At 35.8% G+C, this 72,089-nt stretch overlaps 2 protein-coding genes and 1 non-coding gene across 3 annotated transcripts; 2 read left to right on the plus strand and 1 right to left on the minus strand.

The window, feature by feature from the left end:
* The first annotated feature begins 25,306 nt into the window (after positions 1–25,306).
* On the plus strand, positions 25,307–35,117 carry LOC127083962 (putative ABC1 protein At2g40090). Its single transcript, XM_051024325.1, has 11 exons — positions 25,307–25,579; positions 25,902–26,056; positions 26,153–26,278; positions 26,357–26,452; positions 26,596–26,696; positions 26,868–26,904; positions 31,701–31,919; positions 32,461–32,572; positions 33,538–33,809; positions 34,197–34,310; positions 34,507–35,117. Exons 1-11 carry the CDS (start codon positions 25,402–25,404, stop codon positions 34,732–34,734), a joined length of 1,638 nt encoding a protein of 545 aa, XP_050880282.1. The 5' UTR covers positions 25,307–25,401; the 3' UTR covers positions 34,735–35,117.
* A 456-nt stretch (positions 35,118–35,573) lies between these two features.
* LOC127080241 (cation/H(+) antiporter 15) lies at positions 35,574–38,224 on the minus strand. The gene is made up of 3 exons (XM_051020571.1): positions 38,009–38,224; positions 36,919–37,923; positions 35,574–36,824 (listed from the first exon to the last, which is right to left on the minus strand). The coding sequence occupies exons 1-3, from the start codon at positions 38,222–38,224 to the stop codon at positions 35,574–35,576; spliced, it is 2,472 nt and encodes an 823-aa protein (XP_050876528.1).
* Positions 38,225–54,417: 16,193 nt separating this feature from the next.
* Positions 54,418–54,524, plus strand: LOC127088441 (small nucleolar RNA R71). Its single transcript, XR_007790276.1, has one exon. It is a non-coding gene; the product is annotated as a small nucleolar RNA R71 (small nucleolar RNA).
* Positions 54,525–72,089: the final 17,565 nt, after the last annotated feature.

Below are 72,089 nucleotides of genomic sequence, written 5' to 3' on the forward strand. Positions count from 1 at the left end.
AGGTAGATCCTCATCAGGGGTGAAAAAGCCATTCATTCAGGGACAGAAGAGGAGAGAAGGGGATGCAATTGCCATATCTTCTTATCAGAACAGGGATAACCGGAGGAATAACTTTCAGAATTATCATCAGCAACCGTATGTTGTAGCTGTGACCATTCCAGCTGCAGCGCCACTACAACAACAATCACAACGTCAACCAGCTCAGTATCAACAGCAGCAGCAACCGGGTAACAGACCCGCTTATCAACAGAGGCAAAGGATGATGGACCGGCGTTTCGACACCCTTCCAATGTCGTACGCTCAGTTGCTTTCTAGTCTTCAACAACTACAACTTGTGCAACTGCGCACTCTGGCTTCTCCTATTGGTAGACTTCCGGTGGGTTACGACACCAACGCTAGGTGTAGCTTCCACTCTGGGGCACCTGGCCACAATATTGAGAACTGCAAAGCTTTTAAGCACGTAGTTCAGGACCTCATAGATTCAAAAGCCATCGACCTTGCACCGGCTCCGAATGTCGTTAACAATCCCATGCCCCAGCATGGTGGTGCGAACGTTAACATGATAGAGGGAAAAGCCAAGTCCATTAAGGATGTGTTGAAGTTGAAGACTCCATTGTTGGATATCAAAGGATGCTTGCTGAAGGCCGATGTTTTCCCCGGTTGTGGGAAGGGTTGTTTGGATTGTGCCACTCAGAGTGGGGGTTGTTTGAAGCTACAGCAGGGTATCCAGGCCTTGCTCGACAAGGGTATCCTCCAGGTTGAAGATTTGTCTGTCCAAGAGTTTGTGGAAGGGGTTGAGGAAAAAGGGTTTGAAGATGCTACTGATGACTTCGCAGATGTTGTTCCTACTGATTCTGTAATCCAGGATGATGTATTTATTTTTTCCAATGTGGATGATCCCGATGTAATTAAACTTGATCCCGATGTTTCGGATGCTTGCATTTCAATGAATAAGATTTCCGAGTACGACTGTGATGTTGCTACTATCACTATTTTCTATCCAACTAATCAGATCAGTGTGCCAGAAGCGCAACCCGTGCCACCAGTGCGACGATCTACTATGACCATCACAACCCCTGGTCCTTTACCTTTCACCAGTGAAAGGGCCATTCCATGGAATTATGGGGGAAACGTGTATACGCACGATCATAGGGTGGAACGGCCACTGAAAGTAGAAGAGGGTCAGAAGCCCGAACTTGACGGTCCCACAGTGGATAATGTCGGAGGAATCGGGCGATTCACCAGGAGTGGTAGACTGTTCTCACCATCGGTTACCCAAGCTGATAATGCTGATGCTGTGGCGAAAGCCAAGGGCAAACAAGCCGTGAATGACGGTACCTCTGCACCCCAGGGAGGTTCTGAGCCCACTTTTGCAAAGGATGTGGACGAGCTTCTGAGAATCATAAAGAAAAGCGATTACAAGGTAGTCGATCAGTTGATTCAGACTCCGTCCAAGATATCCATTCTCTCACTCCAATTGTGTTCGGAGGCACACAGGGAGGCACTTCTGAAGGTTCTTAATGTTGCTTATGTACCTCAAGAGATCTCGGTAAACCAACTAGAAGGGATCATTGCCAATGTGCATACAAGCAACGGGTTATGTTTTACTGATTCTGACTTAACGCCAGCCGGACGCAATCATAACAAGGCTCTGCACATCTCGATGGAATGCAGAGACACCGTGCTATCGCATGTTCTGGTGGATACAGGCTCCTCTCTCAATGTGCTACCCAAGAGAGCCCTGTCGAAGTTAGAAGTAGAGGGTTTGGTCTTGAAACCTTCAGATCTTATTGTGAGAGCCTTCGATGGCTCTAAGAGATCGGTGTTTGGAGAGGTAGAATTGCCAATTCTGATTGGATCACAAACCTTCAACATTGTCTTCTACGTGATGGATATCAGTCCTTCCTACAGTTGCCTGCTGGGTCGTCCTTGGATCCATAATGCTGGGGCAGTCTCTTCAACTCTACATCAGAAGATTAAGTTTCCGGTCAACGGACGAATTATCACCGTCTGTGGTGAGGAAGACATCCTGGTCAGTAACCTGTCTACATTCAAGTATGTAGAGGTAGAAGGTGAAATTCATGAGACTCTGTGTCAGGATTTTGAATTAGTTCAAATCAAGGATGCAGCTCCGGTGGAAGAGGTTAAAGCGGGTGCCTCTATCTCATCCTTTAAGCAGGCACGGGCCGTGGTGGATTCAGGTGTTGCTCCCGGTTGGGGGCGTCTGTTGGAATTACCAGTGAAAGAAGATAGATTCAGGATTGGATATCAGCCAGCTCTGACTTCTACAACACTTCAGGGTCCGATCACATTCTCCAGTGCTGGCATCGTTCAATATGGTCAAGTCTCTGCAGTCAACGAAGAAGATGGGGATAGCGATTGTGACATCGACAACTGGGTGCGTCCGAGGATCCCGGGTGAAGTCATCAACAATTGGTCTTCTGAAGAGATTATCCAAGTCACTCTTCTTGAAGAGTAATTTTCTTTGTTTATTCATGCATATCCAAGTCTTACGTTCCGCCCAGGGCGTAATGACTCATTGTAGGGCCTGTCTATGTGACACTTGCATTTTTATCATAAATAAAGGACGTCTTTTTGCATTCAAATATTTCGTTCCCTGTCTTTCTATTTTTGCAGTTTTTCAAAATAAAAAAAAATGGCAATGTTTTGTTTAGTTTTCACTTCTTGTTCACACTCATAAGCACATACCATCACTCATGCAGATGCACGTCACCGGATCCTATTGATAACGGTTCTGCTACGGCTCGCTTCGACTTTGAAAATCCAATCTTTCAAGCTGAAGAAGAGGATGATGAAGACTGTGAACTCCCTGAAGAACTTACCAGGTTATTAGAACAAGAGGAAAGGGTTATTCAACCGCATCAAGAGTCTGTTGAAGTGATTAATCTCGGCACCGAGGACGCCAAGAGAGAAATCAAGATAGGGGCTGCTTTAGAAGACAATGTGAAGAAGGGGTTGATTGAATTGCTGCAAGAATACGTTGACATCTTCGCCTGGTCTTATCAGGACATGCCTGGGCTGGACACAGACATCGTGGTACACCGCTTGCCTCTCAAAGAAGGTTGTCCTCCGGTCAAGCAGAAGCTCAGAAGAACAAGACCAGAGATGGCTGTCAAGATAAAGGAGGAAGTGCAAAAGCAGTTGGATGCAGGGTTTCTAGCAGTCACCAATTATCCGCCATGGGTTGCGAACATCGTCCCAGTACCTAAGAAGGATGGAAAGGTACGGATGTGTGTCGACTACCGGGATCTGAACAGAGCTAGCCCTAAAGATGATTTCCCATTACCTCACATCGACGTTTTGGTGGATAATACAGCTCAGTTCTCGGTATTCTCCTTCATGGATGGCTTTTCTGGCTATAACCAAATCAAGATGGCACCAGAGGACATGGAAAAGACAACTTTCATAACCCCATGGGGCACCTTCTGCTACAAGGTGATGCCGTTTGGTCTGAAAAATGCCGGAGCAACATATCAACGAGCTATGGTAACTCTGTTCCATGATATGATTCATCATGAAATCGAGGTTTATATGGATGATATGATTGCCAAATCTCAGACAGAAGAAGAACATTTGGTGAATCTGCAAAAAATTGTTTGAACGGTTAAGGAAATTCAAACTGAGGCTTAATCCGAATAAGTGCACTTTCGGGGTGAGATCGGGAAAATTGTTGGGTTTTATTGTTAGTGAAAAAGGGATTGAGGTGGATCCAGCCAAAGTGAAAGCGATACAGGAAATGCCAGAGCCAAGAACAGAGAAGCAAGTCCGTAGTTTCTTAGGGAGGTTGAACTACATTGCAAGGTTCATCTCTCACCTAACAACCACGTGTGAGCCAATTTTCAAATTGCTGAGGAAAGATCAGGCTATCAGGTGGAATGAAGATTGTCAAAGGGCTTTCGAGAAGATAAAAGAGTATCTACAGAAACCTCCGATCCTTATACCTCCAGTTCCTGGGAGACCTCTGATAATGTACCTGTCAGTGACTGAGAACTCGATGGGGTGTGTATTGGGACAGCATGACGAGTCTGGTCGAAAAGAACATGCCATATACTACCTTAGCAAAAAGTTTACCGACTGTGAAATCAAATATTCACAGCTTGAGAAAACTTGCTGTGCTTTGGCCTGGGCTGCTCACCGACTGAGGCAGTATATGTTGAACCATACTACCTTGTTGATTTCTAAGATGGATCCAGTGAAATACATATTCGAGAAGCCAGCTCTCACCGGACGTGTTGCCCGTTGGCAAATGATTTTAATAGAGTATGATATTCAATACACGTCACAGAAGGCCATCAAAGGTAGTATTCTGTCAGACTACCTTGCCGAGCAGCCGATTGATGATTATGAGCCGATGAAGTTTGAATTCCCTGATGAAGACATCATGTTCCTCAAGATGAAAGACTGTGAAGAGCCAGTTGTTGAGGAGGGACCTGATCCGAACGAAAAGTGGACTTTGTTGTTTGATGGGGCTGTCAATGCTAGAGGAAGTGGAATTGGTGCTGTCATTACAACTCCGAAAGGTGCCCACATACCTTTCACCGCTCGTTTGACTTTTGAGTGCACAAATAATGAAGCTGAGTACGAGGCCTGTATTTTGGGTATTGAGCAAGCCATTGATCTGAGAATCAAGACTCTGGACATCTTCGGAGATTCAGCTCTGGTGATCAATCAAGTGAATGGTGATTGGAATACTCTCCAGCCCACTCTGGTCCCCTACAGAGATTACACGAGAAGACTGTTGACTTTCTTCACAACAGTAAAATTGTATCATATACCTCGTGATGAGAACAGATTGAAGACGCACTTGCTACTCTATCCTCCATGATCAAGGTAATTCGTTGGAACCATGCTCCCAGGATCGATGTGATGCGCCTTGACAGGGCCACATATGTGTTTGCTGCTGAACTGGTAGTCGATGGCAAGCCCTGGTATCACGATATCAAGTGCTTTCTGAAGAATCAAGAGTACCCTGCAGGGGCATCCAACAATGACAGAAAGACTTTGAGAAGATTGGCAGGCAGTTTCTTCTTGAACAAAGACAATGTGCTGTATAAGAGGAACTTCGACATGGTTTTGCTCAGATGCGTGGACAGACACGAGGCGGACATGTTAATGCAGGAAGTTCATGAAGGTTCCTTCGGTACTCATGCCGGCGGACATGCAATGGCTAAGAAATTGTTGAGGGCGGGTTATTATTGGATGACCATGGAGTCAGATTGCTTCAAATATGCTCGGAAGTGTCATAAATGCCAGATTTATGCTGATAAGGTGCATGTACCGCCGAATCCTCTGAATGTGATGTCTTCGCCGTGGCCGTTTGCTATGTGGGGAATTGACATGATTGGAAAGATTGAGCCGACTGCTTCCAATGGGCATCGCTTCATCCTTGTGGCCATCGACTATTTCACCAAGTGGGTCGAAGCAGCGTCGTTCGCGAATGTCACCAGACATGTGGTTGCCCGTTTCATCAAGAAAGAAATCATTTGTCGCTATGGGATTCCCGAAAGAATCATTACTGATAATGGTTCTAATCTCAACAACAAAATGATGAAGGAGTTGTGTCAGAACTTCAATATTCAGCATCATAATTCTTCCCCTTACCGCCCTAAGATGAACGGCGCTGTTGAGGCGGCAAATAAGAACATAAAGAAGATTGTGCAGAAGATGGTCGTCACGTACAGAGATTGGCATGAGATGCTACCTTTCGCCTTGCATGGGTACCGCACTTCAGTATGTACATCGACCGGGGCAACCCCTTACTCCCTTGTGTATGGTATGGAAGCAGTCCTACCTGTTGAAGTGGAGATTCCTTCTCTAAGAGTCTTGTTGGATGTCAAGCTAGACGAAGCTGAATGGATTCGGACAAGGTTCAATAAGTTGAGTCTTATCGAAGAGAAGCGAATGGCAGTCATTTGTCATGGGCAGTTGTATCAGAGACGGATGAAGAGAGCCTTTAATCAGAAAGTGCGTCCTCGTTGTTTCCAAGTTGGAGATTTAGTTTTGAAAAGGATCCTTCCTCCTCAGACAGACCACAGGGGCAAGTGGACTCCTAACTATGACGGACCGTATATTGTCACCAAGGTTTTTGATGGTGGGGCCTTAATGCTTGCAACTATGGATGGTGAAAACTTCACTTCCCCTGTGAACTCAGACGCAGTTAAAAAATACTTCGCATAAAATAGACCCACTGGACAGTAAAAAGAATAGTCCAGGCAAAAATGGGCATCCCGACGAACCAAGAAAATGAAAAGGTTCGGGAAAAAATTAGGGATTAAAAATGAAAAGATTGTACACCCGGTAAGTTGAAAACCTGAAAAGGCAACTTAGGCAAAAATGGGTATCCCGGTGGATTGAAAACCCGAAAAGGGCGATCCAGGCAAAAGTTAGGGATTAAGCGAATGACTGCGTTCTGAGTTAGTTCTGAATCTCATCTCGTGCCAATGACTGGAAATTTTCGAAAGGTAGGAAACAGTCCAATCACCTTCTCAGAAGGCTGATCATCTGGAGGATCTTGAAGACGGGCAAGTCATAGCAGAATTGGAACCCAATAGAAATCCATTTCATATTGCCATTAGATTAATTTCTGTTTTTATCTTTTGTGCGATTACCTCTTTCCAGGGATTGCTTCCTAATGTAAATGCCTATTCAGAGGCCATTCAATCAATAAAATCATGTTATTCAGTATATCTCTGTTTTCATTTTCATTTTACTGTTTTGTTTGCAAAAATGACGTCCGAATTTTTGATAAACATTGCATCATGACACATAAGGGCTTTACAGGTACATGCTTAATAAACATTCAAAATTGCTGTAAATTTTAAGTGCTTTGGATCGTCTATTCAGAACAGATACCCTCGGGGCATTTCCTTAAAATCCCCTGCAGATGATCGTGAATATCTTCCCCAGCGAAGTCACCAACAGACGAATCTGGTGTCTTATCCCTGCAGAGCTGATCAGAGTGTTGGATTCTTCAATCCCCAGCAGGTTCTCACCACTGTACTTCCCCAAGCGTTTGTTTCAGGACATACACTCCCCAGCAGAGTTGACAGTGCCAGACTATATCTTCCCAGCAGAAGTGGCTGCTCCTTAGAGTTCGATGCCAGATCGATAATCCCAATGCCAGATCCATGGTTTCTTTCCTTGAAGCAGAACCTCGGTACCGTATCAGTGTTTGCTCCCTCTGCTGAGTCATCTCTCGCAAATCGTGGTTGCCAGAATCATTGTAGCTTTCCTCAGCAGCAGGCTTCCAATGCCATTCTTTCCCCGATCAGAGTCTCGGTGTGGCTAGTCATCTCCCCACAGAGTTCATTATGGTGTGTATCTCCAGCAGCCTGGCCAGAGCCCAGAGGATGGTAATCATTTTCCCAGCAGATCCCCTTGCCTCGGCTTGGCATTCTACCCAGCATTTCGCATCCCTGCATGTAGAATCATATTGCATTGCATCCCTCCAAATCGCATAGCATTTCCATTTTCATGGAGCATTACGCCATTGAAAAATTCAAACATACGCATTGTAAGCATAAAACACTCTCGGTATCCCAAGTGATAAGCTAGCAGTTGTTTCCAGTACTCAGACTAAAGATTGTTCATGACTCACCTTGGTTATCCCCAGCAAGTGTCATTGGCCCATGCGCCGCCTCTATTATCTTTCCCTATTTCTGCCGATGCTGACAGGCATGAAGTTTTCCCGGTATCCAGACCGAAGTGGCATTCAGGCCAGTGTTCCGGTATCCAGACCGAAGTGGCATTCAGGCCAAGTTTCCGATATTCAGATCGAAGTGGCATTCAGGCCAGTGTTCCGGTATCCAGACCGAAGTGGCATTCAGGCCAGTGTTCCGGTATCCAGACCGAAGTGGCATTCAGGCCAGTGTTCCGATATTCAGATCGAAGTGGCATTCAGGCCAGGTTTCCGGTATTCAGACCGAAGTGGCATTCAGGCTAGTGTTCCGGTATCCAGACCGAAGTGGCATTCAGGCCAGTGTTCCGGTATCCAGACTGAAGTGGCATTCAGGCCAGGTTTCCGATATTCAGATCGAAGTGGCATTCAGGCCAGTGTTCCGGTATCCAGACCGAAGTGGCATTCAGGCCAGTTTTCCCGGTATCCAGACCGAAGTGGCATTCAGGCCAGTTTTCCGGTATCCAGACCGAAGTGGCATTCAGGCCAGGTTTCCGATATTCAGATCGAAGTGGCATTCAGGCCAGTGTTCCGGTATCCAGACCGAAGTGGCATTCAGGCCAGTTTTCCCGGTATCCAGACCGAAGTGGCATTCAGGCCAGTTTTCCGGTATCCAGACCGAAGTGGCGTTCAGGCCAGTTGTCCGATATTCAGATCGAAGTGGCATTCAGGCTAGTTTTCCCAGTATCCAGAACGAAGTGGCATTCAGGCCAGTTTTCCCGGTATCCAGACCGAAGTGACATTCAGGCCAATGTTCAGGTATTCAGACCTAAGTGGCATTCAGGCCAGTTTTCCCGATGTTCAGATCGAAGTCATCTCCAGTATTCAGACTGATGAGCGGCATTCAGGCCATGGTTATTTCTGTGTTACCATTTATTTTGGTATCCAGGTTAGCATTCTTTTTCGGTATTCGGACTGACTCTCACCGTACCAGACGAATTCTTCTTTCAAGGAATTGTTACTTCACTTCACTTCAGTACAAATTTTTGGGCTTTTATTGTATTCAATCCCTTGACACCACGAAAGTGCGAAAGCCGCTGCTATCTTCTTTACAGGTCTCCAGTTGATTGAATAGGGGCAGTTGTAACACCCCAAAATTTGCCCTCCTCATTCAGGCATCCACTTTTTAGGTCATTTAGCATTTCATACCACATTGCATCATGTCAATCAGAATTAGCTCCAAGAAGCTCGGACATCATCCAGAATACTTTGTGAGTTTTATTCAAATGATCAGTCAACACAAGGAGAAGACTTGAGGTACTACCAACAGGGCCAGAGGAGGCCTATTCACCATACAAATCGTCAGGCTGGAAGAAGCAAGAATCGGCTGGTGAGCTGTCATGCTCGCTAGGCGAGCAGATGTTTCGCCTAGCGAAGAGTACTGTCATGCTCGCTAGGCGAGCAAATCCTTCGCTAGGCGAAGGACACGCATTTCAGAAAATATCAGAAAAGTTTTGGGCCTGAGCTGTCCTCATTCAAAGCCCTCAAGCTGCGAAATTTGGCCTATAAATACCAGAGTAGTCAATGAAATAAAGCTGAACACTGGCTGAACAAAAAAGACCGGAGACTGGAGAAAGAGACCTAGGAACTACTCTGCAGAAACCTTTAGGCAGTTCTGAGAAGTTCACTCCGCCTCACACGAACCCTAGTACTACTTTGCAGATCCGGCCGTACCATTCAATCCTAATCAGTCTCTCTCATCAGGTATGCCTTTGTTCCTATTACCTTACGCCTTGAATTTGAATATTATGAATGTATGAGGTAACATCTGGTTTTGCCCATGGGTTTATCTTTATGTATGAATATGTGTAACAATACCTTGAATGTTTTAATCATTTTCGTTTATGAGTTGGATACCACAGGGTTTCGGATCATAGAGATCGAACTGTTATCAAGGAGGAATCCAAAACCCGCAGGCCTTCGCTAGCCGCTTCGCTAGGCGAGCCTGTAACGAAGCTTCGCTAAGCCTTCGCTAAGCCTTCGCTAGGCGAAGCAGTCGCGAACGTGACAGTATTTTGCTTTTTTTTCTGTTTTGTTCTAACCTGTTTTTTGTGTTGCCATGGCATTGTTTTCCCTGGATTTCATCTTGTTTGTCTAACCCTTTTGTCGAGTTTTTGTGAGGATTCATACTCTTGCAGGGATACCATTCGGAGGTTTATTCTGATTACTCGTATTGACTGATTTTCTTTGATGGTCTAGCTGGAGAGATCTCAGGGTTGCTAATCCTGTAGTTGCTGTAACTTCGGATCTTTATCCGTGTGGTAATTTTTTCCCTTTCTCGTACTTTATCGCTTTCTTAGCTGGAAGACCTCGATAGGAGGCAATGTTTGAGCCCCTTGGTGGCATTTTACTTTGAGATACATGTTTTGTGTTTTGTATTCATATCCCCACAGGTAGCACTGTTCCTTCGCCTAGGACTTCCTTTTTGCATGCGCGTTCCTACAACGCAAACAAACCCTAAAACCCAAAGCAACATGTTATCTCCTTCTACTACAGGCGAGTAAGTCTCCAAAGGTCGAGCATCCGGTAGATTGCGTAGTAACATTGTTCGTCCAAAACCCAATCCATAACCCCGTAGTTAGCCGAACTACGGCTTGCTCTGATTCTCATTCCAGATGAGATACGTAGGCATAAGACGCGATGTCTTAACGAGCACAATTACCCCCAACCCATAGGTCAGCCGAGCTACGAAGACTCTGATTCTCATATTCAGATGAGATACGTATGCAGTGGATGCGACATCCGCGCGAGTCATTCCTCTTAACCTTTTTAGTAAATAAACACATTAGGTAAACCCACACCCTTTAGACAAAAACCACAAAAGTGGATCCCGTAGAGTACTATGGATGCGTAGGGGTGCTAATACCTTCCCTTCGCATAACCGACTCCCGAACCCAAGATTTGGTTGCGAGACCCTGTCTTGTCCTTTCCTTTTTCAGGTTTACTTCGAGCGTTTCCTTTCCCTCCTTTGGGATGAATAACGCACGGTGGCGACTCTTCTGTCTTTTTCTTTCGCCGGTTGTTTTTTTTTGCGCACTGTATTTTTCAGGTTGCGACATGGTGTAGCCTTTTTTTCTTTCCAAATATACTCTAGAGAAAGCGGACAAACCGACACATGAGTACCCGTCTAGACGCTAGTCTCTCATAAATAAAATCTATTGAAAATATCATCAAATATATTGATCGAAAAACTAATTTTTATGATTATCGTCTTGCAAATACTAATTACAATGAGGAGTTTGATTTTATTGAATTTCAAATTTTATTTAACTTTATTGTTATTTCATAAAGGTAAGAAAATATTATAGTGTTTAATTATTATTATTTTCATTAAGAAAACTACTATATGATACTTAGAGATATATTCCCTCAGATGATGTATGATTCACATCATTGATACTTGGAGACATATCCCAAGGTCTCCCCATACACGAGGGACTCAAACCACGTATGAGGGACTCACCACATAGAAGGTACTCATCTAGATAAGGAAAGAAAAAACAAGGCTAAATCAATTCGCCCTTGAAAATGCATTATAGTTGAGGGACTATGTATTTATATATTTGATAAGGGCTCGCAAGGGGAGATGTGGAAGTTAAGTGATACAACACCTAGACAACAACGTCTACCTGATCTCCCACACATTAGATCGACCGTCTATTTACTAGATGTGACACCTCTTCCTTAAATACATTGCTTATTTCTTGGATAAATCGCCTGAAGCGGGGAAAACATGGGAATTGACCTGCCGCTAGTCCCCAATGGTGTGGAAGAAGTCAAGGGAAAATAATCATGTTCTCCTAAATAATAATAGATTAACTATTTTCTTCCATGTTCTCTAAGAAGAGGTTGTTACTTCATAGGCATCTGGGATCCATGACTAAAAGGTAATATAAATACCTCAACCCATGGGTTGAAAGGTATGATATCATATTCACATAAATACTAGATACACAGAGCTTGACACCCCATATACACAAGCTAGCTATCAATTCCATAATAATCTATAAAGCCTCTAGCAACCCTTAATTACTAAGAGTTATCAAGTATTGTACAATATATATATATATATATATATATATATATATATATATATATATATATATATATATATATATATATATATATATATATATATATATATATATATATATATATATATATATATATATATATATATATATGCAACTATGGATTATTTCATTAGAAATAGCCTAAACAAGGGCGCAATTTAAATAAGTCAATAATGACCCTACGAGTAAGTCAGTAAAAAAATCGAGGCCAACCAAGAAGAGAATAAAGTAAAAATGCAAGGAAACGACATTGCTTAGAAAGTCATATACAACCACATCAATTCACAGTCAAATACAAAATAAAAACATAAATTTGCTTGGGAAAATTATGAACTAGTCACTTATATTCAATCCGAACTTTCTGTATTATCTTATTGGGATCCATACCGAAAGTTACCAGAGGAACCGAGGTATTCATAATACGAAGTTGAGCTATTTCATTTTCAAAACCATGAGCATACCACTGCCACTTCAAAATCTGAAGACTTTATGCGGAGGCAAAGAAAATTAAAACTTAAATCATAAATTCTCTTTTCAAGGCGAAGACACACTTCCCAATGAGTCCTCCCTAGCTTCAGGTTTTCCTGGACCAAATAAGCGACTTGCTCTTTAGGCCCATAAATTCGTGTTAGCTCTAACTTTGTTTCATAATCTCATTTTCATGATGAAGGGAAACCATTTTTATCTCAACATCCAAAAGTTGTACTTCCACTATCTTTTTCACCTCAGTGCTAATAGCCACTAAAATCCCAAACCTACTCCTCTCTTCGTCTAAAAATTGGATTTGCTTTAAAGATAAGCTCCAGTCTTTTTAAACTCTTCAACGTCTCTCTTCATGTCTTCACTAAAATTATGAATATCTTCTTCTCATTTTTTTTCAACTCACCAAGTTAAGCCTGAACATGATGGAACACGTCATCTGATTTTGCCTCACACCTAGTTAGCTACAATTTCGTAAGGATATATTCCTTCATCGGCGTCTAGGTACTTATAGGAGCAATAAAATGAAAAATCAAAGTCACTAGTTTGACTAGAAACAAGATACATTCAACCAAAATAGAATGGAAACCCATGAGCCCTAAATATACAACCCACTAAGATCCCACCTTAGGGATCAGGGCACACAAAAAATCTGGATCCGAGGGGAGGGTCGGGTTAAGTGTATTAGGAAAAAGACGAACCACCTGATCTTTATTAACAACAATGGCTAAATATTTATCAGCAACCAAAGAACCATTGGTTCGGACCCACTTTAGAGAAGACATGGTTTCAATCTCAGAAGTTCTGACTAGTGTCCCCATACACACCTTTGAAATGGAAGGTTGAACTGACTTCCCCGAGGAGACTCTAGAACCCAAAAGAGTGCCTTAGCGATTTCCTACGCCAACCATCTTTAGTTAAAAAAGAAAAAGAAGACGAGTGGCAAATAATGAGAATAATGTGACAAATCATATTATAAAACACACCAGAAGCTACTGAGTTTTTCTCTTTCGCCATCGAAAGCAAATACAAATAGTCAATAAGGAGCAAAAGAGTAGGTCTTGTTAGACGATAGTACCGATCTAGAAGGAGGTTGAATAGATCAGTGTTTAAAATTTAGCGCTTTTTCAAATTATTTTTAAAGGTTGTGAAATCTCCCTAGACCACAATCGTCTAAACGATTTGTTAATGGAAAGATCAGATATGCGTGAAACCGAATGGAATAACTAAGATAGAGATAATCAGCCACTATCTAAATCAATCAATTAATTACTACAATCCTCGATATGGTTACCTCTAATGATGAGTTAACACAATAAGAGAACAAGTGAAATATTAATAGATTTCTGTGAGATTAGCTTTATCAAACACTTGGTGTGCACTCCATACCAAGTCTCAATTTCACTCAAATTGAATGCGCAAAATTTTATCAGTTGCAATCAAAGTGATTGCACCAATTTATCGAAACAGCTACTATGCACAACAATTAAGCGATATTGATTTTACTATTAATTTCACACAAAACTTAATTTCTGCATAATTTAAAGAGATAAGAGAAAGAGAGAACAACGTCGAATTTGTTGAGGCAGTTCCCCTATCGTCCTTGCTTAGGGTACGTCTGCCCTCAATTCTAAATCTAGAATTGAGATGTTTTTGTTAACAAGTTGCAAAGTTAATACAAGAGAAGAAATGATCACCACCAACCAACCCCTAATATTATTGCAGATCATATTCACTTCTCTCCCCTTGATTCGAGTTGAACCAAGTCCTTCAAGCGTTCCGAGCAAACCTCCGGTTGCAGCTACCTTATTCCAAGAACTCCACGTTCTCCAAAATTCTAGCTCGGCTGACTTCAATCGCAAGACGCTTGAACCCTAAGCTTTCTTCACAATCTTCTAGTTACCACTACTTGTTTGAACGGGCCCATCATTCTTCAAACCTTTCACTCGGCTGAATCTATGAAGCAAAGGTTAGTGCAAAAACCCCAAATTCTTGGACGACAAAACCCAAATGGTTTTATTCAAGAAAGACCCACACAAAGTCTCAACCCAAACTAAGATTACACAATCCTATTTGAGCGTTATCACCAGAGAAATGCACAATGATCAACAAAAATTGTTATGTGTAATTGTTGAGAAATGCAATGGAGAATGAAGATGAAGAGCACTTTGGTGTATATCTTTCACTTTTCTTGTTTCTGTTGAAGAAGAGACTCTAGAATGTTTATATGATGCATGGACAAAGTAACATACATAACATAATAATATTTCAAAAATACACAACAGAAAATTGAGTGCCAACAGCGACCAGTCGGCCTGTTCACACAGGTCACTCGACCTGTTCAGACCCGAGAGTTACGCTCCAAGTCATGAGTCAACTCAAAATTCTTAAACTGTCAAAAATGAGTTTTTGATATTTTGGTCAATTCAAACCATTTTCTTATGAACCTAAGGTACCAATGATGATCAAGTGCATTATTCACATATATGAAATGCTCCTATATGCATAGACTCATTTCATTTATACTTTGAGCATGTTGGAGGATGAATGCATTCTATGATATGATGACATCGTCCAAAGCACACATTATGAGCAACTAAAAAGGTTTGACATCATTAAAATAAGGATAAGGGATCTTTTCCCTCACATACTCTCCCTTTTTGATGATGGCAAACCGTGACATAATCACGTACTTTGATAGACATCCTCCCCTTGATTTTATGCATGCCTTCAAAAATTCCGCTATTATAAATCTGCTATTGTGTTTCCATTGCTTCTCCCCCTTTGATAACATCAAAAAGAAACAATGATACGGTCAACGGAAAACAAAGATATTCATAAGCACTTAGTCAACTACTTTGCAACAGATAAACATTAACAACCATACCCATAACATGAAGTCAATGTAAGAATTATATGCATAAATATTACACAGAGCAAAATAAAATAAGTAAATAATATTGCCACATTTGTTTAGCATAAAATTTAAGACAAATAACTAAATACAGTAATATGCATGTTAAATATGATACCTAAGCAAGTTCAAGCATAACTCAAACATAGAAATTGATCAAACTTAGATCAAACCATAAAATAAATATCAAGAATTGCATTACATAGAACACGTATATACATACATAATTAATCGGGATAGTTCAAATAGATATGAACGATATTACCTCCAATGATGATAGACGATGAGTGCCCTCACATAGCCCACATTTATAAATCAAGGAGTAGACAAGCATAGATATAGAGCAAGCATCATATATAAATTAAAAAGCGATCCAAGATATCGAGAACATTAAGTTCCCTACAGATGTGGAAGAAAGGCTTTGTTGCAAGTGGTTTTGTGAAAATATCGACAAGTTGATTTTTGCTATCAACGTGCTCGAAGACAACATCACCTTTCTCAACATGATCCCTAAGGAAGTGATGCTGAATTTCAATATGTTTAGTACGTGAATGTAGTATAGGATTTTTGGTTAAATTGATGGCGCTTGTGTTATCACAAAAAATGCGAATACGTTCAAGTTGAACATTGAAGTCGAGTAATTGTCATTTGAGCCACAAAATTTGAGCACAATAATTACCCACTGTAACGTATTCCGCCTCGGTCGTTGACAAAGCCACTGGAACTTGCTTTTTGCTGTGCCAACTCACCAAAGAATTTGAATAAAAATGACAAGTGCCACTAGTGTTTTTCCTATCCGATTTTCAACTGGGAAAGTCGGAATCAGAGTAGCCAACCAAAGAGCAATCACTTCCCTTAGAAAACCAAAGCCCATACTTTGAGGTACCACAAAGGTATCTAAGTATGCGCTTGACGGCATTTAAATGTGACTCTTTGGGACATGATTGATATCTAGCACACATACATATACTAAACATAATGTCTGGTCGAGATGCGGTAAGATAAAGGAGAGATCCGATCATACCTCTATACCTTTTTATATCTATGACCTTACCATTTTCATCCCGATCCATATTAACCGCAGTAGGCATTGGAGTGCGATTACTTTGGAGTTTGCCATATCAAAGCGCTTGAGTAACTCATTATAATACTTCGTTTGGCTCAAAAAAGTTCCTTCTTCAAGTTGCTTGATTTGAAGTCCGAGGAAGTAATTTAGCTCCCCCATTATGCTCATTTCAAATTCTCCTTGCATCAACTTAGAGAATTCCTTGACATAGTAGATCCAAAACTATTGTCATCTACATAGACTTGAACTAAAATAGAGTGTTTTCCTTAATGCCTGATAAAAATGGTTGTATCAACCTTCCCTCTTAAGAATCCTTGTTCTAGTAGAAATTTGCTAAGACGCTCATACCATGCCCTATGGGCTTGTTTGAGACCGTACAAAGCACGCTTAAGCTTATAAACATAGTTAGGATGCTCATAGTTTTCAAAGCCGGGAGGTTGAAATACATAGACTCTTTATTAATGTAACCGTTTAGGAAAGCGCTCTTAACATCCATTTGAAATTACTTGAAATCTTGAGAACAAGCATAGGCAAGCAAAAGGCGTATAGCCTCGAGTCGGGCAACCGGAGCATAAATTTCCTCATAGTCGATGCCTTCCTCTTGGTTATATCTTTGAGCTACAAGACGGGCCTTGTTACGAGTTATAACTCCGTTTTCATCTAACTTGTTCCTAAACACCCATTTAGTATCGATTACTCGATGGTCTGGCGGAGGGGGAACAAGATCCCATACCTCATTTATTTTTAACTGATTAAGTTCCTCTTCCATTGCTAAAAACCAATGTTAATCGAGTAATGCGTCTTTGGAGTTCTTAGGCTCAATTTGAGAGACGAAAGCGAGATGATAACAAAAGTTACTTATCTTTGACTGTGTGGTAACTCCCTTTGAGATATCTCCTAGAATATTATCGATGGGATGATCTTTATAAGATTTCCATTTCAAAGGAAGATCATTATTATTAATCGGATGATCTTCCTCTTTCTTTTCAGATATGCGATCCGACTCCTCCTTAGCTTTTTCCGGATGGGGTTCAACACTCTTTTCTTCTTGATCTCTTATTATGTCTTCCGAAGGAACACCTGCACCATCAACAATAATACCTTCTCCGACAATTTTCGGATAAGATGCATCAAAGGAAACATGCACAGATTCTTCAACTATAAGTAACCTTTTATTGTATACTCTATATGCTTTACTAGATTGAGAGTATCCGAGAAACATACCTTCATCGGCTTTTGAGTCAAATTTACCAAGGTTTTCTTTACCATTATTTAATACAAATCATTTACATCCGAAGACATGAAGATGTGAAACATTTGGCTTCCTTCCCTTTAGCAATTCATAAGGAGTTTTGTTTAGAATAGGACGAATGAGTATCCTATTTAATACATAACAAGCCGTATTTATGGCATCGGCCCAAAAATATTTAGGAAGGTCGTTTTCATTGATCATAGTCCTTCCAAGCTCTTCTAAAATTCGGTTTTTACGTTCCACTACTCCATTTTGTTGTGGAGTTCTTGGAGCAGAAAAATTATGATCAATGTCGTTTGTTTCACAAATTTTTTCAAAGAGGTGGTTTTCAAATTCACCTCTGTGATCACTTCGAATAGTAACTATGCTAGTGTTCAATTTGTTTTGAGAAAGCTTGGCAAACTTTTCAAAAGCAGAAAAAGTGTCACTTTTAGTTGCTAAGAAGATGGTCCAACAGAATCTAGAGTAGTCATTTACTATAACAAAACCATAGTAGCTTCCACCTAGACTTTTAATTCTAGATAGCCCCAAAAGGTCTAGATGGATAAGTTCAAGGGGTTTCGCTGTGGAAACAATATTTTTAGATTTAAAAGAGATACTTGTTTGCTTTCCCATTTGGCATGCATCACATAAGTGATATTTTAAAATTTTTATTTTGGGAAGATCAACTACTAGATCTTTTGCTATAACTTTATTTAGCAAGTCAAAGTTGACATGCGCTAATCGCCTATGCTAGAGCCAAGAGTCTTCACTCATGGAGACGAGACATTTAGCACTAGTCAAAGATATTTTATTCAAGTCAAGCATGTATACATTATTTACCCTCCATCCCTTAAGAACATCATTCTTTTTATCATTATGTTCAATCATGCAACAATATTTTGAAAATGATACTTTATATCCTTTGTCACATAATTGGCTAATACTAATGAGATTGTGCTTAAGGCCTTTAACTAAAAGGACGCATAAGATAGTAGTAGAGGAGAGATTACCTACACTACCTTTTCCGAGTATAGCTCCCTTGTTATTATCACCCTAGGTTACAAACCCTTTCTTCTTAGCCACAAAGTCAAAGAAAAAGGAAATGCCACCCGTCATGTGTCTTGAGCATCCACTATCGAGAACCCATGTTCTCTCCGTATCCTCAAGACATTCCACCTACAAATTAAACAAGGGAAGGAGGTACCCAATTTTCATTGGGTCCTAGTGTGTGAGTGAAACTTTGGTTGAATTTGGGCAACCATTGAAAAATTCCTTTAGGAACCAAAAATCTCCTAAATCGGCATTTAGCAATAGAATGTCCCCTCTTGCAACAATATAGACAATTTAAGTTCGAATGTGAGTTGCTTTTGCTAGCTTGATCCTTTACCACATAAGTGTACTTTTGATAAGGATTATTCATGTTACTTCTAAAATGTGATTAATCAATAGCACATGTAACTTTAGGTTGTAAAGCCTTGTCTAATTTATCTTGAAAAGTTCTAACCTCTCTTTGCCAAATGTGACAAGTTTCACATCCAGACCATCTAAACCAAAACCACTTATCATATTAAGTTTTGCCTTTAGTAACCTCTATCATATATTTCTTAAGAGTTTCTAATTCCTTTTCGGAATCAAAAATCTTCTTTTCTAAATAACAGAAAATTTTCTTATTTGAGGCCAAACGTTTAAAAGCTTCCTTGGCCTTATTGTGTAGAGTACTAAATGCATTTTGCAAATCAATATAAGACATTTTATCAACATGATCATACTTAGAATGGCTTACATTCTTTTTTTTTTCTTTTGATGAGCCGTAAGACAAGTATTGACATTTTCTTCTTCATCACTTGAGTTATCATTGCTTGAGGACTCACTATCGCTCTCCCATGCAATGTATGCTCTTCTAGCTTTGCTAGATTTGTTGTGACGTTTGTCTCTTCCTTTGTCTTTCTTCAACAAGGGACAATCCAACTTATAGTGACCGACCTTTCCGCAATTATGGCATGATCCTTTTGACTTAGTTGTCTTACCTTCTCTCGATTCAGAAATTTTGATTGTCTTCTATAGTTGACAAGATTTTTATCCAAATGTTGAACTTCATTCTTTCTAAGGTATCGGCTATACCTCCTTACGAACAACCCTGTGTCTTCATTCGAATCTTTATCATCATCACTTGATTCACTCTCACACGCATCATTGGTGGATGACTTAGATCTTGAAGCCTTAAAGCGATAGAATTCCTTTCAGTGTTCTTAGCTTTCTCATTCTTTTCCTTATTTTGACTCTTCTCATGTTTCTCAAGGTTCATGAGCTCTTGCTCATGCTCTTGAAGCTTACCAAACAATGTTGTCATGTCCAATGTTCTTAGACCATTGGCTTCCTTAATCGCGGTGACCTTTGGTAGCCAATCCCTGTTAAGACATCTTAAGATTTTATTAGTAGCAACATCATTAGGGGTAGTTCTATCAAGAGCATTTAACCGATTGATTAGATGAGAAAATCGCTTTTGCATATCGGCAATGGTTTCACCATCCTCCATATGAAAAAGGTCGAATTCTTGAGTTAAAGTGTTGATTCTAACTAGTTTGACATCGTTGGTTCCCTCACGGGTAACTTGCAATGAGTCCTACATAGCTTTAGCACTAGTACAATGGGAAACCCTATAATATTCATCAACACCTAAGGTGGCGCTGAGCATATTTCTGGCTTTCCAATCATAACTATACTTTTTCTCATCTTCTTCATTCCATTGTGCTTTAGGTTTAGGTATAACAACACCATCCGCATTGGTCATGGTTATTTCCATAGGACCGTCTTGGATGACTTTCCATACCTTCCTATCAATAGAGTTAAATGGATACGCATACAATCTTTCCAATTACTGTAGTTTACACCGGTAAAAATTTGCGCCCTATTGTACGCCCCTTTAAGACCGTTACTCATTTTCTAAAAAGTTATATGCGAAACACTAGATGAACCAGGCTCTGATACCACTTGTTAAACAATAGTACCGATCTAGAAGGGGGGTTGAATAGATCAATTTTTAAAATTTAGTGCTTTTTCAAATTGTTTTTAAAGGTTGTGAAAGCTCCCTAGACCGCAATCGTCTAAACGACCCGCTAATGGAAATATCGGATATGCGTGAAACCGAATGGAATAATTAAGATAGAGATAATCAACCACTATCTAAATCAATCGATTAATTACTACAATCCTTGATATGGTTACCTCTAGTGATGAGTTAACACAATAAGAGAACAAGTAAAATATTAATAGATTCGTGTGAGATTGGCTTTATCAAACACTTGGTGTGCACTCCACACCAAGTCTCAATTTCACTCAAATTGAATGTGTAGAATTTTACTCAGTTGCAATCAAAGTGATTGCACCAATTTATCGAACAACTACTATGCACAACAATTAAGCGATATTGATTTTACTATTAATTTCACACAAAACTTAATTTCTGCAGAATTTAAAGAGATAAAAGAAAGAGAGAACACCACCTGATTTGTTGAGGCAGTTCCCATATCGTCCTCGCTTAGGGTACGTCCGCCCTCAATTCTAAATTTAGAATTGAGATGTTTTTATTAACAAGTTGCAAAGTTAATACAAGAGAAAAAAATGATCAACACCAACCAACCCCTAGTGTTGTTGCAAATTCTATCCACTTCTCTCCCCTTGATTAGAGTTGAACCAAGTCCTTCAAGCGTTCCGAATAAACCTCAGATTGTAGTTACCTTATTACAAGAACTCCACGTTCTCCAAAATTCTAGCTCGGCTGATTTCAATCGGATCTGCATGAAACCTCCGATTGTAGCTACCTTATTGTAAGAACTCCACGTTCTCCAAAATTCTAGCTTAGTTGACTTCAATCGCAAGACGCTTGAACCCTAAGCTTTCTTCATAATCCTCTGGTTAACGCTACTTGTTTGAACGAACCCACCGTTCTTCAAACCTTTCACTTGGCTGAATCTATGAAGCAAAGGTTAGTGCAAAACCCCCCAATTCTTGGAGGATAAAACCCTAATGGTTTTATTCAAGAAAAACCCACACAAAGTCTCAACCCAAACTAAGATTACACAATCCTATTTAAGCATTATCACCAGAGCAATGCACAATGATCAACAAAAATTGTTATATGTAATTATTGAGAAATGCAATGGAGAATGAAGATGAGGAGCACTTTGGTGTATATCTTTCACTTTTCTTATTTTTGTTGAAGAAGAGACTCTAGAATATTTATATGATGCATGGACAAAGTAACAGACATAACAGAATAACTTTGCAAAAATGCACAGCAAAAAGTTGAGTGCCAACAACGACCAGTCGACCTGTTCACACAGGTCACTGGACCTGTTTAGACCCGAGAGTTACGCTCTAAGTCATGAGTCAACTCAAAATTCTTAAACTGTCAAAAATGAGTTTTTGATATTTTGTTCAATTCAAACCATTTTCTTATGAACCTAAGGTACCAATGATGATCAAATTCATTATTCATATCTATGAAATGCTTCTATATGCATGAACTAATTTCATTTATACTTTGAGCATGTTGGAGGATGAATGCATTCTATGATATGATGATATCGTCCAAAGCACACAGTATGAGCAACTAAAAATGTTTGACATCATTAAAATAAGGACAAGGGATCTTTTCCCTCACAAGTTTGACCAAGGTATAATAGAGGATTTTCATCCCCTGGTAAAGAATAAAGAAACCACAATCTAAATTCTCGGGGACAAGACAAATTCCTTAGGAAGTAATGATAAATGGAAATTGGACCAACAATGGGGAACCTGCGACAAACAAGGACAACTAAATATTGTATACTGTCTTGTGTGTGACACGAGACAAATGACAAAGTATTACAAAACGATAACAAAAATCTTCTACAAGTGATGGGAAGATGTTTAAAATAAGTAAAATAGGCTCGAAAGTCACCAGACCATGATTAATATCAGGGAATTCGGAAAACACCTTGGCCTGGGGCTTTATGTGAAGGTGAGAACATAGATGCTGAAAAAATCAAATATAACTCCAGGAGGGGGGACAAATAATGGAAAGAGCTAACCTCGTAATCAACAATATATTATGTTCACATGGTGAGAAAAATAAGCAAAAATTATAATATAAGAAGGTTATATCATACATAGGGAAACCATATATAAGATGTATTTAAATATGCGTCTTGTTTACTTTTTTTTTTGAATTCGTCAGGTGAGGATCATATATAAGATGTATTTAGATATGCATGCTTAAGCATCTTTCTCTTTCATGTCCCTTTACCAATAACATCAAGTGTCTCCCATCGTCTCTAAAATGCATCCATATATGATTATATTTTTTTCACCTTTCCATCATCTTTTTGACTCTTAAACTTAAAATTTTTTCAATGTAAGGGAACCAATTGGATTGAATTTGAACCCGTCTTACATTGTGTTAATTCACCAACACGAGATAAATCACATATTATTCTACTTGAGCAAAACATGTTTTCTCTTCACTACCTAATAAATCGACTTTCTTATTTTATTCTTCAATAATATGGCATAAGTTTTTTATAGATATAATTCCATTAAGCTCCCATAAAATGGATTATTGTTACTATGCTCTATATAACATGCATCTTTCTTAAATGATGTTTGAATCTTCTTAATTTGAACCTTAGCATGTTGTTCGTACTCTCTCAACATTCACACAAATTTCCCCTATCATGTTCCAACATCATCTTCAATGTCCAACGTACAAACTGAACCCTAATATGATATACACACAAAAGACAACAATATAACAACTAACATGTGTAACTTAAAATAGTGAGTTTTAATAATATAAGTCTCATAATTGTTAGAAGTTGTATTCTCAAAATGCATCACTCGATTAGTTAATGCTATGATAAACCTTTTCAGGTGAATAATAAATATAGTGTCTTTGACATGATAAACCAAAACAATGTGATTAACACACAGTTGCTCAAAGTGTATCAAACCTTGCTCACACCACTTCTTGTTCATAGAATAAATATTTTTTTTCATAACAATTCAAAACATGTTGTTTGCATCTAGAGCAACGTGTTTGCCGTTGTGAGATATACGCACTTGAGGAATTAAACTATGTAATAAAACATGTAATTATGCCGAGGTAACAGTAGCAATTTCAACAATAGTAATATATATTTGTTCGCTTTGTATGTGTTGTCAAGTTGTAATATAATAGGAAACATGTCATTGAAGTCTACGGAATCTGGATACTCCAAATAAGTCATTCGCAACATTTAAATCTTCACATCTCCTGTTTTGATACACACACTTCTAAACTTTTATTAACTTCATTAGGTGTTTCATTTCAGTTATGAGACGTCTCAATGAAAACCGATAATTCCTTCGTAACTTATATGTTTGGGTGATAACAATTTGATTATCCTTATTTTGATTTCCTAATAAATCCAATGCATGTCTCGTTGCAATTGGTACTTTGTAAATTTATTGATGAATCTTAACTTTTATTCATTTAAGAGGTTAAAGGTAATACACTATCACTATAAAAAAGTATTACTCTAGTATCTAATCAAATATTTTATATTATCAAATTATAAGATGATGTGGCGGAATACATAATTCTTATTGATTGAAATATTTTACACTATATATATTCCTTTTTCTCTTCATTTAAATGTTCCACAAATGAATGACCGACTAATGCATGTGACAACTTATGTTTGTGAAGTTCACATCACTAATAGAAAATTCAATGTCATCCTTCAACTATTCACTTTGTGTTTGAAGGACAACCACACTTTTTTGTGGTTGTTGCAATTGAAATTTCACATAACTTTGTGTTTTCAATTTCTTTCACAACCCCGTATGTTTTCAATTTCTTTCACAACCCCGTATTTTTTCCCGCGTTTAACATATTTACATCAAATATGATAATGATTACAATCATTCTAATTTGTATAGCAATCTATTTACTCCATGCCTAAAAAGTTTCTCTTGTACAAAAATCTGATATGACATAAATATATCAGTCAAATCCTTACCTATCAACTTCTTTTTCTTTAAATGAAAATAAATTATAAGAAATTAAAAAAAAGTTTTAAAAAATTGAGAGATTTGTTTTGAATATTCAATCTAAATATTTTGGAAACTAAATCTCTGGTGAAATATTTAATTAAAATCTTTTAAGAGTTGAACATTCAACTCAAATCTGTAATATCTTTACAAATTTGTTGTGAGAAGATAGAAATCGACTAGTTTTTTCAAAGACTTTTCTTAATCCTAAGTAATATTTGAGTAATGTTTAGAAGTATTGCCTATAAAAAAAATATAAAATAAATGTGAAATAGAAGTCTCCTCCAACTAATTTTTGTAAACTCAATATCGCCATACTAAAAGTACTTGATTTTTAGTTTGTGAGGATTTCAAAAAAATTATGTTGGTGCTTTTTATTGTAACATTGGTATTTAGTCCATAGTTTAAAACGATTTTATAATATGATCATGCTTAAAAAAATTTGTAATCTTTATTTGTTTCTCATTCTTCTCAAAATATTATCAATACTAATATATAAAAATAAAATATGAATTTGAGATAGCTTTTTTCTCCGTCCAAATACAGAGAAAGCGGAAAAGGGATACATAAATGTTAATTTAAACGTTTAAATCAAATCGATTGGGAAAACTAATGTTTAGGTAAAACTAATATTCAGGTTTATCATCATACAAATACTAATTACAATGAAGAGTTTCATTCGATTGAATTTCAAACTTTTTTTAACTTTATTGTTGTTTGATAAAGGTAACAAAATATTGTAGTGTTTAATTATTATTTTTTTCATTAAGAAAAACTACTATATGTTACATTGGGTATTAGGTATGATCTTGTAACTGTAAACCGTGCCACAACTACTTCCACCTATTTTCAATTCACAGTATCATAATGGCTTCGTTATGGCGCGCTGGGACCAAGCTAACTCTACTAGCATCCGCTCTCGGCGGCGGTGGCGCAGCGGCGCTCATTGCCACCTCCGACGATCCTGCAATGGCGTTCAATCTCTCCACAACCATCCCTCGTCGACTCTTTGCCGACGCCGTAGCTGCCGCCAACATTGTGTTCGGTACTCTAGATCTCACAGAATCTTCTTAGTTTCCAAAGTTCATATAAAATTTAACAAACTACATCTATTTCCCCCTTCCTTCTTGGACTTTAATTCTATTCGTTAAACTCCATTGAATCATTAGAATGAGTGTTTAAAGCTGATTAGGGGTTTAAGTTAATTGAACTTGTTGAAAATTGACGTTGATTGTGTACAATTAGTTAGAGTGTTGAAATTGTGCTTAGTTATCACGCTGATTGTGGATTTTGATGTTTGTGTATTAAGTTATGTGAAAATGAATTTTGAATTGATTGTGCTAGTTTTGATTTTGTATTGTGGTTAGATTATGAATATTCACTGTGGGGAATCCCGGAAGGAAGTAGTGAGAGGGAGAGAATGAAGCATGAAGTTCACCTCCGTTCAGCAGAAAAACTTCGAGACCTGTGTTTTAAGAATGGAGGGATTTATATAAAGCTTGGGCAACATCTCGGGCAATTGGTATATTTTAGTTCAAATTGTGTCGTTTTTTATGTTAAAAAGATGTACAGAATACTTATTAACCTCCCTTGTCCAATTGCTTATTGTCAATGACAGGAATACTTAGTTCCTAAAGAATATGTTCAGACCATGAGGGAGTCCATGCTAAATAGATGTCCGGTTTCTTCGTATGAGCAAATATGTAATGTATTCAAGAAAGAGTTTGGAGAGACACCTGATAAAGTATTTATTATCTGCTTTGTTCCCTAACTAGTTGCCATTCACGGTTGTGGTGGGTGAATTTTTCCTTTTAATGTATAGGTATTTGCCGAGTTCGATCCAGTTCCACTAGCAAGTGCTTCCCTTGCACAAGTTCACGTAGCCCGCACACATGATGGCCAGAAAGTTGCTGTGAAGGTTCCATTTGTTGCTAAATTTTATTCACTATTTATCATTAAAAGCAATTTAGTATGTTTTCTTAGGCTTGATTTGAATATGAGTAAGTGTTTCATATGCCAAAAAAAATATTGTTCATTTATGTGGTACCTGTCAATGTACAGGTCCAACATTCTCACATGACTGAAACTGCGGCTGCTGATCAAGCCACTGTAGAATTGATTGTGAACACTTTGCATAATTTTTTTCCCAGTTTTGATTACAGGTATTGCTATTGACTGTTATAAATGTATCAGATCATGACTATGGGAAATTTTGAAGCCATCTATGTCAGCAACATACTAACCAGTGGCAACAACTGATAAATGTGTATTCATTTGATTTGATTATTAACAAACGGAATTGTCTATGATATTCTGTTTATTTCTGTCTGCAGGTGGTTGATTGACGAGATTAAAGAGAGTTTACCTCAGGCAAGTTGCTATTTAACTTCAAAGCAATACCCATGCCTAAAATTATGTCCATGTTTATTTGATGTTCTTGCCGACTAGACAGGAATGATGGTTTATATGTCTTGGTTAATCTTATTGTCATTTGCTTAGCTTTCAAAGTTGATTTCATTAGCAATGTATACTTTAGTATGATTTTCTGCTTATTTAAATTTTAGAGCAAAAAAGTTGGCATGCTGTGAAAATTGTTTGACCAAAAGTTGACAGGAACTTGCATTGCATGTTAAATTAAGTTACATTTTATTCTGAGTCAATGGTTTAAAAGAAACCTAAATTTGGAAAAGTATAAATTTTAATGGCTGCCTTTTCTCCCCGCTAAATGATGAAAGGCTTAAAAATTGTTTCTCAAGTTTTACCGAGAAACTTTGATTGAACTATTGTGCATTCATGCAATTATCCCCAAACGCATTTCAATTTCATTTTATTAAAAAGCAAAAATATATATTTAATGGACTCTAATCTAAGCACAAGATGTGCAAAGATTAGAATATAAATATTACAGTTTCTACAATGCACAATTTCATATCTCATAAATTAACTTTTCTGTTTTGGTAAGGTTTTCGTGTAAAGATGGTAGTTTATCTTCATTTTCAATTTCTGTTTGTTTCCATGAACTTTCAATTTGTCTTTGGGAACTAGAGGCGGGAATTGGATTAGAATTGTTTGGCTCCATTACATTCTGGTTTAAAACCTTGATTTGTTTTTATGGGAGTGTTATTCTCAAGTTTTACGTAATTATTTTATTAACCTTATTATTTTATAGGCAAAATATTTCATTGGTTCTTTATCTTAATTTAAATTTAAAGAGGGTTCTTTATCTTTTTTTAATGTTAAATTTAGTCTTTAATGTTCTAGCTAAGACACACTTTCTATGTCAAGTTACCGTGTACAACAAGATTTAACCCTAATCCGGTTATGGCATTAGCGTGGAATACAAGGAACACTATGTTCTCATGCTTATAGACTTAACATCTTGGAACAAGGTTTTCAACTCAATAAAAATCAAACTCTATGCCTTATGATATGAAAGGAGGCGCTATAGTGGTACACATACAAAAACTCAAAAGATAAACCCTAACACTAGATATCTTCAAAACTGGCACACCTAAAAAATGAGGTTTGAGTCTCCTTAAATAGCAATGCAATGCTGAGTTTTTCTTCTTGGATTTGTTATTTAATTTTGTCCAGAATAATAGCATAATCTTGTTGGATTTGATTTGCTCCATAAAGTTCTCCAACAAAAGATATAATTTGTTATTAATTCAAATTTAAATTTAAATCTCCATTTAAATTAATTTGATATTCAACCGTTGTCAAACAGATCACACAAAAGCATTGCATTAAAATAGCAACAAATCTGATCGAATCTAAACCAAATTTTCGCTCCAAACACGCAACTGTATTGGTCTGCTGAACAGGACCAGATGTTGCACTGCACATGTTGGAACATCGTGTTCCACATGTTGCAATTGTACATCCAAATTAACTATTCTCTATAACTTGTAAATTTTCTGATGAGAGTTAATCTTAGATAAAAAGATATTGAACCACAACTGCAATAGTTGTCAGATGTTGCGACATTAATAACATTTGTCTTGTTGATGGAGACCAGATGTTGTACCATACATGTTGCAATATCGTGTTTCACATGTTATACCAGAGCGTTCAAAACGACTCTTCTTCATATAAGTCTTATTTGTAGAGTAGTTCTTAGACCAAACCTTCCTTGAAGGTACATTCAATCAAATCTTCTTTGACTGAAACAAATCCAAATCTTTCCTAGTTGATTTTGAATTATCAACACAAACTTCTTCCCAAAAATAAAACTTTGGATCATCTGAAGAAGTCAACACCTCAACACTTCTGAAGGACATCATAAGACAGTCAAAATCCAAACCTTAAGCCTATTGCTTAACTAGTTATGTCAAGCATTTTAGCCAAATAGCTCTTGCAACTAGTCCTGTCAAGCACTTTAGGCAAACAACTCTTACTTAACTAGTTCTGACAAGCACTTTAACCAACGACTCTTTTTGGCAACAAAATTAGATGTTGAAACACATGCTAGAACATCTTGTTCCACATGTTGCCTAAAATACATCTTGTTCATGTGTTGTTTTACTAAATGCAGTCAATCCAAAAGGAACAACAAGAGTCATATAACATGATTGATGGATTTGAAGTAGAAAAGGAAAGGGATAGGAGACGGGTCGCTTGGACCTTCTTATGGGGTGAATCGGTAGGAGGGAGTCATGCAGACATTGATAAGTTTGTAGGGGAGGAGGACTTGAAGGACTAAGAGGTAGATCCATATACATCTTCAAAACTCATTAATAAAAGTAACAATATTTATGTCCTACACCTAAATTGTCTTGACTAAGCCCTCATACGTCAAAATGAACAATATCAAAAAGAAAATGGACTTTTGACTAAGTTTTGCTAGGGAAAGAGGACTGCACATGTTTTCCAAAATGACAAGATTCACAATCTAGAGATTGCAACGGAGACACTTGAGGAACCATAAATTTAAATTTTTAAGACTTGGATGACTTAACTGACGATAAAGAAGTCTCAGAGACTCTTTAGTTGAAATAAAAGCAATTGTACAGGAAGTTTGAAAGTAGAAAAGTCCATGTGACTCATAGCCCATCCCTCGTACCAGTCATCTGCGTCGTACTCCGGTCATGTATTACAAAGTAATCAGGAGTAAAAGTAATAGAACAATTTAGAATTTGGCTCAAACGACTAATAGAAATTAAATTAAATGGACAATTGGAGACTGGTGGCTTGGCCAATGCCACTGGCTTTAGCGTTTGATCCGTCTACAAGGGTAATGTGGGGTTTTAGGTTGGGATATTTTTGATAAAAGTGATGGATTACTAGTAACACATGTTCAGGAGCTCCGGAGTCCAACACCCAAGGGCCAATCAACGAAGACTTTAAGAAACAAACTTTAGAATGACCAGTATGAGCAATTGTTGCTGATGAGGAAGTCTGTGAAGCCTTAAATTGCAAGTATGTCGTGTACTCATCATTAGATACCACAATCAACGAAGACCTTAAGAGACAAACTTTAAATTACCAGTATGGGCAATTGTTGCTCTGATGACTGTGAAGCCTTAAATTGCTAGTATGTCTTGTACTCTTCATTAGATACCATACCACCTTTTGATTAGTGTTTCCCAGCTAAAAGTCCTTTCCACTATCGTTAGACTGAGTTACGTTTATTAATTTTATTGGGAAGCCCATAAGAGAGTAACACTTATCTTCGGTATGACCAAACCTCATACAATATGTGCACCGAGGACGTACTCTACCACAACCTCCTCGGCTACCCCCACGTTCTCGTCCTTCATGACCGACAAAATAAGAAGCAAAAGTGGAAGATTCTATACCATTGTGGGGTGCATTCACCCTTGTTCCTTATGGACTAGACATGTGTAGGAGTTGGCTAATCAAATTCTCCGTGGATGGAATATCCGACAGTAAGAATATGACTGCAGACTGACTCGTAATTCTTATGAAGGCCATGAAGGACATAAATCATGCATACGTTATCTAGTTTCTCGATCATACTAACAAGAAGTTGGAACTCGTTTACACCTGATTGAGCTTGATTAGCATAAGACATGATGTCCTTCGTCATTTGAAAGTTGGTCAAATTATGAATAACATCATATAGATGTTGAATATCATTAGAATGAACATTTTTAATCCTTGTCCAAATATCATAACATGTTGTATACAAGCGATCGTGGACCAACGAATAAGACCCAATGGATTGCCTCAGATAAGAGACTAATTAATAGTTTACTCGCTCCCATTCACCACACAACTCTTTAGCATGTCTGCTGCTTTCTTAGTGAGATGATCTGAGAGCTTTTGTCCAAGAAACCACATGTTTACAGCAGCCGAACAATGTAAATAATTCTCACAGTTGAGTTTCTCGGAGGTTATAACGGGATGGTCGGAGAAGACGAAGGAAACAAGACTCTTACCGGTAGATCCAAATTTGTTTCCATCCTTTTGTGATAAATCCAGTGTTGAACTCATCTTGTACTACACTTAACACAAATTTCTCTTATATTAATTCTCTAGTGATATATTTTATAGAAAAACTCTTATTTTTTATTGACGTACCCCTCCCTTGATTTTTTTAAATGTTGTATCCCATATCGGTATTTGTACTCGTACTGGATACCGTCCCCGTCCCCGTCCCCGTACCTATGAATTTTAGAAGCTTATTGTTGGTTTTCTACACCAGCGTTTTTGGGTTCTAATTTGTGGTGCAATAAATGTAGTGCGTTATGCCTGTCGTACACTTGCATGTTGCATCTCTCGTTTTTGATGGTCCAAAATAGTTTGTCTTGGAATTAACGTTTAGAACATGCTAGATGATATTGAACCAAAAAAAGATGAAGTAGTAACTTGAATTTAGAAATTAGGAGTTAATATAAAGGATCAATAGAGTAATTTTTCCTATTATATATTTGAATGTTCGTGAATCATTTATGATATTTACAATTTGGACTTCCATAAAACATTTTCATTGAGTATACAGCAGCACTTCTTTAGTATTGTTATAAGATACTGTATGCAAGCATGATTAATATCTGTTTTTTGTCAGGAATTTTGCTCGATATATGTTGGATTCAGTAGTTGTGTTTTTTACTCATCATTCTTGGTTTCTGTTTATTTTCTCTTCATGCTTCCCCCCTTTCCAGATGTTTCGTGATTTGGTTTGTTAATATTATGAATGCCAGGAATTGGACTTTTTAACGGAGGCAAAGAACAGTGAGAGGTGTTTGGAGAACTTCCGTAAGTTGTCTCCTCATATCGCAAATTATGTATATGCACCAAAAGTATATTGGAATCTGAGTTCGTCAAAGCTGCTTACAATGGAATACATCGATGGTGCTTATGTAAATGATGTGAAGACCATTAAGAAACTAGGGATCCGTCCACATGAACTTTCAATATTGGTTAGTTCATGCTTATTGCTTCATTATAGATGCTTGTAAATGACGAATGGTGGTGTTGATAGCGTATAGCCCTTTTATAACACGTTTCTAGGGTTATGATAGCTTTGATCACACATATGTCAAAGAAGTTGTGCAAGTTAATCAGTGTTTTGATTCCCCCATGCAATTGGTACCCCATATAGTTTATCAAGGAAATTATGGGTAGGTTATGTTATGATAGCTTTGATCACATATGTCAAAGAAGTTGTGCAAGTTAATCAGTGTTTTGATTCCCCCATGCAATTGGTACCCCATATAGTTTATCAAGGAAGTTATGGGTAGGTTGGTAACATAAAGCTCCTCGACCCTCGCTATGTGTGTAGTTCCTAGAGGGTCAGAATCGGACCCACTATGTGAGTCAATATTAGACAGTCTAGCCTTATATTTTCAAGAGTTGATTCTACCAATCAAACCTGTAATGTGACTGCTTGGTTATATACGGGTACCATCCCTTCAGCTTCCCGACAAAAATAATTTACTAAATGTGATTGTTATTTTACAGGTTAGTCAAACTTTTGCTGAAATGATGTTCAAGCATGGGTTTGTACACTGTGATCCACATGCTGCAAATTTGTTGGTTCGCCCATTGCCTTCCAGCAAAGCTAGCATCTTCGGTAAGGATTCGCAAACTTGAACTCTTTCTATAACTCTTCACAATCTAGATATAGCCTTCGCTTTGTGTCTTTTTATTTCTCTTGCACTTTTGGTTTGCTAATTCTGCTCTTAAGTAAGACAGGAGGGGGGGTTCCATTGATTTGGGGGCTTAAGAAAATTGTTTTGGACTTTGAAGGGAAAATAATCGCTGCGGTTACCTTTAATAAATTCCAGGATATCTAGCATTTGGAGAATAAGTGTAATGAATGGATATAATCAACTAGTATCCGTAAGAAAAAGGAAGAAAAGATATGGAAATGCACTGAAGTTCTTATTGGCATATCCCCGAGGCAATACTTAATTAGGGAAATTCAAGAGCTCCCTTACAAGTCACTCCAGAAGCCACTACTCAACTAGTTAAGGCTTGATCGATAATTCAGCTTGGGTGGCAGTGGCTGTGGTTGTTCTCCCCCCTCCTTTAGCTGCTTAAGTATTACTATCCCCCCTCATATATCCCCTTGACCCGAAGCCTCCTGTACAGTAAGTGACTTCTTGGCAGTCTATTAGTTGCATAAATCCTCCACCCCTTTTATCGAGGATTGTACTTCTTTTGTCACCATCAGCCCAGTTCAGCTAAAGTCTCTATCTGGTGGAGTCTTGACTTGGGCTTCACCTTATTCGTAAATCCCTCTACGAATATATATTCCCTTCAAGTAGTCTTGTTTGAATATTTTAAAGGGGCCTGCATAAACCTCTACCACTGCCGATACTTCCCTACACTCTCTTCTTGCATCAAAGCTTTGCAGTACTCTGTATGGGTTCTGCATCATGTATCCTTAAATATTAGTGATCTTGTTCCATTGAAGTTTTTGGCCTGTTTGCTCACATGCAGTCTTGTTTTTAGAATAACTGCAGCGTTGATATTCTATGTTTTACATTTCCTTATTTGTTAATTTCCCATATTTATTTATTTTCACATGAACAGGTTGGAGAAAACCACAGTTGATTCTTTTAGACCACGGACTCTATAAAGAACTTGACTTCAATACAAGAACTAATTATGCTGCACTATGGAAGGCGTTGATATTTGCTGATGCTAATGCAATCAAGGAATACAGTACAAAGTTGGGTGCTGGGGAGGATTTATATGCACTTTTTGCTGGAGTTCTAACAATGAGGCCTTGGAATAGAGTTGTTGACCCATCGATGGATCACTTAGTTATACAGGGAAGTCAGAGTGAACTATCAGAACTTCAGGTAAGGTTATGGTTTAAGGGATATCCTTTTTCCTATATATTATCTTCAGTAATAAATTCATGTTCTTTTAGGTTATAACGCCTGCGCTTTACTTCTTCGTTTTTTAACATTGTGATTGTTTCATACCCATGTTCATGCTGGATATCTTACAAAATGGATCTCCATCTTAATACGTATAACTTTACAGCCTATATTCTGCAGTTTAACTACCTTTTTTTTTGGTATTGTTCAATTACTATTTGCAGCACAGTTCTCTTTTTGCTAAATATAAAGGTCATTTTGTTTTAACAAGATATAATGATGCTCTACGTTGTTGAATTTACTAGCTTGGCATGTGGAGCCCTGATGAAAAAGAAGTTCGAAATGATTCTCCTATTTGTTTTGCAGATGTATGCTTCTGAATATTTCCATGAAATCTCAGAGCTTCTAAGGAGATTACCACGTGTGATTCTTCTAATGATGAAGACAAATGATTGTTTACGGGCAGTCAACAATACCCTGGTACATACAATACCATGTTTTCCATCTACTACCATTACTAAACTTGTGATTGAATAATTAATTCTCTTTAAACAAAAGTAGCTTGTGTATAACTATAAGAATTAAAATAGCCAGTCTGTTACGTGTAAGTAAAATAGTATTTATCATGTCCAAGTTACTGTTTCTGTTTTTAATGACTTTTTTTGGGTGTCATCAGATACAGGGATCACATCTCGAAACATCTCTGAAGACATCTTGTATCATTGGAAGGGTTTCTTCCGAGGCTGTCACTGCAGCAAAAATGTCACAAAGCAAGTCGGTTCTAACTTGGTTTAGTGTTAAATTGGATAAGATTTTGCTGGAAATACAGATTTGGAAAATACAGATGGCCCTGTGGCTTTTGCAACTGAGAAAGGCGTTGCCTTGGTCTCACAGGGCATCATAAAGAAATACCTAATCTTCGTAATTTACTTTTTGCTACATTTTATTTTAGTTTTTACAAAATAATCTTATATTCTTTGTCTCGGTGGTCAGAAATTCCTTCACAATTTGTGGCATAGTTTGAGCACGGACTAACGAATTGATTTTTAGTGCGTGGTTTTCGTGTTTGGAGCTGTAAAATCATGTCTGCACAAAAGATACAAGATTTAGAGGCTTTCCAAACAGAAATGAAACATGCACTTTACAGGTTAAATGAATATATATGTATTCAAGTGATGCAGAATGTTGTAAATCCCAATTAAATGGGAAAAGAGAACTGAAAAAAAATACATGTTTAGATAACATAAATATATGATACGGTTGCTAGTGTACCAGTTTGAGAATTCAGATGCATTCCAAAGATATTTAACTTGCTTTTATATTTGTTGATCATTTTCCATTTCAAAGAGGAAAACTATTATTACCGATAAAAAAATTGCACAAGAAAAGAAGTTAACTAAGGAAATCTTTTAACAAATGTGAATTTTGTACGTTTTTAATACTTGAATGGTTATATTAGTCATTGTTTTTCATACCATTCCTTACATACTGGTCAAGAAAAATAAAATAAGTTGAAATGCATTTTTTACTAAATGTCAAACAAAATTACATCAGATTGGTGTGAAAATAAAACTTTGTAGCCATTCTCTTTTTTCTTTGTTATTATAAATTATCAATCCTCCTAATCTTTCACCTACTGAAAAATAAACAATTACAAGCCTCAAAGGGAAGATTTACAATCAATCTCTCTTTCCTTCTTAGGCAAAAACCAAAATCATACCCCATATCACACCATTACTGATGCTATAGTTCTACCTCCACATAAACATCCTCAGATTCACAATCATTTTTAGGCAGTTGACAAGGATTTTGAGTGGTATTCTCAAAAACCATCCCTCCAAAACCATATTGTTGTACAACAAGCAACGAAGAACATGAACCAAAATTATTTGATGCAACCATGTCCCCTATAACACCAAGTTCAGGACAATCGGACCATTTCAGTAAATCCGACAACATCAAAGAATTTCTTCCTGTCCCTTGTCCTAGAATGTACAAATCATATCCAACTTTGTCCAACTCTTCCATCATTAGAGGAATATCTTCGCCAGAATGAACTTCTTTTTCTGAATAACTTATAGAATCTTTATTGTTCACTGCTTTAAGTCTAAAAGAACTCACATACTCATCATCAAACTCTCTTTGCTTTTCACAGTCCATCACTGCACAAAATAGTTCTCTTGATTCTGCTTGTGGTGATAAATCAACTTGAGCAGCTTCTCCTAACATATTAACTCTCACAACAGATAACTGAATTCCTTCATGCTTTGACATTCTCCATGCTAATGCTAACGCTTCCCGATCATCAGGACCTCCGAAGAATACCATAAGTAGACGTAAATTAACTTTGAACAATGAACCGAGACCGCGATCAACAAAGATTGCAACAGAACACGGCGCATCTCTCATCACACTTTGGTTTATATCTTTAAACGCTTCGTTCATTGTTTCTAGAATACCTTCTATGTTTGATTGTTTGTGAAAAGGGAGGAGAATCAATGTTGCTTGTTTTTCTCGTGCTACAATGTGTATGTCTTCGTGAATGGTTGAGTAGGTTGAAACTGCAGCTAATATATCAACACTAATATTTTCATTTTGTTCTGCATAGTCTTTGAAAGTGATAGTTATGTTTTCTAAGTCTTGTTCTGAATCTGTGAGGGATTGTGATCCACTTTGTGTATTGATATGTGCTGCTAAAAGGGCTGCTGTGTTTCCCGTTATTTCGACTAGATGAAGTGCAAATATGCGTAACCGAGATAGTTTTATGGCATTGGAAGCTTCGAGAATGTTGATCATTCCCGTGGCTTGACGAGGATTGTGGACACAAGCTAAAATTTTTACTTCTGCTTCCACCTTTAGATTCTGTATTGTTCTTAGCTTGTTTTGCTTGTATAGCTGTCTTGGTTTGTATATACCATTGATTATAATAGGTACCAATAGCGTCATTAGAAAAACAGACATGATTATAATCGAGTACGATTCCACACTCAATATCTGAAAATTAGAGAGAAAAAACAAACTATTTATCAACCAACCATAATATGAACTTGATTTAACACTATAAATGAATCTTTCGAGAAATATATACCTCTTTGTCCCAAGCAACAATGAGCATTATTAGAGGTAAGATTTCTTTGGTGTTCATAAGCAATCCAATAGCCACACCATCATGAACAGGCATACCAAATAACTGAGTTGCTATGACAGTGCTCAAAACCTTAGGGATACATGACAGGACCAAAACTATCACCACAAGGGCCAAACCTTGAGATTCGATGACGCTAAATATTCGAAGTCTCACACCACAGCTAGCAAAGAAGAGTGGAGCCAGATAAACAGAAGCAAAATCCTCTGTCTTCTCTATCAACAGATTGGAAAATTTACCGCGCGGCAACATTATTCCGTATACTAATGCACCAACAACAGGGTGCGTCCCGAGAAAGTCAGTAACAAATGCAAAAAGATAAGCTCCCATCACAACATAAAACAGCTGACAATTGTCCCATTCGTTCTGATTTGTTTTTCGGACGACTAACTGAACAAGATGAGGCTGAATCACTATGAAGCATACAAGGACAAACGACACCGTACTTATCACCGAGTACATAGCAACCTTTTCATTAAGTGCAAATGGAATCAGCAAAGCAAACATAACCCAATTGTAGAAATCAATAATCATTGCTACTGTTAAAGCAGCTCTACCAAGACCTGTATAGAGAAGTTTCAAATCTGCAAGGATTTGAGTAACAATAGGAAAACCTGTGACACTATAGATTAATGTCCAAAACATATAAGCTTTATTCGTGTTGTAACGCGATAAATACTCAGGAGGTCCTGTGTACATGGTTTGAAGTAAAGTATACATTGCACCTCCCATTATCATTGGAATTACAGTAGCTACAATAGCAATTGTTGTAGCTTTCTTTCTCGCACTCGTAATCGTTTCCAAGTTCATGTCTAATCCAGCAAGGAATACATAGTAAACAAGTCCCACGTAAGATATGGTTTCATTTGTTACCACTAACTTTACAGGAGCCAAAGCTTGGAAAAACTGTGTTCTCCCAAATACTTCTGGACTTAACATGAAACCGACCTGTTAACATAAAAAAAAAATTAGAATATTAAACTACTGATTCATGCATGCATGCATGAATGAAGGATTGAAAGAATGTAATTACCAGAATCTCAACAACAAATCGAGGTTGATTGAAGGGTCGAAAGAGGTAGTATAAACAACGATTAGCGAACAACATGAAAGCAATTTGAGCTGCGAAATTCGGAAGATAAAATGTTAAAACGCTATCACTTTGCCATATATCATTGGCATTAGACACAGCTGTGTCGTAACATCCATAAACTTTATTGCGCGAGGTATAGTTGTCTAGCATTTCCATTATTCCCTTTCTCTTTGATTGCTACAAAGGAAAATACCTTTGTAACCAACAAAGAAGAAAGTAGAATAATGTGAAGATGGAGAACAATGTTATGTGTTTATGATGTCATGTTTCTTTGAATGAATCTTGTCTGTTTTATTTAACAAATTACAAACAATATTAACTACTGATTTCTTTTCTTTGTGTCTGTTATTAGTTGTTATAATAACCAACTTGTTTTGGCATTTTATTTTACAAATAGTATTCATTAGTCATCATTCTTTGACTTATTAGTTATAATTAGTTAATTACTATTACTTGATTGGGGTTGCAGCTAATTGGGCTGGCAATATATTACCAACTTTGCTGTATTTGCCTGGGCATTTTTTAGTTTTAATTAAAAGAAAATTAAAAATAATAAAATAATATTAAAGTTATTCTTAAATTATAACTATTATTTTGCTTTAAAAATTAACTTTTAAGCTAAATTTTGTTTGATAAATTTCTTTTATATCTCTCTCTCTCTCTCTCTCTCTCTATATATATATATATATATATATATATATATATATATATATATATATATATATATATATATATATATATATATATATATATATATATATATATATATATATATATAAAAAGTAAATTGTTGTGAAAAAAAACTCTAAATAAAAACAAACTTCTTTTGGAATATGTGATATAGTTCAAGTGTCTTAATTGAGTTAAATGGATGTAGTTTACTAATTTTAATTTTAATTTCTAATGACAACATTTATTTATATTTATTATGGGTGTTCAAAATCAAATCAACCCAATAGAAAACCGCAAACCAAACCAAATCAAACCGAAACCGCAAAAAATCGCATTTGGTTCGGATTCGTTTGGGTCATTTTTTAATAAAACCGCACGGTTTGGTTTGGTTTGCGGTTTATATTTTGCAAACCGAACTAAACCAAACCAAACCGCATTATGTTACAACTCAAAGTTCACTTATCCCACATTCAACCCAAACCTCAAACCTAGTATGCCTTAACCTTACAATTACAAACGATTTTCTCTTAATCACACTTAGGGTTTCAATTTCAACCTTCTTAAATCTCTCATAGTAGTATGACACATTCTTCTCATCTTCTTTTCCATGTAGGTCTCGCATATTCTACTCTAATAAGTCCTCTATTATGTTCTTTCTTGTTTATCTTTTATTTTACTATTTTCTCTTCCAATTACGTTTTTATTGCACTTTTCTTCTCAATCTCGCATCTCTTATGTTCTTTTTTTCATCTTCTCTAATCTCTCATCTCATATGTTTTTTTTTATGTTTTATTATAATGTCTTTGATATTATTTTATGTTACTATTTATATTTATCTTTTATTTCACTTTTGTCTAATCTGGTTTTTTGTATATTGAATGAAACGTTTTTGTCTAAATATGATGAATTTTGATGTTATTTAGTAATATATGAATGACTAAACACAAAGTTATGTCATTATTTGTAGGAGTATATATGGCTCAATAAAAATATTATAAAAAACCGAACCAACCGAACCAACCCAAACCGCATTGATTTGGTTTGGTTTGATTTGGTTTTATTTCTAAAAGTCAACCGAACCAAACCGAACCGCATGCTTTTTTCTCTTGCGGTTCAGGTGATTTTTATCGCAAAAACCGCTTAAACCGCACCGCGAACACCCCTAATATTTATGCATTAATGTAAATAGGTTGTTGATATTTATAAATCAACAACTTTTAAAAAAACAAACTTCTTTTATGAATTGTTCTGGACCGGCTAAATGCCCAATCCATCTCAAATCCAATCCACTTGATCCGAAATACAAATCAGTTTATACGATAAGACCAGGGTACAATCTCTAATCTCCACTTTCATATATTCATCTTGAATCTTGAACTGACTTGGAGTTGGAGTGCAAACCACGCAGGTCCATCCTGCGCCGTCATAAATGAGATCAGAGCTACCGTTCAAGATCACCAATTATTCAACTATCCTAATTTATGATTCCTTCGTGAAACTAGAGCTCCCATATTTGGTTCCCGAACATAACAATGACGCCATCTGTGGGAATCGGCTTCTGATTTCTATGATTTCCACAAAACCGCATTTGTTTCGCATACACCATCGAGAAAAATACAGAAGTTCTAGATCTGTATTCTTGCGATTCAGGTCCAGATTTTCGATTTACTAGCTCGTAACCTCCTTAGGTTACTGAATCAAGAGCGAATCAAAATCCAATTTCTACATTTTCTACGAATCTGCGTTTGTCCCCTATCTTTACTGTTCGCAACTTCCTCAGATCTCAGAATCAAAAAGCATTTGGGTGCAAAGAAGAATATCAATTAACCACCGCTTCCGCCCTAATTCTCCGGGTCCAAATCTATGATTTATTTCAAGAACTCCACAAGATATCAAAAGGAAGACTCTCAAGCCCGAGTCTATAGTTGTACCGGGGTATGAAAACAATCTCTATGAAGGTGGAGTCATAGACTCGCAATCCACGGCCCGATCTGACTACATCCATACATCGAAGATACAATAAGTTTGTAGTTAACACCGAGGTGCAGAATGGGTGACGGGAAGCCCGTTACATGTTCTAAAGGATCTCGAACCTACATACAAAACCCCTAACGCCAGGTCTGGAGGACCAAAGTGAAGTTGGTCGATTCAACTGCATCATTTCCACGGGATAGCAGTTGATTTCAGTGACGACCTATTGATGAATTACCCCGTCAATACTATCACATGACAATATTTCAAGAAGGATAAAGCTTCGAACCTAGCCATGGTCAGAGTAAGAGAAAAAATAGGGTTCGCTGACCATGTAATTAGAGAGAAGACGCCCCAAGTTCTATTTGAGAATGAAATGAATCAACTGTAATCCTATACTCCCGGACGATATCACTATCCCAAAGGAAATACTAGAAGGGAAGGGTAACTTCTATCCCTTCTTTAGAGATCGAAGAATCCGACCATCTAAACAAACATCGACAGTCAAATACAAGACGAGACCCCTCAACACCACATTTTGAAGCACGAAGTACACTCAACCCGGGTCCCCGTCTAAAGCCGATGACCAAAGAACCCGAATACCATCCATCCATGCCGAAGTCGATGATTGAAGGTTATCTACCTCGTCGTTCCATTATTTAGTTGTAACGAATTCAATTCATTATATATATATATATATATATATATATATATATATATATATATATATATATATATTTCTTCTGTTGTTCGTTTCTTGTCTCTTTTTCAGCTAGAACGCTCGGGACAAGGGAATAAAGATAAAATACATGGATACGTTTCTCATACAGGTTTAACGCATTTTTACGATTCTGATACAATTTAACTTCATTCCATGTCCGATCGCGTATCCGATACAGACTCAACACTTTTGTTCAATTTTGATACGGCTTAAGCGCACTGCCTGCATGAATGTGTATCCGATACAGACTTAACACATTTTTGTGATTCTGATACGACTTAAGCACATTCTATGCCTGATTGTGTACCTAATACAAACTAAACGCACTTATGTGATTCTAATACGACTCAAACGCACACCTCGCATATGAGGTCCATTAAATGCACTTTTGTGTAACTTACCCCCATCGGATCTAGTTAACCCCAGAGCGTGGGTGGTGGAGCCTAGAGACGTCCACATCAATTCAGACCAAGCCTTGGGGGAAGGGAGGAGGATCCTACGCTTTTCTGGGGACGGTCCTCTATGATGCCGAGCACAGTAAAAAGCATTACTACATGACATCAATTTCTCCAACCCCAAGTCTCGGCCCATAGAACGTACACAATTTTATAAGTACGACATACAAACCAATATTCAAAGAGTTGACAATTTTAACTTCCTCCTGCAGTGCAACAAGTTCCTTCTGGAGATAAGTGCACCTCAAATTCATAACTTCGACTTTCCCCTTCCAAGTATCCCTTTCTTGGGAAGAATTAGTTAGGGCCAAGACATCACCCTGTCCATCAGAGACGAGAGAGAAAATAGTGCCATCTTTGAACATACTTTGAGAAAACTAGAAGCCATTTCCATTTTATCCCCCTTAGGAAGCTTCTGGACGAAGGATAGATCTGACATCGAAATAATAGCAGCTAACTCCTCAAGAGTATGGGGAAGCCAGGAAGAGAAGATGCCTGGTATCTTTATGAAGGGATCCATCTCCCCAGAAGCATCAATATCAGCAACCCAAGCCTGTTTTGGAGAACCTTCAGTTCGAGGGGATTGTTGTTCCTCATCCCAGACCCTCTTTGCCAAAACAGGATGAAAGGTGATTATCCCAATGACAAAGTGGACGCAACATCCACGAGTTCATCCACTTCAGGAGTAGGAGTAGGCATCTCTATGACCGGGGCAGGAGAAATGGTCAGAGTTGTAACAGTGGTAGCAGAAGGAGCATGCCCAGAAGTGGTAACGTAAGTACTCATCGCATCTAGAATACCTTGAGCATCTGTAAGGTTGTAGAACATGTTCAACTTGCTTATTTTATCCATGCTATCTACAAAATGCAATCACATATGTCAAAAAAGCATGAAGGCTCAACGCTCACAAAACTTTCCCTCACCTCCTCTTAGCTAACTGCACTCAAAATAACATGAGTACAAATTCTCCTTTTCTGCACATCGATAAATGGCACCTCGCCAGGGTTGAACCCATCCTCATAGCCATTCCCTTGAAACTACAATTGCATTTCCTCCTTCATTGTCACATCGTATGAAGAAAGAGAACATGACTTGGTAGGAGTAAGCAAATCGATTAATATGGAGCTTAAACCAATATTTTAGGTACGAAAAATGACAGAAGCGAGAAAATTGATAGGGATATAGAAAAAATCATAGCGAGTTGTAGAGGTGAAGGGCTTCACCTAAAATAAACATCTAAGAGAATTCCCCCAGTCCATTATGAAGGATTCGAATCGAAGGTTGACCAAATGAAAGTGGATCGCGACTTTATGAGTCGAATTGGGGTACAAACTGCAAGTGCACAGTTCTATCGCGTAGTTTTAAAAGATATCGATCCCACAGGGACTTATGAATCGATATACCGTTTTCTAAGGTTACTTCGTAAAGCTAAGGCGGATGATACTTTGATTGTTTGGGGAAAAGTTAAAACTAAAATGAGATCTAGGTTAAATATCAATTAAGCGGATATCGGTATGTAGTTCGTCGTAATTAGGGAATCAAGTCTTCATTGGTTTCTTGGTTTTAAAATAAATCTTTTCAGTGGACACCATTGATTAAAAGTCTTCTCTCAAACTCTCGCTCTGTTGAATAGACCATGACTTTAAATTAACGTAGCTGTCACTTATTAGTTAAGTCCAAAATCACTTTTTGAAAACAATAGAATCTATAGAAACTCTTTTTAAGAAAATACTAATCGTTTAAACACCCTCGTCTCAAACTCTCGCTCTGTTGACTTAGATTATATAATTAAATTCAAATACTTAACTCTCGTTCTCACATTTAACTTTTAAGAATACTTTTTTAAAAAGGTTAGAATTTAATTAACTCTAAAAATTGCTTTCGCCCTGATCTAGAATTAATGTCCAATTTACACTGTCCAGTTAAAAACTCAAACTTTCGTTCTATTGATTTTAACTTCTTTAGTCTTTTGCATTCGTACAAAAACCTTGGTATTAAACCTGTAAATTGAGACCATAAAAAGAGTGATTTTATTTTTAAACGTAATTAAGCCAACTTAGTTTTGATTCCTTCATTCCGCTTACTTTACATACCGATACCTAAATAAATTAGTCAGACATGCTAAACAGATCTAAACAATCATCATGCTTAAATAAATCCATCTCAGGCAAACAATATAAATAAACAATAATGCAGGGCATATATAAATTCAAACAATAATTAAAGAACCTGAATAATTAATGGCAATCTTGAACACTCCACCACAGACCGGTTGGATTTGTTCTTGAATTCTTCAATCGGACAGGAAAATAAAAGTGAAGGAATAAAAATATAGAGTTTAACGTAAGGTTAGATCCAGTAAAAGATACACAATAGTTTCCGGTGTAGAAACTATTGTGTGAAAAATTAATTAAGTGCTAAAAGATTTGCTGGAAAAGGAAATAAAAAAATTGCAAATAAAGTAAAAACCGTAAAAAGGTAATGCTGTAAAGTATGCTTGCACGGCCGGAAGAGAAAAAGGGACGAAGAAGCGAGAGCTTTAGGGTTGGAAGGAAGTGACTATTTATACTAGTCTACTTGTAACGGTTTCCACAGCTTTCACGTTCCAAGAGTCAAGCGTAACAATAGGTTTCAACGTGCCTCTGTTGCGCTTCTGAAGCCAAAAATATAGGAGAATGGTGTGACGTCCGTCACACCATGTGTTACGTTCGTAACACAAGGCAGTAGGGCGTGACGCTCGTCACACCTTGCGTGGCGCTCGTCACAGGTCCAGCGCTCCTGGCTTGTGATTGTGGGCTGGGTTTTGTGGATTTTGCTTTTCATTGTCTTTTTGCACCCCTTTTTCTTCCTTTTTCACTTATGCTTTAAATAAATTACCTGGGACAAATAAAAGGAAAAATACCGAGTAATATTGAATAAAATGAAATAAATCGAAACAAATAATAATACAATTTAATTAAATCGAGTCCAAAAATGTGATATTATTTCATGTTATCAAACTCCCCCATACTTAGACCTTTGCTTGTCCTCAAGCAAGATACAGTATAAAAATCGTCTTAAAAATTTGGCCAGGTGAAATTTCAAAGTACACATCAATTCGTACTAGGTTGCAAGTAAACCACGTTTAGAAGTAACTTGAGTTTAATCTTGACATCAACAACTACCGTTACAACCTCGGATAACCTTACCTTATGCAAACCAGTTCGGGTCATGCTATTATAACTACCCTAGTTCCTTTACTCTCTTTTTTTCACCCGTTTTCATTCTAACGAAATCACATTAAGCCATTTATCGTTTCGCGCACATAGTGGAGTGACCGGTTAGTGATTCTGATCCCCTTTTTAGCTTGAAGCGCTGGTACATAATTCGGATAACTTCGTTATTTAGTCCATTGCAAATTGCGGGGGATCGGACCGTAGTCCGCCCTACCAAGTTCAGCACCAGATACCTGCTGAACCAACTCATAATGGATCTTTCGTATTATGCTTTCGTATGATCTGCAACCTTTAGATTAAATGATCTGGTAAGGATCACCTAACTTAGTTAGTGCATTTCCTGATATATATATATATATATATATATATATATATATATATATATATATATATATATATATATATATATATATATATATATATATATATATATATATATATATATATATATATATAATATATATATATATATATATATATATATATATATATATATATATATATATATTATTTATTTATTTATTTAGGGAATCATTCACTTATATTCATCGGCCCTCCACGTAGTTTGCTATTAAGATGGTGCTGACTTCTTGTATAAACTACTCGGGGTTACTATAAAGTTAAAAGTCCAGGGACTTGTATAACAGACACCTTTCTGGTCTAACATGTTGAGGTTTGTTTAGAGCGTTGGGGCGGAAATAATTTTTGTCTTAATTTTTCTCAAGTTTGATGAAATAGGCAACCTTTATACTTACTGAGTGTGTTAAATTTTTGTTATGGCTCATGAAAATTTGAGGGAATAGATAATAGAAAATTTTCACACTAGGGACTTTTTTTTTTATGTAAGAAAGGGAAATAACAATGAAAAGGGGAAGATAACATACTTGGAAAGGGAAGATTGAAAGAACAAGGTTGTTCCCCCCCACACTTAAATGAAACATTGTCCCTAATGTTTCAAAGAAAACAAAAGAAATACAAAAAAGAAAAGGAAACTAAAGTCAATGCTGCCTTCCGCCTCTTGTTCTTGGACCTGGTGATCGTTGACGTACTTCTAAGTTGTCAAACCTGTTGAAAAACTCAGTGAACCGCTGGTCGGTTATTGCATGCCTCGCTTCCTGTTGTTGTTGCATCTGGCGCATCATCTGCATCACTTCGAGATTCTGCGCTTGCATACCATCGATAACATCCATGATGTCGTCGTTGGTTGCTGGCCTTCTTCGTTGACGACGTCGTGAGGATGGACCAGCTGCATTATCGGAAGGGTTGATCGGGACTGATTGTTGGGCAGGAACCTGATCACTTTGCTCCATTTCTGCAAACTCGTCTGAAGGCGGGTTTGCTTGCGTAGGTTCGGTAGCTTCGGGAGCAATCAGATCATAGATGTGGCGGTTGGGATTGGTGACATCTGTTAGGGCAATGTTGGGTAAAACAACACTTGGGACTTCCTGGTTGTTCACCATAAGGTAATAACCTCCGCCTACCCTGTTTTTGATTAGGCGGCTGGACCGACAGTAGCTTATATCCATCAATAGGGGTGGGAGAGATTGTAAATTCTGAAGTCGATCCCCAAGATTTAAGCCAAGTGATATGGTGGTGATTAATCCACCAATTACAAAAGGTTGACGGCCTCTAGCACATTGGGTGCGGATATGATGAAATAGGAAGGAGGCAGCGTTTACCTGTGTATCTGCTGCAAAGACGCAGTGGAGGAAAAATAATTCCTTGGCGTTGACTTTGCTGTTGTTCGGTCGACCAAAAATAGTGTTTTGCAGGATGCGGATGAAGTACCGGATGGTTGGGTTATGTATATGCGAAGCAAGTAATACATCCCAGTTGTTGGTTTCCACACCGAAAAATTTTCTAAAGAGGTCGAAGGCGTTTATATGCCATTGGGAGTTCGGGGGTATCCTAGGGTGGACTTGACCTTCTACAGGAAATTGTAGCATGATGCTCAATTGGTTTTGGGATAGGGAGTACTCGGTGTTGAACATGCGGAAGGTTGTGGTACCGGTTAAGTACTCGTTTTCACCGGTAGGAGTGTTGTACGAATAAGAACTTAAAAATTCTAAGGTGAGAGCGGGGTAGGTAGGTTGATTATGAGTGCAAAGAAAGGTTAAATCAGCAAGGCGGAGCATCCATTCTATACCTTGAAGTAATCCTAATTCTTGTAAACAATGTAAATCAGGATACCTGGTGGATTGGACGCCTCGTTGTTGGAAACGCTCAAACTGCTCCCTTTGATAATTTTCATCTTCGGAACGGAAAATGATATTTCCGAAATCTTGGTTTCCCGCCATACCGATAAGTGGTTTGAAAGAGGTAATAAGGGGAGGAGGGAAATGAAATTGATTTTATAGAATGGTTTGTGGTGTATGAAGAAAAGTATGGTGGGTATTTATAGGGAAAGATTTGGAAGTTGGAAAGGGAGTGGTTGAAAAGTAAATAAATGTGGGTAAATGTGAATAAACGGGGAAGGTAAAAAGTGGGTGGTGTAACGGTCGTGTCTCCAACGGTTAGTAACGTTCACATAGCCTGAAGGTATCACGCTCGTGACAGGGGTGTTACGGGCGTGACAGGCACTTGGTGTGACGACCGTAATGGATTGTGTGACGCTCGTCACACAGTCATTCTTGCAACGTACCTTGTTTTTATCATTATACTTTATTGTAGTTATTTTGTTATGCATATGTTTATTTTATTTTGCTATTGTGATATTTTTAATTTGCCTTGCATGCCACTCTACTTTCATACTATATATATATATATATATATATATATATATATATATATATATATATATATATATATATATATATATATATCTTTAATAAGTTATGTAGGTAGAAACAGTAGAGAGCATTATTGATAGATATTTGGATAAGTCATAATAAAGTAAAATAAATCAATAGCTTCATAAAATAATCATAATGTAACATTGGAAGACAAAAGCAAACATGCGAAAGAAAAACAAATACTAAAATAATTTGAAACAAAATTAATGAATAACCTAAACTAAAACTAAGTAACTAAGAAAAACAACTTCTATCCATCTGCATGATCTCTGGCCGGAGGAGCAGAGGAGTTAACACGGTTTAGCAACTCGTGGAACTGATTTGTCATACTGTTCATGTATCCTAGAAATTCTTGTCCCATATTAGCTAACTCTTCTCTGAGGGCGTCCTGTTCTGACATCAAAGCCTGAATGGTGGTGTTATAATTTGCTCTGGGCATATGATGTCTAAGATCGGGTATTGCCGATTCTTCGGTCGGGACAGGTTGAGGAGGAGGATCAATATCATAATAACCAGATGGTGTCTGAGGGTCAGATTCAGCATAAGGGATCTGTTCGTCACAAATCTCATAGTCCTGGATGGATTCAGTAGATCTAGTGGGAGAGGGTATTTCGTTCAGGTTGTAGAGCCAGTTATTTCGGTTATGAACACTAGTCCTTGGACTAGGCAAGGTGAAAATGCAAAGAACTTGGTTGTTAATTATAAGCTCAAACTCTTCAGACCCTAGGTTTGCTATAAACATAGTGTTGAAGAGGAAGGGTATACTCATAGTCGCAATGCCACAAAAAGAGCTTAAGTCAAGCATAGGTTGATGTAATCCGATAGCATTACCAATCATGGTTATCAAGCCGCCTATTTGAATTGGTGCTCGTTCATCTTGGATAAGACGGTCAAAATTTGCCAACATAAAAGTAGCACCGTTTACTGGACGGTTCTAGGAAGCACAAAATATGATGAAGAGTTCATCACGTGAAACTGAGGTACTGTTTGACTTCTTCCCAAATAAGGTGTGGGCCAGGATCTTATGGAAATAACGAAAGGCCGTGTTATGTATGTTTCCAGAAAGAAACTCATGTTCCTCGGGATCGTCATTTCCAGTCAAGCCTCCCCAAAAGTGTTCAAGTTCTCTATATTCAAAAAGTTCTTCTTGGCTCACTGTGAATGTATCAAAAGAGGTAGGGAAACCTAAAAGGTTGGTAAAGTCTTGAATGTTAAATTGATACTCCATGTTGAACATTCTGAACTGGATGAAACCTCTGCTTATTCCTTTTCCATGGCTGGGTAGATAGATCAGAGAACTAAGGAATTCTAGAGTCAGTCTCCGGTAAGTGACGAATTGTCTACGGATAGGAGTGGTTTCCCACCCTATTTGACTCAGCAAATACAAGACACTCTCTCTTAGTCCAAGGGCAGTCATTACCCAATCATCAACATACAAACTAGGTAGCATCTCTCTCTCTCTGCTAGTTCCTCAAACTTTTGTTCTGAGCTTTCCCTCTGAATTTGATACCCATACGATCAATTTGTCCCATCAGGTTAGTGTTAGCTAGAGAAAAGAAAAACAAGAGTTTTAGTCAGAATTTGGCCAAATGCCGAAAGAAGAAAAGAATAGAAATTTTATGAGTTAAAATAAATTAAGAATGAATACCAAATAAAATTTAGAAGAATAATTAAAGAAGAAATAAAAATAAGGATAAAGAAAATTTGTGGGTTGTCTCCCACTAAGCGCTTTGTGTTAATGTCGCAAGCTCGACATAAAAACTATCAAATATAATCTATAGCTTTTGAAGGCATTACGTCTAAATGCAGGACTTGTAAATCTTCATTGTTCTCTGCATAGTGATAATGTTTTAGACGCTGCCCGTTTACGATAAATGTTTCCATAGATTTCCCTTTAATTTCCACCGCTCCACTGGGAAAAACATTGGTGACTTGGAAAGGACCTGACCATCTAGATCGTAGTTTTCCCGGGAATAACTTTAGCCTAGAGTTGAATAACAGGACTGTATCTCCTTGTTTGAAGATTTTCCTTGATATGCGCTTGTCATGCCATTGTTTTGTTCTTTCTTTGTAGATTCTGGCATTTTTGTAAGCGTCTCGTCTGAGTTCCTCTAATTCGTTTATATCAAGGATTCGATTTTCACCGGCGGCCTTATAGTTTAAATTTAGATTTTTAATAGCCCGGTAGGCCTTATGTTCTAATTCTACCGGGAGGTGGCAGGATTTTCCATAAATAAGCTTAAATGGGGTTGTCCCTATGGGAGTTTTGTAAGCGGTTCGATATGCCCATAAAGCTTCGGGTAATTTCGATGACCAGTCTTTCCTTGAGGTGGCGACTGTTTTTTCTAATATTCGTTTGATTTCTCTGTTAGACACTTCCACTTGCCCACTGGTTTGAGGGTGGTAAGGTGTCGCTACTCTATGCCTTACGCCATACTTAAACAATAGTTTTTCGAGTACCTTGGATATGAAATGCGATCCACCATCACTGACTACTATTCTTGGGACACCAAATCTTGGAAATATTATATTCTTAAAGAGTCTAGTTACTACTCGTGTGTCGTTTGTTGGATAAGCTATAGCTTCAATCCATTTTGATACGTAGTCAACCGCTACGAGTATGTACCTGTTACCGAAGGAAGGTGGAAAAGGTCTCATGAAATCTATTCCCCACACGTCGAAAATCTCTACTTCCAAAATTCCCTTTTGTGGCATTTCGTCACGTCTAGATATGTTCCCTGTGCGTTGACATCTATCACATTTCTTGACAGCAGCATGCACATCCTTCCATATGTTTGGCCAATAAAGACCGGCTTGTAGGATTTTGGAGCAGGTCTTGGATGTACTTGCATGTCCACCATAAGGAGCGGAGTGACAGTGTTGGATTATATTTTCTACCTCTTCTTCAGGTATGCACCGACGGAAAATACCATCGGGGCCTCTTTTGAAAAGTAAAGGGCCATCCCAGTAATAGTGTTTTATGTCATAGAAGAATCGTTTCTTTTGCTGGTAGGATAAAGTAGGTGGAACTATTTCGGCAGCTAAATAATTGACGAGATCAGCGTACCATGGTGTAGCACATATATCTAAGGTGGTTTCTACCTGTTTATCAGCTTTATTTTCTTCCAAAGTAGCTATAAGTTTATCTTACGAGAAATCATCGTTGATCGATGTTGTTTCCGGTTCAAGGTTTTCAAGTCTAGAGAGGTGATCTGCTACTACGTTTTCAGTTCCTTTTTTATCTTTGATTTCCAGATCGAACTCTTGTAGCAACATGATCCACCTTAGGAGTCTAGGTTTAGCATCCTTTTTTGTTAAGAGGTACTTGATAGCAGCGTGGTCAGTGTAAACGATTATTTTAGCTCCGACCAAGTAAGAACGAAACTTATCTAGTGCAAACACTACTGCTAAGAGTTCTTTCTGGGTTGTGGCGTAATTCATTTGTGCTTCATCTAGAGTTCTACTTGCGTAGTATATGACGTGAAGCTTTTTATCCTTTCGTTGTCCTAAAACAGCGCCCACGGCGTAATCACTGGCATCACACATTATTTCGAATGGTTCATTCCAATCTGGTGTCTGCATTATGGGTGCGGAGATCAATGCTTGTTTAAGCGTTTGGAATGCTTCTAAACATTTATTGTCGAAAATGAATTCAGCATCCTTCATCAATAGTCCGGTCAAAGGTTTAGTTATTTTAGAGAAGTCTTTAATGAATCGTCGGTAAAAACCGGCGTGTCCTAAGAAGCTTCGTACTTCTCTCACAGTTTTCGGAGGTTGAAGGTTTTCGATTACCTCTATTTTGGCTTTGTCTACTTCAATTCCTCTATTTGAGATAATGTGTCCTAAAACAATTCCTTCTTGTACCATAAAGTGACATTTTTCCCAATTAAGTACTAGGTTTACTTTTACACATCGTTCTAGAACTCTTTCTAGGTTTTCAAGACACTCTTCAAAGCTTTGTCCGCATACGGAAAAATCGTCCATAAATACTTCCATGATATTTTCGAGAAAATCGGCGAATATCGCCATCATGCACCTTTGGAAGGTTGCAGGAGCATTGCACAAGCCAAACGGCATTCGTCGATAAGCGAAGGTACCAAAAGGACATGTGAATGTTGTCTTTTCTTGGTCATCAGGATGAGTTGGTATTTGAAAGAAGCCCGAGTAACCGTCTAGATAGCAGAAATGAGAATGTTTTGCTAATCGTTCTAACATCTGGTCAATGAATGGTAAAGGGAAATGATCTTTTCGGGTTGCTTTGTTTAGTTTCCTATAATCAATGCACATTCTCCATCCCGATTCGATTCGTTTGGTTATAGTTTCTCCTTTTTCATTTTTGATAACTGTTATACCTCATTTCTTTGGTACTACGTGTACAGGACTAACCCATTTGCTATCAGATATAAGATATATGATACCTGCCTCTAATAACTTGGTTACTTCCTTCTTCACTACCTCACTCAGGATCGGGTTTAGTCTCCTCTGATGTTCCCTGGAAGTTTTACAGTCTTCTTCTAGCATGATGCGATGCATACAAATAGAAGGACTTATTCCTTTAAGATCGGTGATGTTATACCCTAGTGCGGTTGGATATTTTCTTAAGATATATAGGAGTTTTTCGGTTTCGAGCTTTCCTAGGTCTGCATTAACTATCACTGGTCATTCAAGTTCTAAGTCTAGGAATTCATATCTCAGATTTTTGGGAAGTGTTTTCAGGTCTAGGGTTGGTTTCTTAAGGCATTACGTAAGGTCCGGTGTTATTTCTAAACATTGGTTGAGTTTGTCTTCTACAAGATAGTCATACGATTTGTCATTTTCTAACTCTGTTTCTTTTATGCATTCATCGATGATATCCATGAAGTAACATGTATCTTCTATTGCAGGTGCTTTCAAAAATTGGGAAAGAATGAACTCAATTTTCTCTTCTCCTACTTCGAAAGTGAGTCGTCCTCGTTTTACGTCTATGATTGCACCGGCGGTTGCTAAGAATGGTCTTCCCAATATAATGGGTGTAACTTCATCTTCTCTAATGTCCATAATTATAAAATCGGTTGGGATGTAGAATTGACCTATGCGCACGGGAACGTTTTCAAGAATTCCTACAGGATATCTAACAGAACGATCTGCTAGTTGCACAGACATTTTAGTTGGTCTTAATTCTCCCATTTCAAGTTTCTTGCATATGGATAAAGGCATAACACTAATACCGGCTCCTAAATCGCATAAGGCTTTATCTATGACAAATTTTCCTATGTGACAGGGTATAGAGAAACTACCTGGATCTTTAAGTTTAGGAGGCATATTCTGGATTATAGCACTACATTCAGCAGTGAGTGTAACAGTTTCGCTATCTTCAAGTTTCCTTTTATTAGAAAGAATTTCTTTTAAGAACTTAGCATATGAGGGCATCTGCGTAATAGCTTCTGTAAACGAAATTGTGACGTTTAATTGTTTTAGTAGGTCAACAAATTTTTTAAATTGGCCCGCATCTTTGGTTTTAATAAGCCTTTGAGGGTAAGGGATAGGTGGTTTATAAGGTGGTGGAGGTACATAAGGTTCTTTCTTTTCTACGGTTTCCTTATTACTCTCTTCCTTTTCCTTAGGTGTACTTTCTTCCTCAGTTGACTTTTTAGAGTTTTGGTTTTCAGTTCTTGGATCTACTAGTCCTTCCACTTTCGTTCCACTTCTTAGTATGATTGCATGAGCGTGGCTTTTCGGGTTAGGTTGGGGCTGTCCAGGAAATGTACCTCTTGGGGCAGCAGTAGGCGCTTGTTGTTGAGCTACTTGTGATATTTGTGTTTCCAGCATTTTGTTATGGGTAGCAAGGCATCTACTTTACTTGCTAGTTGTTTGATTTGTTCGCTAGTGTGTATATTCTGGTTTAAGAAATCTTTATTGGTTTGCTGTTGAGAAGCTATGAAGTTCTCCATCATTATTTCCAAGTTGGATTTCCTAGAAACATTATTGTTAGGTGTAGGTGGGGTCGGCTTTTGATATCCAGGAGGTATAGCTGGGGTTTGATTTGGAGCTTGTCCTGGTGCGTATAAAGCATTGTTACTCTTATATGAAAAATTAGGATGATTCTTCCAGTTTGAGTTATAGGTGTGCGAGTAGGGATTTCCTTGAGCATAATTCACTTGATCTGCTTGGATTCCTGTTAGGAGTTGACAATCTGCAGGGGTGTGACCTTGGATTCCACAGACTTCGCAATTCTGAGTTGCGGCAACCACGGTGGTTGGAGGTGATACATTCAAACTTTCAATTTTCTGGGAAAGGGCTTCCACTTTTGCATTAACATGATCAAGGCTACTTATCTCGTACATGCCACTTTTCATTTGAGGTTTCTCTACCATTGCTCGGTCGCTTCCCCACTGATAATGGTTTTGGGCCATGCTTTCGATAAGTTGATAAGCATCGGCATAAGGTTTATCCATAAGTGCACCACCTGCTGCGGCGGGCTATTGTTAACCTTGTGTTGTACAAGAGACCATTATAGAAGGTATGAATCACTAACCAGTCCTCTAAACCATGGTGTGGACAAAGTCTCATCATGTCTTTGTATCTTTCCCATGCTTCGAAAAGAGACTCGTTATCTTTCTGTTTAAATCCATTTATCTGGGCTCTCAACATAGTTGTTTTGCTTGGAGGAAAATATCGGGCAAGGAAGACTTTCTTCAAATCATTCCATGTTGTGACCGAGTTGGAAGGAAGAGACTGAAGCCATCTTCTAGCTTTATCTCTTAACGAGAAAGGAAAAAGACGAAGTTGAATTGCCTCTGAAGTGACACCATTAGCTTTAACAGTATCAGCGTATTGGACAAATACGGATAAATGAAGGTTTGGATCCTCGGTAGGATTTCCAGAGAATTGATTTTGTTGCACTGCCTGTAGCAGCGAAGGTTTAAGTTCGAAGTTGTTTGCTTCGATTGCGGGTGGAGCAATACTCGAATGCGGCTCATCTTGCGATGGAGCGGCGAAATCTCGAAGAAAACGAGCTGGTTCTGCCATCTCGGCTATTGGTGAAGGAAAAAGATTTTTGAGATCAGGAATTTCGATAGGAGGGAGATTATTTGCAGCACGATATTCCCGAATTCGTCGTAAGACTCGGAGATATAGTTCGATGTCGTTGATTCGTAAGTAAAACAGCTCGCCTTGTGAGCGAGTGTGTGGCATACAAATCAATGAAAAAAAAGAAATAAAAATTGCCTTAGTCTCTACAGCGTAACAGAAGAGTTACGATATCGACTAAATAAAAGTCCCCGACAACGGCGCCAAAAACTTGATCGCGACTTTATGAGTCAAATTGGGGTACAAACTGCAAGTGCACAGTTCTATCGCGTAGTTTTAAAAGATATCGATCCCACAGGGACTTATGAATCGATATACCGTTTTCTAAGGTTACTTCGTAAAGCTAAGGCGGATGATACTTTGATTGTTTGGGGAAAAGTTAAAACTAAAATGAGATCTAGGTTAAATATCAATTAAGCGGATATCGGTATGTAGTTCGTCGTAATTAGGGAATCAAGTCTTCGTTGGTTTCTTGGTTTTAAAATAAATCTTTTCAGTGGACACCATTGATTAAAAGTCTTCTCTCAAACTCTCGCTCTGTTGAATAGACCATGACTTTAAATTAACGTAGCTGTCACTTATTAGTTAAGTCCAAAATCACTTTTTGAAAACAATAGAATCTATAGAAACTCTTTTTAAGAAAATACTAATCGTTTAAATACCCTCGTCTCAAACTCTCGCTCTGTTGACTTAGATTATATAATTAAATTCAAATGCTTAACCCTCGTTCTCACATTTAACTTTTAAGAATACTTTTTGAAAAAGGTTAGAATTTAATTAACTCTAAAAATTGCTTTCGCCCTGATCTAGAATTAATGTTCAATTTACACTGTCCAGTTAAAAACTCAAACTTTCGTTCTATTGATTTTAACTTCTTTAGTCTTTTACTTTCGTAGAAAAACCTTGGTATTAAACCTGTAAATTGAGACCATAAAAAGAGTGATTTTATTTTTAAACGTAATTAAGCCAACTTAGTTTTGATTCCTTCATTCCGCTTACTTTACATACCGATACCTAAATAAATTAGCCGGACATGCTAAACAGATCTAAACAATCATCATGCTTAAATAAATCCATCTCAGGCAAACAATATAAATAAACAATAATGCAGGGCATATATAAATTCAAACAATAATTAAAGAACCTGAATAATTAATGGCAATCTTGAACACTCCACCACAGACCGGTTGGATTTGTTCTTGAATTCTTCAATCGGACAGGAAAATAAAAGTGAAGGAATAAAAATCTAGAGTCTAACGTAAGGTTAGATCCAGTAAAAGATACACAATAGTTTCCGGTGTAGAAACTATTGTGTGAAAAATTAATTAAGTGCTAAAAGATTTGCTGGAAAAGGAAATAAAAAAATTGCAAATAAAGTAAAAACTGTAAAAAGGTAATGCTGTAAAGTATGCTTGCACGGCCAGAAGAGAAAAAGGGACGAAGAAGCGAGAGCTTTAGGGTTGGAAGGAAGTGACTATTTATACTAGTCTACTTGTAACGGTTTCCACAGCTTTCACGTTCCAAGAGTCAAGCGTAACAATAGGCTTCAACGTGCCTCTGTTGCGCTTCTGAAGCCAAAAATATAGGAGAATGGTGTGACGTCCGTCACACCATGTGTTACGTTCGTAACACAAGGCAGCAGGGCGTGACGCTCGTCACACCTTGCGTGGCGCTCGTCACAGGTCCAGCGCTCCTGGCTTGTGATTGTGGGTTGGGCTTTTGTGGATTTTGCTTTTCATTGTCTTTTTGCACCCCCTTTTCTTTCTTTTTCACTTATGCTTCAAATAAATTACCTGAGACAAATAAAAGGAAAAATACCGAGTAATATCGAATAAAATGAAATAAATCGAAACAAATAATAATACAATTTAATTAAATTGAGTCCAAAAATGTGATATTATTTCATGTTATCAAAAGTAAATAAGCCCCTCATCATTAACGTGTGGGAAAGTCTCTCATCATTAATGTGTGAGCAAGTTTTTCATCTCAATTATTGTACGTTTTGTATAAAAGTAAATGACATAAAATAAATTGAGATTTAGGAGTTAACAATGAGAAAACATGTTAAGGGTAGATTTCGTCATCGTTTGTTCTCATGTATAACCATTGGTAAGTAATATGATATTCTACTTTGCTATTAATATTACTGTCTGTTACTCTCATTGTATCTCATTTCTAACTCAGTAACGTGATATCAGTTGTATTACTTAATAGGCGATGTCTCACACTATTAAAGACAACATCATTAAGTTTCAATAGTGATATAAATATATTGATTAGGAATTATCAATATTTTGTGGATATTAAACCTAACCAAATATCTTTGCATTAGCATCTAATAGATGGAGATTTGGATCTAGTAAGTACCAACACCTTTTATATGTCAAGTCGTACCATGAAAATATATTTTAGATAGCTAATCCAAAAAAAGTATTAAGAAAGAATAATAATAAATATTTAAAGCTTAAGTATAACTATATAAAATTCCATGATCGTAATTAAACATGCGTATATAAGGACTACATCTATCATTTATAATTGCACTTACTCATCGTAGTTGTACATGTATTCATGACAAGACAAATTTGGAAGGTCATCTGCAACGATCTATCGAGATGCACTTATACCTTTAATCTCTCTCTCATATTCTCCAGTTGAGACCAAGGTGAACCTACTATTTTTTTTACAACTTTGAATCCACCGAAACTCCCTTTGAATTGAAATTCGACCTCTTATTTGTAGGCTTGAGAAAGGTAGGCTCACTAGGAGCACCACTCATCTTTTCCTAGCATGTATACTTTCTTCACTATAAAGCAATGCAAATTCACCATGAAATTATCCCTAGCCGCTCTAGTTTTCTAGGCGCATCACCCACCTTCAACTAGCACATAATCCCTTCATTCACCGTGAAGTAACTTAGTCATGAAGCTTTCTCTCGTCTGTGCTCGCCTAGCGCGCCCATTACGTGGCCTAGCGAGCCTTTCTTGTAGGAAAATGGTCTTGGTAAGGTATTTATGTGTTGCTTGGTGGATTTTCAGTCCTTTTCACATGTATTTGATAAAGGTGCAAGTAAAAAGTCAAAACAGGTATCTTAACACTTTACATTGATAAATCGGGTTTTTTGTATTGATTTCTTATAAAATAAGTCAATAAGTGGCTACCTATTGTACGTAAGTTTGGATTTTATCAAATCTCCTTAACTTATCTTTTTGTTTTTCCTCAAACAAAATTCATTCAAATGGTTCAAAAGTTTTGAAATTCATGTTTCATGAGAGGTTGAATGACTAGTTCAAGATTTTTGAAAAGCATTTGAATGATATAATATTCTTTCTGGTGCAAGTTCATGATTAGCATCATAAATATCCATAGACCATAACATGAAGATAAACTACTTGCTTGAGTGAAGTAAGATTTTAAAACATGTAGAGATCAATAGTCAATTGTTCTTCATAATCATAATCTCATTGAGTATCTCTCTCAATGGTTAGTGTTTCCTTTTACTTTGGATAATGCATGCACTATAGAAATATTTTGCATTTCATTTAGGAAATATCACAAGATAAATTATCAGTCATGGATCACTAAGGTTTTTCTTTTGGTTGAAATGTGGTTGGACTTAAAAAAAATTGGTTTTTATTCGGAATAAAAAAGAATAAAGATAAGAGGGCAAAATTTTATTGGTAAATCATTATTTTAAAAAAATTCTCTTTCTTTTTTATTCCACTTTTACAATCATTTTTATTTTGGTGATTTTATTTTGTATGATTTTTGATTTTTGACTTTTGATTTCTTTTTCTTTTTGTTTTTTCTAAAGCATACTTTCCTTCACCATTACTACTTGATTTTCTTTTTCATACATTTTCTTTTCTCCTCAACTTTGTTTTTGAAACACCCTTGCATTTGTAAGTTCTTTCCCATCCTTAAGACAAGGTGATAAACATTGTTTTTCTTTTAAATTTAGCTAAGGGTTATAAGGATTAAAGAACAAAAAATTTCATTTTAGAATCAAAGGGGTTGTCAAAGGATCACACCCTCCATAGGTAGGGTTTTTGATCAAGTAGTTTTTACTCAAAATCAAATAGTACATTGATCATATTCACGACTTCAAACCTATCCGGTAATAGCAAGACTGATGCAAAATCTACATAGTTAACGTGCATGTCCACTCTCATTATTTATGTAAAGTTTGAGTTTGAACACATCTCACTTTGATGGGCTTAAGATTCTTGACTCACATCGATATATTTTCACTAGACAATAGTAAAATCAAACTTTATGCAAGCAAGTAATTCATAGTCATGCTATAATTTACAGATAGTTAAACATTGATCATGAACAAAGCGTTTTAAAAGAATAAAAACTTTTTCATGTATTTTATTCTTGACCTTTGTCATCAACCTAGATTTTGTGATTCCTAGATATTTTGGCTTTTCAGATTATCATCCGATCATCTGCAGATAAACTGTAACACCCAAACTTTAAATTATTAATGTTATTTAATTATTTGAGTGTTTTTATATGTGCTGCTTGATTTATTTAAATTTATTCAGAAATATTTGAGTTATTTTGATGTTTTGTGGGTTTTGAGAGTATTTTAGTAATTTAATAATTATTGAGAATATAAATTATTTGAGGACGGGGAAATAAAATTGAATTATTATAATACTTATAGATATTTGAAATAATTAGCTGAATAAAATAAAATTGATTATTGAAGTGTATTCTCACCCCTTCTGTTTGAGTGTTGCCTTTACATAGGCATCGTGCAGATACTCAGGAGTAGTTTTGCCGCAGTAAGTGGAAGATAGCTCTCGGAGTGGCTTCCTGTAGTTGTCATTTATTTTAGTAGGGTCTTTCTCTAGTCAATGTAACATCGGGTTGGGAATATTTTGTTTTAATTTCTTTTGTCATTGTGTTTTCGATGAGGTTTAAATGGTGATGATGTGAACATCAGATATTTGTTATTGCATTATGAAGTTTGAAGTTATGAGATTTTATACCTTGAATTGCAATTATAATTTGTTTGATTGATTCCACTACAATGATACCCTAAGTGAAGGTGAGTAGGCGATGATAAGTGTTGTGTGATAAGTTTTGTAACTCGTGTTACGAAGCAAGGTTGATTTTTGATGTGTGTGACACCCTTGTAGTCGTCTTTTAATTAAATTATGCGTTAAAATTACGTTTGGGACTTAGGATGTTACTTAGGCCTTGTCACCTGCACGAGAAAGGAAACGTGAGAGGGAGGCTAAACTCCCAATTAGCAATTGAACTTCCTTAACAATGGAGGTGATCCTCATGTTTATGATGGCTTGTTATTCGTCTAAGTTCGCCTTTATACCCATTTTTGTGAGCACTAAGCTTGAGAACTTTCCTTCTTGTATGCCAAATGAACACTTGGATAGATTCATGTGCATGCTATAACTCTTGGTTACCCCTATAGTATCCTTTAAATATTCTGTGTGGCTTCCCGCTTCTGATGTCTTTACAATCATGTCATTAATATAAACCTCCTGGTTGTTTCCTATTTGCTTGGAGAACACTATGTCCATGGGCCTGTGATAGGTGCTGCCAATGTTCTTGAGCCCAACGCCATGACGTTGTAGTATAAGTTGGACATGAATTTCGTCTTGGGAGAATCAATGAGATCAATCTTAATCTAGTTATACCCCAAATATGCATCCACGAAACTCAATGCCATGTAACCTGAAGATTCGTCAATCGGGTAATTTATGTTAGGAAAGGGATATGGATCTTTGGGACAGGAGACATTGAGGTTGATGAAATCAATGCACATCTCCATTTGTTTGACGCCATACCAAGACTACATTAGCTAACTACAAAGGGTATTTAATCTTTGTTATGAAACTGCTGCTTGTCAGCTTTTGAACTTATTTGTTTATGGTTGTTTTCTTTTCTTCGCCAACCTTGCATTTTCTCTAAGAAATTGACGTAATTGAAGGGTCTATGGCGTGGCTATGACAAACCACTCCAGTGTCTATGTCGGGCATATCCAATAGCGCCTATGTGAATAGGTCAATGTTCTCCCTGAGCAGGGCGAATAAGTATTCCTCTTCAGATTGGGACAATGAGGTTCCCAAGTTAGTGACTTGGTAAAGCAATGGCCCAATCTAGACCTCTTCAAGTCTTAGGTTGAAATAAGCCTTTCACTTTCCGCCTCCAATCTTGGGCCCCATCTTAATGTATCAACGTCGTCCCTCTCAGGGCGAGGGATGTTAGCCAAAGAGAGTGGTTTTCTTGTAACTTGCAGGCTACTTAGGTAACATTCTTGGGCGATCGCATGATCTCCTCTGACCGTATCCACCCACCCATTAGGTAATGGATATTTTAAGCTTAAATGAATAGGGACAGGATCGTCACAGTAGGTTGCAAGCCTCCATAAGATGATGTTGTGGGGGATGTGGCATCTACTATGAAATACTTTACTTCTATAGTTTTTGCGCTCTCCCCTGCATGAAGTGTTATTTTAAGAGCGATATGGCCTCTGACCTGCACTTGTTCGCCCGACAGACCGATCAGGGACCTTTGGAAAGGTCCAATGTTGTGGGGATCCATCTGAAGTCATTGGAAGGTGCTATAGAACATGATGTGTGTCGAACTTCCAGGCTCGATTAATACTCATTTTACATCCCAATTGGCAATACTAAATCGTAATGACCATGGGATTGTTATTATGGAGGAGTATTTTGATTGTGTATTCTCTCGAGAAGGTGGTTCTAGGATCCCCAACCCTATCAGAGATATTGAGAGCTTTTGTGAGTGTGATGCTTGTTGATAACACCGTCGGGGAGAGCTAGACTCTCCTCCTCCGGAGAAACCTATAGCAATGGTGTTGGTGGTCTTCTTGGTAGTTTGCTTAAACATCCTCGTGTGAAGACAGTAAAAGCAACTACGAGTAGGTGATATGTGTGTGGCTCAGGTCAGTTTTATCGGGGATCCACGATGGACGTCAATTGTACTCACAAAAAGTACAATGAGCGTGATAACCCCTAATTGGTAAGGATTGTTATAGGCTTTTAAGGTTGTTATGGTATTTAAAGTTAGCTCAGGTGAGGTGAGAAGTTATTATATGTGTGTATTACTTGGTGTTACTAGTTAACCCCATTAGTACTATAGCATTATGGTATTTATAGCCCATAGGGGTCTCATTCGAGTGAACCAAGTCTCCCTAAGTTATAAAAACTTCCCTAAGAATGAGTGGTTGATTCCCTGTAATTCCATAATTTCTCATATTACGATTGTTGACTTAGTACACGATCGCACCTTATAGACAAAAAAATGGGCGATACAATCAGGCAACAGACAAACGAATCAAACTAAAAACACTTAAACGAAATAAAGAGTGTCTCGAAAAAGGTTGTGAGAATACCTCTCACCCCACCCTCAAGTTTCTATTAAATACACCAGTACACTTTCAATTCTATAGATTATTTAGATCTAATGTGTTTCTTTCTTCATGTATTGTACTAGTCTTTTTTTGTCGTTGGTCTGATTGGTGTGAATGCACTCATCAAATTTATAAAATAATATGGTGGTTCATCTCCACTTCATTATTATTGTCTTTACATGTCATTCATTTGAAATGAGTAATGTGAATGTGTTGATCAAATTTGCAAAATATTTTTACATCATAAAATAATATGTGCTTCATTTCAGCTGTAGTTTTGTTTTAATATAGTTTTACATCAAAATATTCCAATCGTCAAAATGCAATATTAGTATAAGTTGTAGTTTTGTTTTAACTTTTTTAATTAATTTGATGTTAAAAGGTTAAAGTTTAATTGAATTTTTATAGGTTTATTTTTATTTTCTGCCCAATATTTTTTATTATATATACCATATTTGTGTCCATTACTTTTTATTACATTATACCCATACTTGTAGGCATGACAACGAGGCGGGTCGGGGACGGTTTTTACGTCCCCAAACCTGAATCCCCAAACAATATTCGTTCCCCTCCCCAAATCTAAACGAGGATGGAGAATCAAAACCCAAACTCGTCCTAAACGGGTTCGGGTTGGATTCGGATATCCTCATCTCGTCATCATTCATTTAACGAAATTAATTTTTTAATAAAAATATTTATTTTTTTCAAAATAAAAATACATTACAAATAATAAAATAAAACAGTCTAAATTTATTTCATATATATACATCTCAAATATTTTAAATAATAAAATTAAAATTAAAATATCAAAACATTGGTCATATATTTAAAATATTCTAAATTATATTCTAAATTATCAAAATTAAATAATAATGCACATAATGAAATAAACGGAGCGGATTCGGGGACGGGTTCGGGGTGGGTACCAGTGTCTCAATTACCCGACTCGTCCCCATATTTTATAATCGGAAAAACCTCAAATCCAATCAAAACAGATTTTCCCCGTCAAGTTCGGGGCGGATTCGGATGGATACCCGCGGATACGGATTATATTGTCATATTTATCGTCTTTGAATATAACTTTTGGTAGAAGCTATATCTAACTCTCAATTTTATTTTTTTATAAAAATGCAACACTCTTGAATTTTCAAGTTTTACCAATCTAAAAGTTTCTTAAATGAATGAGACTACAACTTTGTTTTAAGTGTCATTTTCATTTTCTTTTAATTATTAATATTCATATTTTATAAGTTTAATTGTTAAAATATTATTTTAGTACAAAAGCCTTAACTGTTATTTTAATATTTTTCTTAGTTTAAATGAATAACATTTTCTATTGCATGAGGGAAGAGATATTGTAACTAATATAAAAAAAATCTAAGGATTTTTTTTAATATTCTACTCAAAAGTACATGATTGAGAAGGTAAGATTTATCTAAAAGTTTTGGATTTAATTTTAACTCTAAGAATGCATCGGTATTATTCAAATATTAAATTCTACAGTTGCTATTTATAAATAAAGAAACATTCTTATAATCTTGTATGCTATAATTTTTCAATCTTGATAAAATATATAATTTAATAAAATATTTATAAATTAATTTATAAAATAATTAAAGTCATTGTGGTGAGTGTGGACTTTAAAAAAAAAGAAAAGTCATAAATAAAAAATAAAAAATTTATTTAAAACAAAATGTAAAAGAAAATATAAAGTCATAAATAATAGGAAGTCATAAATAAAAATATAAAAAGCTTGTTTTGAAACAATATGAAAAAGAATTGTATAACAAAACTATACGTTTTAAGAAAAACACACAAGTAATTTTGAAAATAAAAATTACATAAAATAAATATTTTGTTGAGGAATGTCCTCTTTGATGTAGTTTTGTTTAGACTTAGGCTTTCTCTTTTTAAAAAATGTTTCTCTTTTTAAAAAATGTAAATAAGTATTTACTTTGTTATAATTTATTATTTAATAATGTAAGCAAGCCTGTATATAATTACTATTTAATATTGTTTATATTGGATATACCAAAAATAAATGATTATTTATTTCTTAAATATTTTGTGCATTCTAATCAATTATGGTCTAAAATTATCAATCAATACATTATTCACGGTTAATTTTTTTGGTTGAAATTTAAAAAAATAATTATGATTTTATTAAGAATATCATTATCATGTACAGTACTTATTTATGAAAAATAATTATGTAATTATTACAAAAATATAATCATGGTTGGTTTCATAAATTAGATCTATATCAGTGGTTCATGTAAGCAAAATATTCATTTAAAAATAATAAATCTATAGACATAATAAATGATGAATTGGCACACAATTTTATTTATTCTTTATTTAGAATGTGATTTTTACTGACTATAAAATTAAGCTAATCAATTTATAAATTTAAAAATTAGTCTTCTGATTATATCTTTAATAATTATACATTTATTTAATATGATATTTATTTCTTTATTCATATCACTAATATGTTAATCTTAATATAAATACAATATAAATGATATTTAAATGTGGATATACTTCCTTATAGGTATTCATATTTAATAATGTATATGACAATTAGGAATATATATTAATTAATATTTAATATATTTTTTATATGATATATACAAAAGAAAAAATTAAGTGTAAATAGTAAAAACTTTATACAATTTTATAAATTTATCTATCTTTTGAATGAGGTCAACTCGATTAAAAGTAATAAATTTTTTTCGGATGGAAATGTATTCATTTCTAATAAAATTCTTAAATATTTAGATAAAATTGCGAATGTTTTAGACAAATTTAAATTCAATTGAGTAGTTTTTAAATATATTTTTTTTTTAGAGTTGTGTAGTTTTTGAATTAATAGATTTATGTGATAAAATTAAATTTTAATTAGATAATGTCTTTTTAAATATTTTAAAAAAAAATATTAATTTAAAATACAAAATATATTTAAGAAAATAAAATTAAAAAAATAATAATTTTTAAGATCTTAAAACAAGTGAGTTGAATCTAAAGAGTTAAATTGAATTATTTTTATATTTATAACGAGTCGAATTTGAGCTTAAAAATAAGTTCGTGTCAAATTCGAATTAATATTTAAATCGAATAAATTCTTAACGAGTCGAGATGAATTGCGGCGAGTTCGACTCGACTCGACTCATTTCAATCCTAAATAATAATATTAATCGTTAACATAATAAATTATAATATTATTTATTTCTATTTTCAATTATTTTCCTAATAAATTTAAAAATATAATATAGTATATAAATTATAAATATTATATTCAGATTTTTAATAAATATATTTTCTTCTCGTAAGTTGTAGTTATATCTCAACCAACCAGTATCAAATTGCACACAGATCTCTGCCAACCCAACTTTCAAAAACTATATTTTTTTATTCATACAGAGTTTGAGTTCTTTTCCGATTAAATAACCTATTCATAAATCTTAAATGTATGTTGGGTGAAATCCTCCAAAAACCAGTAAGATAGAGTCTTTATTGTAGTGATAAATTGGATAACCTACTCATGTCTGTTACATCATTTTATTGACACTGTTTATTCATTTATTTCTCTCCTCGAACCTACGCATCATTTTTTTTGAAAAGTCTCCTCAGTTATCTGTTCATTTCATTTTTCTTATAACTATTCATTTCATTTTTCTTATAACTATTCATTTCTCCCTGTAAAATAAGGTTGTTCATGAATACTGCTGCATTTATGATGTTACATTTACGATGTTTCTTGATATATATGTAAGTACCTGACATTTTTATTTTCTTATAGCTACTATGTTTGGACTAATTATGCTTTTGTTTTTTTCATTTTCACTTTTTTGTAAGTTGATTATTTATGATATTATATCAATGGAGATAAAATATTTAAAAATATAATCTCTTATAATAAGGATAATTATATAAATTATTTTAGACAATAATAAATTATAAATTCAAATAGTCTTTTAATTCAAGTAAATAGATTTATTTTTGTTTTTCATTCCTATATTTTTTAATAAAATTCCTAAATATTAAATTTTATTTGCTTTTATTCCTTAAAATTATAATTTTAAAGAAAATTTAAAATTTTAACTTTAAGAATTAAAACCAAAAAAAAATTTAACATTAAAAAATTATTTTAAAAAAATACAAGAACAGAAATAAATAAAAAACATGTCAATTTATAAAAATTAAAAACTATATAAACTTAAATTATAATAAATTATTTTATAAAAAAAAGCTAGCTTCATGTCTCGTTGAGCTATGCATGATTTGAATATGAAACATCTGGCTTGTTAATTTTGAAAGACATAGTTTCCAACTATTAGACTAGTTAAAAAAAATAGTTTTACATTACCAAATTTGAACAAATATATCATATATATATATATATATATATATATATATATATATATATATATATATATATATATATATATATATATATATATATATAAAAGACTTTATTATTTCCACATTATTTTTCGGAAATGTATAGTTGGAGAATGCAATTCATACACTAAACAACTATTTTACATTAAAAAAATAATTTTTCTTTTATCATTTTTAAATTAAAAAATAATTATAATATATTAATTATATTTTATCAAAAAATAATATACTTGACAAAGGTATCATGATAATTTTTTTGAAGTTAGTCATATAAAAAAATTAGTAGACGTGACAATTATATATCACTAATCAATTAATAAATTTATTTTAAAATAAAGAGAAAATAATTATTTAACATTGATAATTTATTATAAAAATTATACAATTTTTTAATCATTAAACACTTATATAACAAAAATTTTTAATGTCACCAAAATAAAATAAAAAAATCAATAATCAAATATTTAAATAAATGTTTACGGACACTAAATATATAATACGGATGCTAAGCCTACAATATTATTATATTGGAGTGATTTTTATAAGCAAATGAATTTGTATTATATAATAATATTATATGTTTAGTATCAAAAACTGCTTAAAAGGTTCAAAAATCAATCTTTTCTATTCATTAATTAGATTATCTTTATATATGGACCTAAATCAATCCTATAAAATCGATTTCGTCAAAGAAGGGTTTATTATCTCCTGTCCCTTCCTTAAATAAAGTATCATTTCTAGTCAAAGAAACAATTATCTGCTAGTCACAAAATTTCTTATGTAATTTTAAAATTACTCTGAAAATTTCTTATGTGACCACTTATGTCTCCATTATCAAATCAATTTGAGTAATTTGATTCTTCACCGTAAGATCTCAGAGAAACCCTAAGGTCCTTCTATCATATGGAAGATTTCTTAATGATTTCTTAATGGAAGATTTTCTATTGTTAACTGCTCAAGAAGGATCAAGAATTAATTCCTTGATATCATAGTATTTGAAGGATAAAAGTGGATACCAACTCGAGCTATCATCAGACAGTATTTTCAAGCCCATTTACTTATCAGTGCCAAGTTGAATAATTCACAGCATTTTATCCCTGGCCCCTTCACTTTTAGATTTACAAAGTGTAGACCATGAAATCCAGTTTGAGTCTTCACCACAAGATCTCAAAGAAACCCTAAGGTCCCTCCACCATAGTTAACTGCTCAAGAAGGATCAAGAATTAATTCCTTGTTGTCACCGTATTTGAAGGATAAAAGTGGATACCAACTCGAGCTATCATCGAACAGTATTTTCAAGCTCATTGGCCCCTTCACTTTTAGATTTACAAAGTGTAGACCATGAAATCCAGTTTGAGTCTTCACCACAAGATCTCAAAGAAACCCTAAGGTCCCTCCACCATAGTTAACCGTTCAAGAAGGATCAAGAATTAATTCCTTGTTGTCACCGTATTTGAAGGATAAAAGTAGATACCAACTCGAGCTATCATCTGACAGTATTTCCAAATTCATTTCTTATTAATGTCAAGTTAAGGCATTCACCTCGATTTACTCATAGACCCTTTCACTTTTAGATTTACAAGTTCTAGACCATGAAATCCAGTTTGAGTCTTCACCACAAGATCTCAAAGAAACCCTAAGGTCCCTCCACTATAGTTAACCGCTCAAGAAGGATCAAGAATTAATTCCTTGTTGTCACCGTATTTGAAGGATAAAAGTGGATACCAACTCGAGCTATCATCTGACTGTATTTCCAAATTCATTTCTTATTAGTGTCAAGTTAAGTCATTCACCTCGATTTACTCATAGACCCTTTCACTTTTAGATTTACAAGTTGTAGACCATGAAATCCAGTTTGAGTCTTCACCACAAGATCTCAAAGAAACCCTAAGGTCCCTCCACCATAGTTAACCGCTCAAGAAGGATCAAGAATTAATTCCTTGTTGTCACCGTATTTGAAGGATAAAAGTGGATACCAACTCGAGCTATCATCTGACTGTATTTCCAAATTCATTTCTTATTAGTGTCAAGTTAAGTCATTCACCTCGATTTACTCATAGACCCTTTCACTTTTAGATTTACAAGTTGTAGACCATGAAATCCAGTTTGAGTCTTCACCACAAGATCTCAAAGAAACCCTAAGGTCCCTCCACCATAGTTAATTGCTCAAGAAGGATTAAGAATTAATTCCTTGTTGCCACTGTATTCGAAGGATAAAAATGGGCACCTACCAGAGCTATCATCCACGGTATTTCCAAGCTCATTTACTTATTAGTGTCATTTACTTATTTACTTATCATCTGACCGTATATCCAAGCTCATTTACTTATTAGTGTCTAATTGAATAATTCACAGTGTTTTACCCTAGGCCCCTCTCATTTATAGATTTCAAATTCCAGCTGCTTTTCTTGATCATTCTAAAGGAATGCTCTCTGAATTCTAATAAATTATTGAGCTATTAGATTTCGAGTTTCTTCACCATTCTAAAGGAAGGCTTTTTGAATTCTAATAATTTATAGAATTGCTACTTTTCGAGCTTTGTAAAATGAGAAGAAGTAGAGATAAATTGAATTCAGAAAGTCACATGACCTCCAAGAGAGACCCGAAATTTTATTTTTTGAAAATTTACACTTAAGCCTAAGCCTAAAACTAGTTCTCCCAAGAGACCTGACCCACAATCAACCGCAGATTGGCAAACTCAAGATTGTGGGATAACTTAAATGCAAGATTGTGGGACAACTTGAATGGACGGAGACTGAGATTTTAGTGTGTATTTTTTAACAGTTTGAGATGCATTCCCTTATAAGAATAAAAAGGATGGTTGACCTAATTGTGGAGTTTTGGATCTTAAGAGTGTGCCCTTCTTAATGTCTCATGTTCGAATTGTGGTAGGTGTTAATCGTTCTTGTATTACACCATTCATATATAGTTTTATTTTAACTTTAAGGCTATGTTTGGATATCATAAAATGAACGGAGTGGAGTGGAGTGGAATGGAGTGGAGCGGAACGAATGTCTCATTCCATTGTTTGAAAATTTTAGAACGGAATAAGACAATGAAATATCATAATAATTCAAATAATGGAATATCATTCCACTACATCTCATTCCACCCTGTTTCATCCGATTCCATCAATACAAACAAAGTCTAAAGAAAATTGATTAATAAACTATGATTAAGTTAATAACGACCGAATACCAAATTTGAAAATATAAACAGGAGAGAGAGTCCCATAATTAATTAGGTTATTATATGATAGACAACCTAGATTATATTCCTAGAAAATCAGTGTATCCGTGTAGTATAATATTATTACAAGATTCTATTAGTAGCAAGTTCATCATTTGTCATTTAATAGAAATATTCTCTTTAAAAAAAAATATTTAAACACTAAGTGGTTTGCTGGGTCTTAACGATTTTGTTTCTCTTAATAAAGCTTACCTAAAACTTTAATATTAAAATAAATAAGTAAATAATATATACCTATAACGTATACTCTTGCTCATAATAAATGGTTTATTTATAAATGTATTTCCCAAAAAATTCATCTTAAAATTCAATACAATATTAACTAATTTTATCAAATTGTATATTCTAATTAATTAATAACGTCTACTTAAATATTTATAATAATGATAAATATACAAATATTTAATCAAAATAACTTAATAAACTTATTATTGTGATATTGTCTCTCATGGAGTAATGTTTTAAAATTTAATCGATTTTACTTGCAACTGAATCGTTTATTAAATAAATTAATAATATAAAATTAAATTTTATAGATATATATCATTCAGAATCTTATATTCACAATTTAATAAAATAAATTTTTCAAAAATTCATTATAAATTTAATACAACAAGATCGACGACGCACGTAATAACACAACTTAATTTTAGATTTAATCTCAACCTTTGTATAAAAACAATTTTAACAAATTAAAGAATTATAATAAAAATAAGTTAAACTAATTTGAACCAAAATTAAAATAATATAACATAATACTAAAATTCAAATAATTCATAGTATTTAAATTAAATGTGATAAAATCATAAAAAATAAATAATATAATATACTTAATTAAACAATTGTAGGTGATGGCGAGTGGAACGATAACAAATAAATCATAATTGGACAACAAAATATAAATATTGAGTTGAGCGACAATCAATATCGAGTTGAATGACTATGCTTAAAAGGGATTATGTGATGATGATGAAACGTGATTGAAAGAAGAAAAAAATTATAATGAAGCGATGAAATTTAGAAATTTGTATGATTGTAGAAAAAATTAGGAATTATTTTTTGTGAATCTATAATGTTTTAAGTTTTGATATTGACATATTAAATTTTAAAAAAAATGATCAATTTGATGTATTTTTTGAATCATGCGATTTTATAAAACCGGGTCCGATTTTTTAGTTCAAATATTTTTGGATGACTCAATTTACTTTTTCGATTTAACTTCGATTTTGATCCCTTAACAATTTTAAAAGGTTGGTCGAACCGAAGTTAACTCTGATTCTCAGTCCAACCCATAGAATTGTTCATAATTTTTAAAACATTAGTATGAGTGAACTATGTATCACTTATTATCTACCCTCAATAATAAATTTTAATAGGTTTCATAAATTTTAATTAGCGTAATAGGCTTTTTGCATTGTTGAAAACACATTTTCTTTCCTGTTGATAGTTGATTACATAGACTTCAATAATAAATTACTAAAATATATTTAAAGTGAATACCTATCATTTTATTTCCATTTTTAATCGGTTATACACGGATTAGATCGGATTTGACATAATTTATTATCCAATTCATTCAAATTTATGGGTTAGGTAAGGTTGGATTCGTGAATTGTGTTTCAAATTAATTTTTTTTTTTTTTTATGATTATCGATTTAAAAAATATAACACAACTCAATATAATCATATTCATTTATAATATTCAAATTCGATAAAATCCATCTTATACTATCTAAAAGAATTCATCAACACGACATAATAATTGATAATAATATAAGGTCATCCGATAAATAAATAAACAAATGAATTTGAATAATTTATAAATTGATTCGATATGAACCCGCAAATTCAAGAATCAATCTACCTTCATAGCACCCTTAATTTTTAATAATATCTTAAAATAGTATTTTTTTTAAAATATAAATATAAAAAACATAAAGATTAACACGATAAAATAAAATAAAAAGAAACGGGAATCTGTCCTAACGGTGGTGAGTAGTAAGAAACATAAACTTTGGCGTGAATAAGGTTTGTCACGTCCATTTTGGCGTGAATAAGGTGTCATG

Source organism: Lathyrus oleraceus, chromosome 5, assembly GCF_024323335.1.
Source record: "Lathyrus oleraceus cultivar Zhongwan6 chromosome 5, CAAS_Psat_ZW6_1.0, whole genome shotgun sequence".
Taxonomy (NCBI): domain Eukaryota; kingdom Viridiplantae; phylum Streptophyta; class Magnoliopsida; order Fabales; family Fabaceae; genus Lathyrus; species Lathyrus oleraceus.

Excerpts from the sequence above, each read along its gene's own strand:
- LOC127083962 (XM_051024325.1), top strand. The coding sequence starts at position 25,402 with ATGGCTTCGTTATGGCGCGCTGGGACCAAGCTAACTCTACTAGCATCC. Across the intron at positions 26,905-31,700 it reads TTAAAGAGAGTTTACCTCAG|GAATTGGACTTTTTAACGGA; the intron begins GCAAGTTGCTAT and ends TATGAATGCCAG. Across the intron at positions 31,920-32,460 it reads CACATGAACTTTCAATATTG|GTTAGTCAAACTTTTGCTGA; the intron begins GTTAGTTCATGC and ends GTTATTTTACAG.
- LOC127080241 (XM_051020571.1), bottom strand. The coding sequence starts at position 38,224 with ATGGAAATGCTAGACAACTATACCTCGCGCAATAAAGTTTATGGATGT. Across the intron at positions 37,924-38,008 it reads GATTTGTTGTTGAGATTCTG|GTCGGTTTCATGTTAAGTCC; the intron begins GTAATTACATTC and ends TTATGTTAACAG. Across the intron at positions 36,825-36,918 it reads TTGTTGCTTGGGACAAAGAG|ATATTGAGTGTGGAATCGTA; the intron begins GTATATATTTCT and ends TCTAATTTTCAG.